General features: G+C 41.0%; 2 protein-coding genes across 5 annotated transcripts; one reads left to right on the plus strand and one right to left on the minus strand.

Moving 5' to 3' along the window:
• The first annotated feature begins 4840 nt into the window (after window positions 1-4840).
• LOC139402254 (repulsive guidance molecule A-like) lies at window positions 4841-21959 on the plus strand. Its single transcript, XM_071146374.1, has 4 exons — window positions 4841-5450; window positions 10199-10317; window positions 14679-15190; window positions 17646-21959. Exons 1-4 carry the CDS (start codon window positions 5437-5439, stop codon window positions 18351-18353), a joined length of 1353 nt encoding a protein of 450 aa, XP_071002475.1. The 5' UTR covers window positions 4841-5436; the 3' UTR covers window positions 18354-21959.
• Window positions 21960-24357: 2398 nt separating this feature from the next.
• On the minus strand, window positions 24358-55637 carry LOC139402395 (chromodomain-helicase-DNA-binding protein 2-like). 4 transcript variants are annotated; one of them, XM_071146391.1, is made up of 41 exons: window positions 55402-55637; window positions 53829-53892; window positions 53605-53664; window positions 52254-52314; window positions 47152-49358; window positions 42906-43131; window positions 42254-42340; window positions 42009-42070; window positions 41208-41330; window positions 38930-39109; window positions 38711-38844; window positions 38051-38276; window positions 37850-37950; window positions 37606-37647; window positions 36180-36361; window positions 35897-36021; window positions 35495-35711; window positions 35130-35219; window positions 34748-34938; window positions 34425-34613; window positions 34134-34293; window positions 33737-33889; window positions 33165-33236; window positions 32283-32432; window positions 31900-32048; window positions 31695-31791; window positions 31460-31552; window positions 31157-31330; window positions 30379-30548; window positions 30100-30281; window positions 29793-29931; window positions 29468-29618; window positions 29235-29351; window positions 28986-29108; window positions 28682-28822; window positions 28301-28414; window positions 27887-28065; window positions 27266-27365; window positions 26948-27152; window positions 26558-26819; window positions 24358-26414 (listed from the first exon to the last, which is right to left on the minus strand). In XM_071146391.1, exons 5-41 carry the CDS (start codon window positions 47211-47213, stop codon window positions 26114-26116), a joined length of 5469 nt encoding a protein of 1822 aa, XP_071002492.1. In that variant the 5' UTR covers window positions 47214-49358; window positions 52254-52314; window positions 53605-53664; window positions 53829-53892; window positions 55402-55637; the 3' UTR covers window positions 24358-26113. The 4 variants fall into 4 exon arrangements, with proteins under 4 accessions (XP_071002492.1, XP_071002572.1, XP_071002636.1 ...); XM_071146471.1 differs by having other exon boundaries at window positions 47152-47263; window positions 55402-55580; XM_071146535.1 differs by having other exon boundaries at window positions 55406-55577.
• Window positions 55638-72089: the final 16452 nt, after the last annotated feature.

A 72089-nucleotide genomic window follows, 5' to 3' on the forward strand; every position in this document is an offset into this window, starting at 1 on the left:
TAACCTAACAGTACCCATATTAATTACCCTGGTTTATTTATCTTCTGTCGACACCATTGTTTTTTCTTTTGTTGTCCCATGTATGACCCCAGTCTGGTGTGTAAGGTTGATTATCATGTATAGCCAAGGTGACATTTACACACAAAATGTGATTTAAAGATATAATTTATAGAGATAGAATGCCTGACATACACATTACAAAGGTGTTTCGTATATTAGCCTGACCCTTCCAACATCTTATCTGCCACCTTAACCTTTAAGCAAAATACATTTGATAAAGCTTTGAAAGGGCAATCAGAAATATTTATTTTTCAAAACAGTGTCAAAGTGACACTTTTAGAAATGTAAGGTATAGAGCAGGGTGACACTATTACAAGGTAATACTACTTGATAGAGCAGTGTCTACATCATTACATCTGGATTCCTCATATAATGAAACACTATGAATGCTGCACTGCAATGTTTTCCGTAATTTTATATGGCACAATAGATAGCATGGGCTCGTTAATGCAGTATAGGACATTTGGAAAATCCCCCTTGAGTTGAATAACCACATCTATACTTTATTGTCAGAGACACTTTCAGGCATAGTGAGCAAAAATAACATGGTTTGTTTATTATGGCTATTTTTGTATTTTTGGGTCATGCATAGATTAATTGAGTAAACATAAAATAAAGTCTAGTATGTAACCATTTGATTTCTTATTCCTTTTAACATTAACAAATTGGAAAATAAATGGTTTCGCTAGTATCAGCGGCTCATGATCTCCTCTCATGATAATTAAAAGGAATATCCTGAGATGACAGTTGGATCCTTCCCAAATCCGATTTTCACCTCCAGTTTCTGTTTCAATGGCTGGGTTTTATGTGGGTGTAGACCTGACAGACTTGGTATAATGGATTAAATTAAACATAATGAGATTCCTCATGTCAGTATTCAGCGGTGAAAGCAAATTAAAGGAAATCACATGGAGCCACAGAGAGGATTTATTGATCCTTTCTTTTACTCTGTGTAATAATATGGCTGATTGCATCTGACAATGACAGATGAAATACAATGAGCTTGACATCTTTATATCTTAACGCAAAAAATACAGTGGGCCTTCGATAGTGGTTCTATCTACTATGTCAGCACAGTAAATCATTCTACAAAACTGCAAAGTCTGTCATACTGATGTCAACTGACTAGTTGTATTAATTGACCATAGGCCTCTTGCTGCAGCGAGGCAGGCACCCGCTCCACCAGCTGTGTTTGAGACGGGACCAGCATCCGGCACTTCTAAAGCCATTATTTTCACACTTGGGTGGTAGCCTTTCATGTGTGTGCTGTTACATCAATGTTAAAATGCTGCTTCTCAATGGCTATCAATGATGGGCAGAACTACGCTGTGACCGCAAATGAATACATTGCTTCAGTTGAAGTCGGAAGATTACATACACCTCAGCCAAATACATTTCAACTCAGTTTTTCACAATTCCTGACATTCAATCCTAGTAACAATTCCCTGTCTTAGGTCAGTTAGGATCACCACTTTATTTTAAGAATGTGAAACTGTCAAGCCCTGGCCATAGAGATGCTTTTATTCTCTATTTTGGTTAGGCCAGGGTGTGACTAGGGTGGGCATTATAGTTTCTTTATTTCTATGTTTTGTATTTCTTTGTGTTTGGCCGGGTGTGGTTCTCAATCAGATGCAGCTGTCTATCGTTGTCTCTGATTGAGAACCATACTTAGGTAGCCCTTTTTGCCACCCGTCTTTGTGGGAAGTTGACTTTGTTTAGGGCACATAGCCTTTGAGGGTCACGGTTTGTTTTTGTAGTGTTCATTGTTTTGTTCGGTGTCACTTTGTTTAATAAAAGAAAATGTACGCTCACCACGCTGCACCTTGGTCCTCTCCTTTCAACAGCCGTGACAGAAACACTAGAATAATAGTAGAGAGAATTATATATTTCAGCTTTAATTTCTTTCATCACATTCCCAGTGGGTCAGAAGTTTACATACACTCATTTAGTATTTGGTAGCATTGCCTTTAAATTGTTTAACTTGGGTCAAATGTTTCGGGTAGCCATCCACAAGCTTCCCACAATAAGTTGGGTGAATTTTGGCCAATTCCTCCTGACAGAGCTGGTGTAACTGAGTCAGGTTTGTAGGCCACCTTGCTCGCACACACTTTTTCTGTTCTGCCCACAAATATTCTATAGGATTGAGGTCAGGGCTTTGTGATGGCCACTCCAATACCTTGACTTTGTTGTCCTTAAGCCATTTTGCCACAACTTTGGAAGTATACATGGGGTCGTTGTTCATTTGGAACACCCATTTGCGACCAAGCTTTAACTTCCTGACTGATGTCTTGAGATGTTGCTTCAATATACAGTTGAAGTCGGAAGTTTACACACACTTAGGTTAGAGTCGTTTTTCAACCACTCCACAAATTTCTTGTTAACAAACTATAGTTTTGGCAAGTCAGTTAGGATATCTACTTTTTGCATGACACAAGTAATTTTTCCAACAATTGTTTACAGACAGGTTATTTCACTTAGAATTCATTGTATCACAGTTCCAGTGGTTCAGAAGTGTACATACACCAAGTTGACTGTGCCTTGAAGCAGCTTGGAAAATTCCAGAAAATGATGTCATGGCTTTAGCAGTTTCTGATAGGCTGATTGACATAATTTGAGTCAATTGGAGGTGTACCTGTGGATGTATTTCAAGGCCTACCTTCAAACGCCTCTTTACTTGACATCATGGGAAAATCAAAGAAATCAGCTAGGACCCCAGAAAAAAAGATTGTAGACCTCCACAAGTCCGGTTCATCCTTGGGAGCAATTTCCAAACGCCTGAAGGTACCACGTTCATCTGTACAAACAATAGTACGCAAGTATAAACACCATGGGACCATGCAGTCGTCATACCGCTCAGGAAGGAGACGCATTCTGTCTCCTAGAGATGAACGTACTTTGGTGCGAAAAGTGCAAATCAATCCCACAACAAGAGCAAAGGACCTTGTGGAGATGCTGGAGGAAACAGGTACAAAAGTATCTATATCCACAGTAAAACGAGTCCTATATCGACATAACCTGAAAGGCCGCTCAGCAAGGAAAAAGCCACTGCTCCAAAACCACCATAAAAAAGCCAGACTACTGTTTACAACTGCACATGGGGAAAAATAACGTACTTTTTGGAGAAATGTCCTCTGGTCTGATGAAACAAAAATAGAACTGTTTGGTCGTAATGACCATTGCTATGTTTGGAGGACAAAGGGGGTGGCTTGCAAGCCGAAGAACACCATCCCAACCGTGAAGCACGGGGGTGGCAGCATCATGTTGTGGGGGTGCTTTGCTGCAAGAGGGACTGGTGCACTTCACAAAATAGATGGCATCATGAGGGTGGAAAATTATGTGCATATATTGAAGCAACATCTCAAGACATCAGGAACGAAGTTAAAGCTTGGTTGCAAATAGGTCTTCCAAATGGACAATGGCCCCAAGCATACTTCCAAAGTTGTTGCAAAATGGCTTAAGGACAACAAAGTAAAGGTATTGGAGTGGCCATCACAAAGCCCTGACCTCAATCCCATATAGAATTTGTGGGCAGAACAGAAAAAGTGTGTGCGAGCAAAGAGGCCTACAAATCTGACTCAGTTACGCCAGCTATGTCAGGAGGAATGGGCCAAAATTCACCCAACTTAATGTGGGAAGCTTGTGGAAGGCTACCCGAAACATTTGACCCAAGTTAAACAATTTAAAGGCAATGCTACCAAATACTAATAGAGTGAATGTACACTTCTGACCCACTGGGAATTATTCTGACATTTCACATTCTTAAAATGAAGTGGTGATCCCAACTGACCTAAGATAGGGAATTTTTACTAGGATTAAATGTCAGGAATTGTGAAAAACCGAGTTTAAATGTATTTGCCTAAGGTGTATGTAAACTTCTGACTTCAACTGTATGTAGTGGTTCATGTCCTGAAATATGTTTAAAAACATGGGCCACCTATTTCTGGTGCCAATCCATGCTGGATGTTTTCCTGTCTCACTACAGCTGGAAAGAAGGCATAATACACCATTGGAGTTTAGCGAATGTCTATCCCCTGACTCAATGATATGGCTGACTCCAATCACTTGTTTGATGGATTTTCCTAATCACAAGGAGGTTGGGGCAGTGAGAGCCTTCTCCACAGAGGGATGGGGGTGGAGGCTGGCCTTGTAATGGCTCCCGAGAAGGAGGGAGTGGTCTGGTCACTCTTCTTGATTTTGATCCTAAAACACAGGTGCAGTGTAATTCACCTATTCCACCTCTGTCTTTGAATCTGATCCATTTTCTACCTTCCCCGCCAAATCCTAAACTATTTTCTTATCTCTAATGCATACTCATGTTTAATGTGTATCCTAGCTCTATTCTTTCACTGTACTACTGTTTATCCATTGCTGTTTCTCTTTCAAACTCAATTAGGTAATTGGGTAAATAGTAGGCTATTTTGGCATAAATGTGAACTAGGCCTACTGTCTAATGAATTGTTAGATACTTCTGAATTTCGCTACACCCGCAATAACATCTGCTAAATATGTGTAAGTGACCAATACAATTTGATTTGATTTGTAGCCCACTATAACAGAGTCTGCATTACTATTATTACCATTTGATAACAGTGGTTATAGTTGCTATAGTTGTAATACAAAGTAGTGGGAGGAACGAAATGTGGAGGAGGAGCATGAATCTTAGTTATTGTGGTTTATTAACATTTGTTGCAGCAGCTTGTGCGTAATGTTTGGATAATAATCATACTCACTCTAAACATTCGCCAATTGCCTGAAACGGCGTGAGGTGTCGGGGGACTGAAGTGGGGTCCCAGCGGCGTCATGCAGAGACGATCATTGTCTCTCTCACACTTTCTAACTAGCCATTTTACAACAGCGAGGCGAGGAAACGAGCCAGGCCAGAGATATCAGCAGTCCATGTGGCGCAGCAGCGGTGTCCGGAGGGCTCTTCCTCTCAACATCAACAAGAACCAAATAAACTGAGTGCAGGAATACAAGCGCAAAGATGAGAACAACTGTTGGAGTTAAATTCTATTAATATTTTATGAGACATGTTCGTTATATCGGGTGACTGTTTAGTCAAAGTAATGAGGCAGACGAATTGCCTCCAAGTGTAGGTGAATCAGTTAATTGACCAGGTTCTCTATCTCAACTACCAGCGAATTATTGTGTGAAAAAAAATACTTTAATCACACTCGTTATCTGTTACACCATCGAAGGAAACCATGCATGGAAGGCGGCATTTCCCACCAAGTTAAACAGTGTTATACGCACTACATTTGGATTAGCGTGCTGTACAACACATAGCTACCGGTATTTCGGGTGGAATTTCGGAGTGGCTTCTTGCTCGCGCATTTGCGCTTTCCTCGCGTTCCGCAGCTAAACTTGGAGAGCTCCATGCAGTCGCGAAGGTTGGTATTGGCCGTTTCTCAATATAGTGACAATTGGGCTATTTTCAGAGAGAAATTGAAGTCTGAAATCTAAACTCGTAATGTCGATGGACATTGGTGATATTTCTGTCAATGGGTCATTTTTGTTTAAGGGTTCTTTCCTATTTTTGTCAGTGGACTATAGGAGACAATTTATATTGTAAATAGTAATTATTATCCATGTGTTGATGACTCTTTTAATAAATTAGCCCCTGCTTTATGTGCTAGGCTATAGATATTTTCTTTATGTAAAATGTTTTTGGGCAAAATAGACCAATTGCATACACAATACAGGCTACAAAATAGGATTCGCAATGCAAGTTGTCCAACTGTAATAACATGTTTTGAATGTTATTATAGGCATGGCAATGTGTTGACAAATGGCATTGCTTTATCAATAATTGTATAGCCTCATAGGCCTATGTGTAATTGTGAGTTCACCATTGTTAAGAATATTTATATGTACTCAATATGATGACATTAGGCCTACAATATCATATGCTTCTCCTCTTTCACATTGCTCAAATCAAACAGCTTACGCACGCATTATTCAGGAAAAAACAGCAATTGGAAGCATATAAGACAGCTTCCAATTAAGCACCTATCATATTTGTGTTTTGAATATATAAAAACAGAAAGAGATGGGCTTCATTATTCGCTGTGGTAGAAAGGAAACGGGAAAGTATCACGATTCAATGTCGATGACTGATTGACAGTTGTAGGCTACTGTAGCCTAATAATTGCGCTAAAGCGCCACAAAGACCAATTCTATGTCAAATAAACTTATCCCGCACTCATAATGACATGTGTCTGCATTCATAATGCCATGTGTGTTTGCCATATCTAGAGTTAATAAAGGTGTCATCTGTTGGAAAGTGTGAAGTAACTTCCCCGGTGTCATACAGTATAGGCTAAGACAGACCATATGTGTCTATGGGACAGATGCATTATTAGTGTACCTCCCCAAAATATAGCCGAATGACACCAACTGGAACATTGTAGTAGACTCAGTTTATGAATTTCAATCGAAATGTAGGCCTTGGTATTGTAAGCGTACAGATAGGCCTGACGTTTATATTCCAAGGACAGTGATGGCAAAATGAGATCAAAACATCCATTTGTTCCATGGACTGATTAAGTTTGGGGTGAATGTGGTTTTATCTAGCATTACAGGAGGCATTATATGGGGGCCTTTGATATCTGCTATTAGGCCTACAGATGTAGGATCTTAATTTGATCACCCTGTTGCAGGAGAACATTCCTGCAATGCAGAAATTGTAAAAATGTAGTGTATTTGAGGTTTAAAAAGGCTTCTGAAGTTTGTAATGTCCACTTTTAAATTTCATACTAGATTTTTAACATAAGAAAAATGTTGCAACCCCTACCAAAATGTCCATTCATTATAATCCACATAATAATTCACATGTCCTGTTGCTGCAGGATTATTTTTCTGGTGTAGCAAACTGGCTCAAGTTAAGATCCTACATATGTACAGTGAGGTGTCATTAAATGTTCTACAAGTCTAGGCTACATGTCAATTACCACACATTCATAAGCAATGCAAAACACCTCCCAGTCCTTACAGAACATTATGTTAAGAAATATAGCCTACTATCACTGTAATACCACTCAAGTGGCCCAACCAAACACTAAAACACATGTAGTTCCCACAAACTATGCTGTTTAATTTGGTTTGATAATTCAGTCATATTAATCCATAGCCATTGCCCATGTTCTACCTCTTTCCAGAAAAATAGTTAGTCTGGATGGTATTTGGTGGTTCTCCAGTAGGCTAATGTCCCCAGGGTTTTTCATCAACCCCAATAGACTAGTATAACCCATAGAGATAGATAGAAGACCCATCTTTGTATCTGTGCCAAGTTAACGCATGTGACGAAATGGGCAGTGCCACTGAGGCTATCTCCATTTTAAAGTAGTACATTTTCTTCATTGTCTGATTTCTCCCAACTCATAGGAATCCCCACCCAGTTGACTCCTTTATAACGGTGGACACACTCAATGGCAATGTCCATTTTAAAATGGGTTATATCCATGATGAGTAATCTATCTCAATGGTATAACCTTATTAGCCTACATAGTATGTATGTAAGCTTACATAACCGCTCAGCTGAATATTATTCTAAATATCTTCTCATTGAAGTGCAATTGTGCAGCAATAAGTTCAATGTCTTATTACATCAGCCACCTTAATTGCCTGATATTTAAGGATAGAAAGAATGGATCAACATGGTAAGAAACATTTTCTGCCATACAAAGGACATGACTTGCTTTAGTGACATCTCTACTGGTTTCGTTGAGAGTGTACTAACCAGCATAACATATCATTTGACACAGCTTAAAGAACAAGTTTTGCTTAAGTATCTTAAGTATTTTAAAAAAACTTATATCAGGATTTCTCACCCTCTTTTTGATTAGTAAGGCTATTATCTTTTTTTCTGTTTTTTTATCTCCATAATTTTTCACCCATTTTCAATTCTACACAGATTGTCACAAATAGCATCTAATTATCACTTAACTGAATCATTCTGTGTAGATCTCATTTGTTTTTGTAGCCTACATGATGGCTTTAAGTTGCCTATGTCACTGTAATCATTTGACATATTTGACATTGTCAGGTGTCGGTCATCATGGTGTCATAGATAGAACGTTTGTACTACTATTCAGTGCTTGACTTGAGCAGGGGCTCATTTGAGCTGAGTAGCGGCACCTCAAATGTTCTACTGCTTGAGCTTCTGCACCTTTTATAGCAGGGTTCCCCAACTGAACAGTACTGAACAAAGATATAAATGCAACATGCAAAGTGTTGGTCCCATGTTTCATGAGCTGAAATAAAAGATCCCAGACATTTTCCATATGCACCAAAAGCTTATTTCTCTAAAATGTTGTGCACAAAATGGTTAACATCCTTGTTAGTGAGCATTTCTCCTTTGCCAAGATAATCCATCCACCTGACCGGTGTGGCATATCAAGAAGCTGATTAAACTGTATGATCATTACACAGGGGCACCTTGTGCTGGGGACAATAAAAGGCTACTCTAAAATGGGCAGTTTTGTCACTCAACACAATGCCACAGATGTCTCAAGTTTTGAGGGAGTGTGCAATTGGAATGCTTACTGCAGGAATGTTGCCAGAGAATTGAATGTTCATTTCTCGACCATAAGTCGCCTTCAATGCCGTTTTACAGAATTTGGCAGTACGCCCAACCGGCCTCACAACCGCAGACCACGTGTAACAATGCCACCCCAGGACCTCCACATCAGACTTCTTCACCTGCGGGATCGTCTGAGGGGGGAGGGGCTGCTGGGGAGTTTTTCTGTCTGTAATAAAGCCTTTTTTGTGGGGAAAAAGTCATTCTGATTGGCTGGGCCTGACTCCCAAGTAGGTAGGCCTATGCCCTCCCATGGCTGCGCCCCTGCCCAGTCGTGAAATCCATAGATTAGGTCCTAATGAATGTATTTATATTGACTGATTTCCTTATATGAACCGTAACTGTTGCATGTTGCATTTATATTTTTGTTCAGTGTAGTTAATAAGGATGGTTAGTGCGTTTCATATAAACTATAGGTCAAAGCACACGATAAGTGCGATTCACCACGTTACAGGCTTACCTGCTCCAACATATATTTACGCGACATATACTATTATTTAGGTTAGCATGTGCTGTTAGCAGCAAAGCAAAACACTGTTCCCAATAAACTATTGACAAGAGACCCAAACGTGACTACAACGAACAAATCTACACATTGAGGTGTAATTTGACACTTAGGAGGGGCCGAAAGCTGGAACAACCGCACCTCATTGGCCCAGTCAGTAGTAGGCAATTGCTTAAACTGCACCTTCTTGGCACTGAGGAAGCTCGATTAAACTGACTCGCGGTGCACCAGTCTATGGCCCGTGACGTGACAGGGCAAAAACGGTGAGGGAGGAGAGCCTGCTCAAATCGAACAGTAATCTGCGCTGCTCCATTATGTTGTCAACAAGGGAGCATTGGTCATCGTTCAGAAACATATCTCTTTTCCATAAAATATATGTTCAACATTTCTAACTAGTTTTCATTGGGAAGGCAGATTTTTTTTATAAATCAAAAGCAATCACCTTTGCATGTGAAAACATAAAATCATACTCATTACTCCACGTGCATAACCTAGGTGACTATTTGACATTTGTTTTGAGCCAGCGTAGGCCAGTTGTTTGGCACTGGCTCAGGCAGGTTTTGTTTAGGATACAGCTTTTGTCAAAATTTTGTTTTCGTACCAGGTTTAGAAGAATGTACACAGCAGGTTAGGATTATTTGGTTAAGGTTAGCAAAGGGGTTAGGGTTAGCTATAATGCACCCCACATTTTTTGGGGGATAAAAGCTGTATCCCATCTAGACATGACGGCTCACGCCCAGGAAGCAACTAAACGAACGCAATCACTTTTCAACCGGTGCAAAACCGGGCCAGATACAATCGAATCTCCTCACTCCGTAAATGGAAGATCGATTGCCAGCTTTCACTGTTTGCTGAGGAATTCGAGTGCAGTCAATAGGCTTCTAGAAAGAAGGCGAAGTTACTTCGAGAGTTCGAACCAAGTTCTTGTTCGAGGACATTACTGCATTCCTTAACTCCAGACCTCATGTAGCCTTCTGATTTTGGGTTATTCAACCAGATAGACGATACGAATTTCTTCTAATTCATTTTCCCACCTTCTCATTTGATTCCACCAGGGAGAGGAGAGAAGTGCGACCCCGTGCTGGATGGATGGTTATGGGGAAAGGAGCAGGAGGACCTTCGGCGCTTGAAGTCGGCAAGATCCTTGTTGTGTTTCTTTGCCTGTTTCCTTCTGGTAAGATAATATTAGAGATACTAATTGAATCATGCCTCTGTAAACAGTGTTAATATGATTCATGTAGTTATTACAATCCTTGTTTAGTTATACTCTCTTGAGGTCTTGCAAGGTTAGCCCAGTACCACGATGATGGCAAAAATCCACACAATGAAAAGGACAAGACACACTGTTACATTGAGGCAATATTCACGGATACAATGTTAAATTGAAACAAGCTTCACAGAATGGATACATACATGCATTGTTACATTTAGCAAAAGCGTTTGCCGTCGTGCCAAAGCAGTACATTTTCTACAAATGTAGCATCCGTTTGTAAGTTTTGCAGCTCACATAGTATTAAAAAGACAATATTTAAGTGTATCAACAAAAATTTAAGAATTTAATAAATTGCATGTCAACACTGGCAAAATGCCTACAATATCAGAGACCCGTGGAATCGACTGTCGGTGCAAACAGCCACTTATTTCGCCTTTCTTGTGCTCCATGTTGTGAGTTTGAGGCCTATGCTATAGTCGTAATAATTTTCTGTTAGTTATAGAAATAACGTCTTATTTTAATTTAACCGTTTTACGCAGCTCTATGCTATTCAAGTGCTACACCCCGGTGCGGTTGTTTGTTTGGGGGGATGGGGGTAGGGTTTACGGATTCTATCCCCCTTTACTAAAGTAGCCTACTTTCTTGATTTGACTTTTTATTTTGGCCTCGGTCAAAACAAGTAAAGTTACCCTGAACTGCACATCGAATTTCCCCCTGAGCAATTCATAACCATGCTTAGGTTATTCATTGTTTGACCTGCATGGTTCTAGTAAAAGTAAACATGAAATAAAACTTGATCAAGCACAGCTAATAATGGTCTTACCTAATGGTCTTACCATTCCTGTTTATGAGATACAAAAATACCATATCTCCATGCCCCATAGAACTCAATTTGCCAACCTTCATTATTTTATTTTTTACGTCAGTTAAGAACACAATCTTATTGACAATGATGGCCTACCATTTTTATCGTTTCTTTCAAATCACTTACTGACAAATGCAAGTGTTCCTTTTTGAAGTTTATTAGTTGCTGAGGCGGGACTGGTGTGTCATTTGGTGGTGGTGGGGAAATCGTTGTTGTGGTGTGGTAGAACCATCAGCATTAAACTGAGTGTTGGCTGCTCAGTTCTGAGGAAAAGTTTGGTGGAGGAAATGAAGGCCTAAACTGAAGTTTGTTTGTTAGGCGACAGCTAGGAGATCCATTTGTATTGGTATTTGCTTTTAATTACATCTATTATGTCCTATATACCCACCCCTTTTTTCATGCCTCCCAAAGCAACTTACATTTCAGCTCATGTAATTTAAGTACCAGGGAATGCCTGTTGAAAATTGCGTTATTCTTTGATTACGGCCTTCTGCAATGGACAGGTGGATATCTTATATCCAGTTTGAACTGTGGAATGGTGAGACCTCTCTTCTGGTCCTGGAGCCCCCCCCCCCCCCCCCCCCCCCCCATTGCCTCAACCCATTGCTGATGAAACTCAATCTAATCCCTTTACACAGGGCTAATTTATGACTCTGCTGGTCTCTTCTCAATGGCAAATTACATTGTCTTCATTCAGAGCTGTAAGACTACCCCCTCCCACATTGGCTCACACAAACTCGTACCCCCTCCGGTTCACTTCAACGAGCTGGATTCTCAAATGGGAAGGTCTTTCCTCACCCCTGGTGGGGGTTTTATAAAGGCGTTTAGCCATGCAACAGGAGGATATACTATAAATGAAAACACTGGGTAGGATACCAATTGGTGAATTTATGCAGTTAACACTTCTGAGTAGCTTGTTTTGACTAATTCAAATCAAATTGTATTTGTCACATGCGCCGAATACAAGTGTAGGTAGACCTTACAGCTTACTTACAAGCCCTTAACCAACATTGCAGTTTTAAGAAAAATAAGTGTTAAAAGTATTTACTAAAATAAACAGAAGTAATAAAAAAAATAGTAATTCAAGAGCAACAATAAAATAACAGTAGCGGGGTTATATACAGGAGGTACCGGTACAGAGTCAATGATGCAACCTGTCAGGATGCTCTCGATGGTGCAGCTGTAGGACCGTTTGAGGATCTGAGGACCCATTCCAAATCCTTTCAGTCTTCTGAGGGGGTATAGGCGTTGTTCCCTCTTACTGACTGTCTTGGTGTGTTTTGGCCATGATAGTTCATTGGTTATTTGGATATCAAGGATCTTAAAGCTCTCACCCTGCTCCACTACAGCCCTGTCGAGGAGAATGGGGGGCGTGCTCGGCCCTCCTTTTCCTGTAATCCATGATCATCTCCTTTGTCTTGATCACATTGAGGGAGAGGTTATCCTAGCACCACACTGCCAGGTCTCGGACCTCCTCCCTGTAGGTTGTTTCATTGTTGATGGTGATCAGGCCGACCTCTGTGTCATCAGCAAACTTAATGATAGTGTTGGAGTCGTGCTTGGCCACGCAGTCGTGGGTTAACAGGGAGTACAGAAGGGGACTGAGGACACACCCCTGAGGGTCCCCCATGTTGAGGATCAGGGTGACAGATGTGTTGTTACCCATCTTTACCACCGTGGGGTGTCCTGTCAGGAAGTCTAGGATCCAGTTGCAGAGGGAGGTTTTTAGTCCCAGGGTCCTTAGCTTAGTGATGAGCTTTGAGGGCACTGTGGCGTTGAATGCTGAGCTGTAGTCAATGAACAGCATTTTCATGTAGGTGTTTTATTTGTCCAGGTGGGAAAGGGCAGCGTGGAGTGCAATTAAGATTGCATCATCTGTGGATCTGTTGGGGCGGGATGGAAATTGAAGTGGGTCTATAGTTTCTGGGATAATGGTGCACCTCATGGCTACAGATGTGAGTGCTATGGGTCGGTAGTCATTTAGGCAGGTTACCATAGTCCCTGTGCCCAAGAACACCATGGTGGTCTGCTTGAAATGTTTGTATTACAGACTCGGTCAGGGACAGGTTGAGAATGTCAGTAAAGATATTTGCCAGTTGGTCAGCGCATGCTAAGTACATATCCTGGTAATTCATCTGGACCTGTGGCCTTGTGAATGTTGACCTATTTTAAAGGTCTTACTCACACACAGATGTCCGGAACAGCTGGTGCTCTCATGCATGCTTCAGTGTTGCTTGCCTCGAAGTGAGCATAGAAGTGATTTAGCTCATCTGGTAGGCTTGTGTCACTGGGCAGCTCTCGGCTGTGCTTCCCTTTGTAGTCCGTAATAGTTTTTTACGCCCTGCTACATCCGACGAGCGTTGGCGCTGGTGTAGTACGATTCACGGACAACTCCGCCAGCTGTATGTTATCCATGTCGTCGTTCAGCCACAACTCGGATAAACATAAGATATTGCAGTTTTTAATCTCCCGTTGGCAGGTTCGTCTTGATCGGAACGCATCTATCTTTTCATCCAATGATTGCACGTTGGCTAATAGGACTGATGGCAGCGGCGGATTAGCCGCTTGCCGTCGGATCCTTACATGGCACCCTGACCCATGTCCCCGATATTTCTGTCTCTTCATGCAAATGACGGTATTTGTGCCTTGTCTGGTGTCTGAAGTAAATCCTTCGCGTCCGTCCAGTACGAGGTGAGTAATCGCTGTGCTGATATCCAGAAGCTCTTTTCAATCATAAGAGACAGTGTCAGAAACAAAATAAGTTATAAATAGCGCGACAAAGGACAACACAATAGCACAATTGGTTAGGCGCTTGTAAAACGGCAGTCATCTCGTCCGGTGCCATTACAAGAGTGGCCTGAGGTGTATGTTGGTGTTTTTAATAATTTATCCCCCAATGTCCCTGTTGAAATAAAGTTAGTATATTTTTTTTTTACAAGTTAAATTAATACACCTTGTCTTCCACAAATATTTTTTTGGGGTGATGCATTAACTTTTGCAAGTCTACTGTATCTCTTGGAAACTGTGAATCTCACTTTGTGTGCTGTATGTTCTTTAAGAATGTGATGGTGTTCATTGAGTGTTATGAAATCTCAGAGCAGAATTGATTTGAACTTGGCAAATTTCAGCCACTTGGAATCCACATGTGGTGGAATTTTGGGTTTCTTTACACATGAGGTCAGAGTTATTTAATGGAAATACATGCTCAATTTGTCTTGACACTGAAAAAACATGGAAAAACTAAAAGGATGCTGCAGGGCTTTTTGGAATTACAGAAGTCTAAATAGAAGGCATTGCCCTTACATAGGTTATTGTTATAGGTTTCAAAACACACAGATAAGACTAACACTTGCTTTTATTTAAATTTCTTAGTACATAAAAAAAACTGTCCATTGTAAGTATTGTTTTTTCCATTGTTTGTTTGAACTATGGTCCTAATGTTTTCTTCTCTCTACAGTGAGTCTGCAGTGTAAGATCCTCAAGTGTAACTCAGAGTTTTGGGCCTCCACCTCAAGCTCCGGCCCGGAGGAGGAGTTCTGTACTGCGCTGCGGGCGTACAACAACTGTGTACGCCGCACCGCACGCACCTGCAGAGGCGACTTAGCCTACCACTCAGCCCAACATGGCATAGAGGATCTCATGAGCCAGAACAACTGCTCCAAGGAGGGGCCTACAACTCAGCCTCGAGCCCGGACTCCTGCTCCACCACCACAGCTACAGCCTGACAGCCAGGAGCGCTCCGATGGGCCAGAGCAGTGTCATTACGAACGCAGCCTTCATCGCCAATCCTCGCCACCCAACTACACCCACTGTGGCTTCTTTGGAGACCCGCACCTCCGTACTTTCAGCGATGACTTCCAGACCTGCAAAGTGGAGGGAGCCTGGCCACTTATCCATAACAAATACCTGTCTGTTCAGGTGACCAACACACCTGTCATGCCTGGCTCCTCTGCTACAGCCACCAGCAAGGTGAGAGGAGCCTCTACAGCTCTCTATCATATTCACATGTTGAATCCATGACATATTGACTATATTGTGGGCACAGCACAGTTATCAATGTCAGGCATCCCCAGACAGTCTAACTACTGATCAAGTATTCTGTGATAAATTCTTTGCCAAGGACTGAAACCTTGCAAAACTACTCGCTTGAAGTAAAATGTCACCACTTCTCTTATCATAGAAATACCAACAGTCCTTGCAAAAAAATTCTGAAAACACCGGTCTTCTCACCGCTGCGGAGGAGTGTACAAGTTTTCTAAGTAAAGAACTCAGAAATATAACTCAAAAAAATATAGCTTGATAGCTAGCTATGTCCACTATTACATAATTGAGCTTCCAATATGGGCCCATAAAGGAAAGCTGTGTTAAAATGCCAGGTAGAGGTTTTTAGGAAAGGGAACATTTTGTTGTCTGTCCTGACCAGGGCTGGTACTCCTCTATTCTGCCATTTTCTTACTAAAGAAAGCCCTTTCAGGGAATGGGAAAATATGTTGGCCGGCTTGTATGAATCAGTAAACAGACAAATTGTACTGCAGTGATTAGTTTGTAGGAGCTCTCAAATCAAGAAATAGTATCGTAAGTAAGACCTTCGTATGTAAGGTTCTGGGCCTCTTTAATGTGGGTAGAGAAGTAGGAACAGCCTTGTGGACTCTGGTTAATGTTTGGATCAGTTCCATCGCAGACCAAGAGGCAATACACAGACCAATTGTTGGGATCTTGATAAGGTTTACAAATGATATGCCAGTATTATAACAGCAGTATAAACATCAAACGTTACCAGGTGGCTCCAGCCCTCTCGCTTTTTTTTTGTTTTGTTAACAGCCAAGACTAATGTTAGGCCCACTGTATGTGTAGCAGTCCATACCCTAGCATTGTGTGTATGTGAATTAGAAACTGTTGTTTTAACTAAGTGCTCAAGCCATGCAGGAAACTGCATACATTTTCTCCACATTAGTTGGCCCTCATACCTCATCAATTTTCATTGTTTTGCTTCTATGGTACATTGGACGGCCTGGAGGCTTTACCCTGAAATGGCTTTCACTAACTTAAGGGGAAAACCAAGAACCCTGAGCATTTGTAGTCTGTGAACTCACTTAATATTCGGTCCACATTTGGTGAAATTTTGGCAATAGTGATTGTGTGACCAAAAGGCCTCCGTGCGCTCTATCCTGACTTCAGGGTTTACACTGAAACTTTGTCCTCAATCACATAAAGAGAAAGACCAATTTTCCATCATCAGACCTAATGATGCACTTTCAGCATTCAGGCTTTTTTCTGTGCACTTAAGGTAATTATATTTGTACACAGCTGTACTTGGAAACAAATTAGACAGCTTTTTAAGTTATTCAGTCTGGACAAAGGGAAAACAATGCTACGGCCTATACAAACAAGACTTCCCTGGTTATAGATAGACCATGGCATTGCTGGAGCTCTGCTTAACATTGGCTCCTGCTGCAGTGTATGGGAACTGTCGGTTGTATACTCTACCAGTGTGACATGCTAGCTGTTCCCTTAGATTTCCAGTCATTGAGCCAATGACAATCCACTTAAATGCTCTTCTCACTAGAAATATTTAAAAAATGACTTTTTTTTAGCGTTGGCGACAATTTAGCAGCGATGGGCCACCGCTGCCAAATTAATACAGGGGAAACACTGACTACCTTCATTAAGGTTAATGATGCAAATTGTTTCTTTATGCACAGGGTTTTTGCATGTTCTTAGATAAAGTTGTCCTTCGAAAACGGGAGATTGAGGGGTGGGCTGGGTGGCAGATGACTTCACTGGGTAAGGCATTTTCGTGCTCCCCTCCCCCTCCACTCTGAGATCAGAGCCTCTCGGCTGTACCGGGCTCACTTCTGTGACAACGGCTCACTGGCGTCCTAATGAAACCATGCAAGCGGAGAAGTGACCAGCCTGAGTTAATTAGCCGCAGAGCATGCTCTCCCCTACTGGCCCAGTGCCACTCCCCAGAGCATAGTTCTGGGGTTCACAGGCATGTTTTTCACCAATATGAATGGCTCGTCTTTGTGTCTGCACACTAAGGCCCGATTTAACATGGCCTATACCCATGTTTTCTGAGGCCGTTTACTTTGGCCTCCCCTATGTTGAGGCAGAGCTGAAATGTGAAACTGGGTTGGGGTCTGCATTATACAAACTACTGGTGGTGTTAATGCCAAAGCACAAAGATACCCCTCAGTCATTTGTGTAGCCCTACCACTAACTCTTGTCCACATAAACATGACAATAGAGAGCCTCCATACAGTTATTAAATTCAACTGGTGTTCAATGATTTCATTCATTTGATGTCTATATGCACCTTTTCTATTTTCAGCCTCAAAAGGCTCCACCATTACCTGAAACGTATTGAATGAGCTAACTATTGTTGTGCTGACTGCTATTTCTAATCCCCTCTCTCTTGCTACAGTTGACAATCATCTTTAAGAACTTCCAGGAGTGTGTGGACCAGAAGATGTATCATGCAGAGACAGACGAGCTGCCTGCAGCGTTCGCCGATGGCTCCAAGAACGGCGGAGACCGCCACGGGGCCAACACGCTACGCATCGTGGAGAAGGTGCCTGGGCAGCAGGTGGAGATCCACGCACGCTACATCGGTACAACCATTGTGGTCCGGCAGGTGGGGCGATACCTGACCTTTGCTGTGCGGATGCCAGAGGAAGTAGTGAACTCTGTAGAAGACCGAGACAACCAGGACCTGTACCTCTGCCTGCACGGCTGCCCCGCCAACCAACGCATCGACTTCAGGACATTCAGGGCCCGTGCAGTGGAGGGCCACGGCCTGAGCAGGACTGGCAGCCCTCCCCATGGGTTTACCTACAAGGCTGCCATGGCTAAGTGTAAAGAGCGCCTCCCAGTGGAGGACCTGTACTTCCAGTCCTGTGTGTTCGACCTGCTTTCCTCTGGGGACGTCAACTTCACCATGGCTGCCTACTATGCTTTTGAGGATGTGAAAATGCTCCACTCCAACAAGGACAAATACCACATTTATGAAAAGGATGCATTTGGGAGTAATGCGGCACCAAGGGGATCAGATGTGTTCTCGCTAGTCCTCCTCAACTTTCTGGCTGTGTTGTTCATCTATAGTCCCCTGCCAACATCATCGTCATTATGCTAGCTGTCAGTGGGTGTGAAACAGTGCTCTCACCGTGTCATACTTCACCACCACTGCTCTGTCCTCAGTGGCTGGTGGCCAGTGGAGTCCGCAAGCCCTTCCATGCCTCTGCGGGGACAGAGCAGCCCATGTGCAATCAAACTCATCCCAGCCATGGTTTCATTGTTTTGTTGTTGTCATCATGTGTTGACTTCCATCTGGTGGTGAGGTGAGCTCTATGTGCTCCCACCTATCATTACATTCATTCTGCTGGTTTAAGGACTGGTCCTTTGATGAAGGAGAGCGGTGGTGAGTGAGGAGAGCCCAGGAGCCCCAGTACTTTGGATATCAAGCTGGGATTAAATCCCACGTTTCCACTGGGACTGCATGCGCCTATGGGAAGCGAGATGAGATTATCTCTTGCAGAAAGAACCTCACTGGTTCCAAGCCAGTGGAGCTCCCTGTGGCTCATGGGTATGGGCTAGACGACATGACAGGGGCTTTTGTTAACCTCTGGCCAGAAGTAGCTCCCTGTTTGATGATCTTCCAGCTTTGGAAAAGCTGTAGCTTTTTGGAGGAAGCTCTCAGCCAAAAGGATGTCAGAGCAGCGAGTCTAGTTGTCTGCTGTGGAGATTAATAGGTCATAACGCCAGGTCTTTTGTAACATTGTGTGTTTGTTTGTCTGTGTCTGTCTGTGTGTGTGTGTGTGTGTGTGTGCGCACCTCTGTGGTTAATTGTGTGCTCCAGAAACTGTTGTGTGTGAGAGTGAGTGTTACTCAAAAGTGCAAGAAATCTTTCTTTGGGAGAAATATTTCTTAATGTTGTTATATTGCACCCCAGGTTCCAATATAGAACCGTCATGGTGGTCTAGAGTCAGTTGAAACTGCCTCTGCCTGCCAAGTGGTTACTTCTAAGTGAACTGGCAGACAGTAAAAAAATATTTTCCCAACTTTTTACCTGTCAATCAGTGTCAAAAATACTTAGTTCAAATATTGCCGTTTTAAAGTGTTAAGTATGATAAATTGATTTTTTTGTATCAGGTCTAATTAGGAATGGAGATGTTCATAAGGAAAAAGCCCTGAACAAACTCTACCAAGGGCACACAATGCAGAAACGCAGATCACGTTTACACAGTATCTCTCTTCATTCAACCAACCAACTTTCATGCACAATGTATCATGGCCAAGAAATTGTTTTCTACAGATCATTTGTTTCTTGTCTAGGCAGTCAACAGTTCCCTGCAGATGTAGGTATATTGGCAATGTGATGGGTTTGAGAAAGGTATAGTCACACTAGGTTAAAATAAAATGTTTTCCCACCCGTGGTGTGCTTCCACCAAATGGACTTGTTGCGGATACAAATCAGTGTGATGACGTAGTGCACACAAAATGTACTTTAAGTTCAATTTGTTCCCATTGTATTTTCAATTCTACCGATAGTTTTGTCACAAATTGTAGAAAATGTACCTACTCTGGTCTTGACACATGCGCTCTAGCCAACAGCTGGCAGATACAGTGCGGGTAGGCTTGTCTACATTGACATTATTATGGATAAGAGCAAGAATATTTGTCAAATGGCAGTCAAGCATCAATCATCATGTCACCAGATCCTCAACATTTATTGAATAGGAGCATCAAGCTCATCACCGTGCACTTTCATCACCCTGTGAAGTTCATTTATTTCATCTGTCGTCTAATAAGCGGCATTGTTTCCCTAGTCGAAGGACACACCATATCATCACGTGACTCCAAGTTCTTCGATATGATGGTTATTCTATTAATATTTGCGCATAAAGGGGTTTCCACTGCCATTTCTTGCATAATTCATTTTACCAACACAAAAAGATCCCACCATGTTGAATGAACAAATTATTTATCGGCATTTATAAAGTTGTACCAAAACCTCCTGTTTCTAACACCACTGTCGTGATTTGTTTTATACGGTATGATTTTACCCACATAAAAACTGTGGATGGAAACGTGGTTTACTGACCACTGTAGAGAGCAGGCCCTGTACGTAAAAGAGGGTGTTGACATGGCTCCGCTATAGGGAACGTACAACTTGCATCTGTCTGTAGACCTGTTAATTTATGGCTTTAATCTTTGCCAAAGAACAAGCCCTGGTGCCAACAATTTTCCCAACAGCTGAATTTTCACTTCTCTCTTTCTCTGTGAACTTTTCCGATAAAGTTTCCATTTGGATTGTGTAGAACGCTGGTGCTACTACTTGAACTTAGTGGATTGACTTATTCAGCGCAGCATGGTAAATAAGCTGTCAGTTTCTGGTTTTGAATTTGATCTTCTGTCATATGTGAAATGCATGCAGCTACAGCAGTGGAGGCTGGTGGGATGAGTTTTATAAGAGGACCGGCTCATTTTAACAGCTGAAATGGAATCAATGGAAATGAGTCAAACGCATGGTTTCTATATGTTAATTGTTTAATGCCGTTCCATTTATTCCATTCAGTGGTGTAAATTACTTAAGTAAAACACTTTAAAGTACTACTTAAGTAGTTTTTGTGGTATCTGTATTTTACTATTTATATTTTTGACAACTTTTACTTCACTACATTCTTGAAGAAAATTATGTACTTTTTACTCCATACATTTTCCCTGACACCCAAAAGTACTCGTTACATTTTGAATGCTTAGCAGGACAGAAAATTGTCAAATTCACACACCTGGTCATCCCTATTGCCTCTGATCTGGCGGACTCACTAAACACATGCTTTGTTTGTAGATGTCAGTGTTAGTGTGACCCTGGCTAGCCGTCTGGTTTGCTTAATATAAGGAATTTTAAATGATTCATACTTTTACTTTTGATACTTAAGTATATTTTAGCAACTACATTTACTTTTGATACTTAAGTATATTAAACACATACTTTTAGACTTTGCCTCGAGTAGTATTTTACTGGGGGACTTTTACTTGAGTCATTTTCTATTCAGGTATTTAAAAAAATAAACTTTTATTCAAGTATGATATTTGAGTACTTTTTCCACCACTGATTCCATTCCAGCCATTACAATGAGCCCATGCGCCTCCCACCAGCCTCCACTGATCTACAGTACCATTTTGATGTGTTGTAGTTTCTCCATTGCATTGTCTGTGTAATAATTTCATTCACTAGTAAGCCTAAGGGCTCGTTTAAATTCGTACAGCGGAAGTTCAGTGCGATAGCGAAATTGAAAGGTAATTTCTGATTGAGCCGACACATGCAGCATTTATCTCCACGAGCCAGGAGCTTTGCCTTTAAATGTCAATCATGCTATAGCGCTGAACTTTCACGATACAGATTTAATCAAGTTCTACATCTTGAGGCTGGAGGTACTAATACTTCAAAGGCATGTTATATGAAGAAGACATTGAACCTTTCATTCTGGTTGGATCTTGATTTGCATTATTTGTTGTATACCCAAGTAAGGATAAAACCTTGTAAGACGATTTGCTTCGGGGGGTTTTCCGATTTCGTCTCGGTTTAATATTTTTGGGTTTTACCTTCCTAGTCCCTTAGCACTCATCTTAAAAGGTAATATATCCTTACACTGAAGTATTTGGCCTAACTACTGCTATGGGAGCATGTGCAGTTTGTTCTTAGTCTGGCCTTAAAAGATGATCAAAGAAACAAAAATGAATGTAAACACTGAATCTTGTGATTATAGATGTAATTTGTATTGTGAGTTTGATATATGGTTCTACATGTGTAATGTGTGATTGTATACATGTTTGTTGAATTGCTAAAATATTGTATTATCTGTTGTGTTGAATTTATCACTACAGTTTTGTATATGAGAAAAGGTTTGGTGAATGTGACTTTTATTTAAAAAGGATTGTGAAAACGTGAACATTACAAAGCTGTTGGGTTGTCAGGGCCTATTTTTCAGCTATCCATTAATGGCAGGAATCCTATACTGGTTACTGTAGTTTCAGAGCATTCCTTTACCTGCTCAGGAGCAGACATGTTAACCTTCATTCCATCCACCTAGATGTCTACTAAGGGAATACAAGAAAGTTTTTTGGTGTTCATGTCTTTCATTTTAACGCACTTTATGTTTTTTCACTTGGCTCTTACTTGGTTTGAACTTGATTGTGAATAGAGGTTGTCAGACTTGTAACGGTAGAAAAATATGGAATAAAAAAAAACATGTCCGATTGGGAGAAGCCAGAAAGATCAAACTGTGTATGTAGGACAAAAGCGGTGCCACAAACTGTTTATACTGTAAATTATTTATTAAATAAAAAATAGACAGCACCCAAAGTGAACCTCGTGTTTCATAGTGATAATGAAATACTTAAGAGATGAAAAGCATTGTTAAAATTCTTGATTCCCAGTGGTGTTGCATTCAGCGCCTTGATTTGCTTAGTTACACTGCCCCCTGGTGTAAGCGTTTAATGGTATGAATACGTTTGAACTGCTCCGGGGGAGTCCTGACATATCATACAAAACAAGCATCTCGTTGGTAATAGCCATGGATGTTCATATTAGCATATACAGTGCATGCCGGAAGTATTCAGAACCCTCCACTTTTCCCACTTTGTTACAGCCTTATTCTAAAATTGATGAAATAAAACATGTCCTCAATCTACATACAATACCCTATAATGACAAAGCATACAGGTTTAGACATTTGCAAATGTATTCAAACCTTTGCTATGAGACTCGAAATTGAGCTCAGGTGCATCCTGTTTCTACAACTTGGAGTCCACCTGTGGTAAATTCAATTGATTGGACATGATTTGGAATGGCACACAACTGTCTATATAAGTTTTCACAGTTAACAGTGCATATCAGAGTACAAACCTAGCCATGAGGTCGAAGGAATTGTCCGTAGAGCTCCGAGACAGGATTGTGTCGAGGAACAGATCTGGGGAAAGGTAACAAAACATTTCTGCAGCGTTGACGGTCCCCAAGAACACAGTGGCCTCCATCATTCTTAAATGAAAGAAGTTTGGAACCACCGGGCCAAACTGAGCAATAGGGGGAGAAAGGCCTTGGTCAGGGAGGTGACCAACAACCTGATGGTCACTGTGACAGAGCTCCAGTTCCTCTGTGGAGATGGGAGACCCTTCCAGAATGACAACCGTCTCAGCAGCAGTGGTCCACCAGTCCTTTATCGTAGAGTGGCCAGACAAAAGGCAGGAGAGCCCGCTTGGCACTTAAAGGACTCTCAGACCATGAAAGTAGATTCTGGTCTGATGAAACCAAGATTGAACTAGTTGGCCTGAATGCCAAGCATCAGGTCTGGAGGAAACCAGGCACCACTCATCTGGTTCAATACCATCCCTACGGTAAAGCATGGTGGTGGTAGTATCATGCTGTGGGGATGTTTTTCAGCAGTAGGGACCGGGAGACTAGTCAGGATGGAGGGAAATATAAACGGAGAAAAGTACAGATCATTGAAAACCTGCTCCAGAGCAATCAGCACCTAAAACTTGGGCAAAGGTTCACCTTCCAACAGGACAACGACCTTAAGTACACAGCCAAGACGATGCAGGAGTGGCTTCAGGACAAGTCTCAATGTACTTGTGGCCCAGCCAGAGCCCGGACTTGAACTCGATCATCTCTGTAGAGACGCTCCCCAGCCAACCTGACAGAGCTTGAGAGGATTTGCAGAGAAGAATGTGGGAAAATTCCCCAAATACAGTTGTGCCAAGCTTGTAGCGTCATACCCAAGAAGACTCGAGGCTGCCAAAGGTGCTTCAACAAAGTACTGAGTAAAGGGTCTGAAGAATACTTATGTAAATGTCATTTTAGTAAAAAATGTGCAAAATTTTCATAAACCTGTTTTTGCTTCATTATGGGGTATTGTGCCGATTTACGTTAAAAAACGATTTAATCCATTTTAGAATAAGGCTGTAACCTAACAAAACGTGGAAAAAGTGAAGGGGTCTGAATGCACTGTAAATGTTGGGGGAAGGGTCAAGATTCCCAATGACATCATTAATAGCATTCACAAAGCAATTAACCTTTATCATAATCAGACTGATTGTTGGTCTTATACTTTACTAGATGAATAAACAAGTGACAATGCTTTTCATAATGTAGGAAAGTTTAATACATATGTCTATTAACATTTTTACAGTACATTTCATGTGAAGAGTGGCATTCACAAATATAAATTATTTCGGCTTGTTTTCAAGAGGACAGGTCCAGGGACTGTAGCGTGGAGAGAAGGAAGGCGGTGTTGGTTGGCTATTCCTTGTAACAGATCTACCCACAGAGGACATACACAGATTCACCTGTGTAATGCTGTTTATCCTTTTCCCAATAACTTGTGGGGAGTTACAGAAGAACATGACAAACTAAACAATTTGTTCCCACCTCCAGTCTTCACTTAACAAGCATTCCACAAATCATCCATTGAGAAAAGTCTCAAAACATGACTGTTTAATACTGCATCATTGCTGTAGTAGAGTACACTAATGTACATGAACCCATATACAGTATGAAAATATACACAAAAATAAGGCACAAATGGAGAAGCACACCAAAACACCAGAAATCATAAGAACCAGAGCAGGGCCAGTCTCTGGTTTGGCACTGAACCAGATTGACCAATAACAGCTTGTCATCAACCACATCCGTAAACACTCAAATGTCCCTTTGAAAATTTACCAGAAGTTAGTTACATTGTTTGATTCCCAGCGACAGCAATCTTTTAACTTTAGAGAAAGAGAAAATTATTTCCAGTCTTCTCAAACATCGTTCAATACTTTTATGGGTGGAATAAAGCGGTAGAGTGCAGTACTTCTAGTGCAATGTAAGATGCAAAAGTACCATTCATACATAAGACACAGAAATATGGTTGAAATAGCTTCATTCTTTGCACATCTACAAATAAAATGTTATTAGGGATAGCTTAAACATAGTCATAGTGTTCTTCTGAACCTTTGCACAATGAATTACCTTAAATACTGCTTAGAAAGTTGTCCTTTCATTAGGTCCTCAACTTATCAGCGAGTAAGTGGTTTTTATCAACTTAAAGAAACTTGCAATGATGAATGTCTTTTCAGAAGAATGATTATCAACAGTAATGAGAAATGCTCATTAAAACCTTTTAAATAGTCATTCTGAGGACTAGGTACTGGCAAGCTGACTAACTTACTATTCTCCACTTCAATTTAGACATACGGATGCACTCCCATTTGGATTTGGGGAAGAAGGTGCATCTCTTTATGAAATGATGATAGTTGCACGACCATCTCAACATTAAGATTCATAAACATTTGAAGGTGAGGGTGACATGATAAATATAACATTTTTACAGAAACATTTCCTATGGACATCATAATGGCATAAAGCTAAACACAAAAAAGAAAATCAAAGTCATGGTTCCTTTGGGAATAATCCCATACCTCTAACAGTCAAAAAGGCCAAATACTGTAGGCACTTTTATGTTCCAAGATCAGTCAACATCAACCTTTTAGGCATTGTAAGCTTTCCCCAGATAATAGTCCATGGGACTAGTGATCCACAGGCATTTTACAGACTCACCACTAACACTGACTGATCACCTGTCATTTCATCTAAAAAAAAACTAAAAAAAAACATCTGTAATAGATTTCAATATGGGCACAGACAGTTCACTACCACAGTCACACCCGGAGGAGGGGTTTGGAGTTTGGTGTTTGCTGGTAAACAGAGTATTTGCGACTGAGGGTGTGTCAGGCCAAGCAAACCAGTGAGTCTAGCCAGCCCAGACCTGTCCTTCAGCAGCATGTGGAGTTCACACTGTGTTCATCACCTGAACAAAATACACTCGCATTGTCCTTCAGCGACAGTCCTCATGTCTTCCTGTTGTTCCAGTTTAAATCAGCCGCAGCTGCTTTCTGCTCTGCAGTCCGCTCTGCAGTTGGCGAGCGTGAGTCCTGGGGGGACTTCTGCGCCTGTGGGGAGCGTGGGTCCAGCAGGGGGGGGGGTTTGTTGTCTGGATAGGGCCGGGTGAAGTGTTCTGGCCCTGCTGGCCCCGGGGGCCCCCTATGCTCTGGCATCCTCACCCTGAAGTCTTGGGGATGGCCTCCACTCCCCCTGAAGTCTTGGGGAGGACGGAAGTCATCGCCGCGTCTCCGCTTTGAGTCTGGATGTCTGGAGCGAGAGGGATGATGTCTTTCAGAGCTTACTACTACAGAGCTACAAGCTATCGCAAGTCATATGGTTTTAGCATTACATTTCAATACTGACAAATACAAACCTCTATATTATTGTGTTTGAAAAGGCCTAATTCTCACCTGTCGTAATAGGCACGACGGTCCCTGTGTTCTCGGTCGCTGTCATACTGGTCATACGGCCTCTTCCGAGGGGAGCTGCTGCTGCCGCCACTACGGTAACTACTAGAGCTGCTGCGGTAGGAGTCTTCACGCGGACGACGGTCACCATAGTGATGGTCCTTATACCGATGGGCGTCATATGGATGATGCCGCTCGCTTTGCCAGGACTGGTTGCTATTTCCAGGGTAGTTGTATTTACGATCTCGCTGCCAATCTCCTCGATCTTTTATAATAAGATAAAATAGTGGCCCGTAAAGTGTCGTGCTCATATAAAAAAATTGATAGAAATCCACACAATTGCTGCAAAGTTATAGAATTGTGCATTCTTCATACAAAATAAACAACTCTTACCATCATTTCCAAAGTGTCGCTTGTTGGACTGGTTGTAGCCTTCTCTGTGGGGACCATGGGGGGACGTTGGAGAGGGGTGGGGCATGCCTGGATGAGACTTGGACGACGGCTGGGTGCCGGTGGAGTCTCGACTGGAACCAGACGCCTCTGCTCGGAAAGTCTTTTTCCTGCCTGACGGGTCATCCCCCTTTTTTCTATGCTCCTTCTGAAAATTAGCAAAGGGTCAAGCACAGGACCAAGCAAAAATAATGTTTGTCTGGTTGTACTTGTTACAGAAGCCTGTGAGTTTTCATACTAGGAGAAAAGAGACCAGCTCACCTCCTCCTCCCGAGACCGCTTCTTCTGAGCCATCTTGTACAGCTTGTGAAGCTTCCTCGCTCCAAATTCTGTGAACTTAGACACAAAAATCCAGAGGTTCCTGCCAAACAAAGACATCTTGGTAAGTCATGTTAAGTCACAGACTTATCCTTAATATGGATAACTATTTTAATGAAACTCAATGGCATCGGAATTAAAAACATAGATTGACCTAAATGACCAAGGAGTTGGTTTCATAATCAAACCTTCAGTGCATACACTGAGTGTACAAAACATTAGGAACACCTAACATGACAGACTGACCAGGTGAAAGATATGATCCCTTATTGATGTCACCTGTTAAATCCACTTCAAATCAGTGTAGATGAAAGGGAGGCGAAAGGTTAAATAAAGCGCTCAACTGTTTCCCGTGTGTATCAAGAATGGTCCACCACCCAAACGACATCAAGCCAGCTTGACACAACTGTGGGAAGCATTGAAGTCAACATGGGCCAGCATCCCTGTGGAACGCTTTCAACACCTTGTAGAATCCATACAAAAAAGGATGCAACTCAATATTGGAAAGATGTTCCTAATGTTTTGTACACTCAGTTTATAACTTATGGTTGGCTGAGGGCTTACCGACGCCATGTTTTGACATGCTCTGGGTCGCTGTAGGCTTTAAGGCACTCAGTGATGCGGTCTCCTATCTTCAGCAGGCAGGTGCGTGTGTGTTGGAGCTGCTCCTGAACAGACAGGCCCTCGTCAGGCTTATCCAGCTGTTTTAGGGCCTTCTTCACCGGCCTCATGCGCTCCTTACACTGGACACAAACACAGACAGTTTACTCCGCTAAGTACAAGAGAGCGCCAAGCCAAATATGATCCATGTTTCAATTATCCTCAGCTGTAACAGAACATCCATTATGTTTGACATATTAAATGGCTTATTAACACCTACATTAGTCTTCAATGTAGTTAATATGTTTCCTTATCCTGTCCATGCCGGTGGTAACTAGCATGGCCATGCTCTAGTCGTTACAGGGTGCAATAACTCACTATGCTGAAGTTCTCTTGGTCCAGCTCATCGTCCTCCTCTCCGATGGGAACAGGGTCACTCCCAGCAGTAATGTGGACCGGCCCCTGGGGCTTCTTCCCTTTAGATCCTTTTGCCTGAGACACAGTTAAACAAACAGACACACCACCAAGCAGGTTAACACAGATCTCCATACAAACACCTGTAGTGACACTATCCCTCCCGGTGATCCAGGAGCAATATTATAACCTAATCTGTACACCCCATCTTGCTCCTAAATCCACCACCAACAACACAGACAAAGCTAAATGTTCCCCCATTTGTTTGGAAACAGAAAAGGTTAGTGGGTGTGAGATTGTATACTACCGCAGCACAAGGCATAAAGTTTGCCACTGCCAAAGTACCTTTTCTTTTTTTGGCTTCGGACGTTTTTTGTCTTTGTCCGCGTCCTTCTCTTTTTTAGGAGTTCCGTGTTTTTCTTTGTTCTCTTTGTTATCCTTTTTCTTCTGCCTCTTCTTTGTGGGAGTTTTTTCAGTCCCGTCATCCTGGTTAAATAAAGAACACGGAACGGTAAATAAGTAAACTAGTTCTGGTGGACTACCAACAAAGACTGCATCACATTTCCCTTGTTTTCTCTATCCCGGTATTCTGTAACCAACAAGAAACTCCCTTGTGAAAAGGTAGAAAAGGTGTTTTGAGATGACTTACCCTCACCTCCCCTTCCTCTGAGGGGTTGTCTGACATGCGGGGGGAGGAAATGTCATTGCCCTGTTCATCTTTAGGGGCCTTGTTCTCTTTCTTCACCCGAGGCTTCCTCTTCTTCACTTTGGCCTGGGAGGGGGGAGAGATATGATGAGCCAATGGGGTATATACTGTGCAGAAACCAATACCAGACAGACTGTACATTTATTATTTAAGAGAGGTCCTGTTAAACAGAGCAGCCATGTCTTTTCTAACCTCCTCCTTAGTAACATCTTTACAGTCCGCTTCTTTCTTCAGCATCTTCAGAAGGTAGTCTGATCTGGCCTGCAACTGCTTCCCTTGAGGTTTCTTCTCTGGGTCATCTGGGAGAATCTGTGCATATAGAATACAATTTGTTAACAGGAGCCTATCTAACGGACAGCTTTATAGTTTCATCGAGTTCCACAGCTTTCTGAGAATTTTTTTTATTCTGACATTCTGATGGTTACCTTGTCTGCGAGTTTGAGATCGGGGTCGGTCTTCATCAGATCCCAGTTTCCATAGCCATGCTCATAGACCCCCAGCAACAGTTGAGTGTCATCCTGCAGATCCCAGTCCACGTCAAAGTGAGGCACCTTCACTCTGCAGGTCAGTTGGAATCTGTGGCGAAAAGAGGAGAGGTGGTCAAACCCTCTGCTACTGCAGCCCATCATGACAATGCCCTGGTGTCTGCATCAGTTGTTACCTCTTTGACCCACATCTGTTATAGTAATATTTATTTTCATCTGATAAAATGTTTCACAGGCCTCAGATATATCTGCAATGGTAACTTACTGGTTTCTCTCAGTAGGATTAGCTGGCACAGCTTTGTGCAGTGGCTCAAACTCCTCCTCGTGCTGAATGATGGACTTGGCATTGACCTGCACTCCTGAGATCTTGATGTTAATACCTCTGCGCTTCCCAGGGCCTTTGGCTAAAGGAACCGTAAAGGAACCGGGTATGCATGAGTCAAAACATTAGCACACACATTCTAAGCCCTGATTCCTAAAAATCTGAATCAGACAGGCCGTCAGACAGACACGCAGGCAGGCCGTCAGACAGACAGGCATGCCGGCCGTCGGCAGCAGTCAGACACACTCACCTTCACTGGGATTCTCTCTGAGGTGCTCTTCATGCTCTTGGACAGCCGTCACACAGCTGCTATGGATCAGCTCGCCCAGTCTCTTCAGGTCTGCCTGGGATTTGTCCACCAGCTCTGAGTCCCGGGCAATGCCCTCCAGCCTTTCAAGCGGAGCTCCAAATTTCTTATAAGCCTTGATGAACCTGGTGAAGGAAAGTGTAAAACATGAACTAAGTGTTTAATGAAACACCGAGAAACCATTCTAAAAATCAATCTAAATGGCCAAAGAGACCTACAAACCTGCGGATCTCTGCATCAGTAAAACCCTCCACGTTGTTCTTGCGGGCTCTGGGCCTGCCTCTCCTCTTTGGCTTCTTGTCATCGCCGCTGTCGTCCGTTTCGCTCTCGGAGCCCGAGGAGCGGTGCTTCAGCTTGGAGCCAACGTCACTGTCACTGTCGTTGGCTTGGGCCTGCAATTAATAGACACAATACAACCTTCAGACACAACAAGCAAAACCTATTTCCTACTGATTAATTGCCCAATGCCTTTTTGAGTTATGAATACTTCTGAATGCTGAAATGTTTAAGGATGTTTGTTTTCTCTACTATAATATTAAATAAAATCAAGAGAAAATCTAATCAAGAATTATAATTGAATCACACTAATGAATAATTGAGGTGACTCTTCCATGCATTTCATGAATTTGGATAATATCCTATGCTGTTGAAGGTTATCTGTGTGATATAAATACCCACTGTTGCATCACAAGGGACAATGCTGCTATAAGCCCTAATGATTCATTAAGGAAGCTTCTCATGCAGAAGATTCACATACACACACAGTGGAATCACCAGGGATTCACCTACATCGTGAGGCAGTAAACACCTCATTACCACCCCATCAGACCCCCAGTCCCCCGACAGAGAGCAGGAGAGGATGAAAGTAAACAGTTCAGCAGCACACACATTCCCTGGGGAAGCCCCTTCACACACAGCCACCTGAGCTGCACCATGGAGTAGTCACATCTCTGTCATGCTCAAGAGATCTAACGTGAGATGTGTGTTCTCTCCTGTATACCCTCTTATTGGAGCTCCTGCTTCTAGGCAGCATGTAGATGTCCTCCATCTCCTTCTGCTTCTGCTCCTCCTCCAGCCTCCGCCGCTGGTCCTCCGGGATGATGTCGTCCCAGTCAGGCACCATCCGCTCCACCATCTCTGGAGCACTCTCCTCCATGTTGGAGAAGTTGGCCACCTGGAGGGAGACACACATGTACTGTCTGAGACTGGGAATAATATTCTATCTTTAGTTAGAATAGTAGCTAAAGGCATTCCGAGAAGTATTGTGAAAAGCAGGCTGAGAGTTGGTTCAAATTCTAGGTACCTTGAACTGAGAGAGAAGCTCATCTGTGGCACTTGATCCCTGGTCACTTTCTCTGGTTTCAGCCAACCGCAAGATCTCATCAATATCCATCTCCTGCAAGGGCGAAAAGAGAAAGGTACAATGTAAAGGACAAGAAACGCAGACATTCTGCAAATCTGGAAGTTTGAAAATCATTCACTCATACAATTTAACTTTCAACAGAGTACATAATCAATAGAAATGTGTGTCTGTGTACCGTAGGTTCAGTCTCCTCTCCTTCTGCCTCTTTGAACAGATCTTCAGCTCCAAACTTCAGAATGGCAGTCAGCTCATCTTTATTGAATGGGTTGGAGCTGTGAAAAGATGTTGATGTTAAGTTAAGAACCTGAGGGACCTCATGTTTTCAGTCAAAGCAAAATATCACTCAAAGACTAGTAGACCGCATGGTGAAGTTTCCTCACTTTGAATTTCCGGAGTTGTTATCCAATACAGTTCGACCAGTGGTGTCCATTCTCTGAATTACAAGATGGTCCAAAACCATCTTCTTCTTGGCTCTCTCAATAATGTCCTCCTCCACAGATCCCTTTGTGACCAAGCGATAGATATTCACCTGTTCAGAAATACAAGAAAGGAGACATTTAAACGTCTCACTCACAAAGTTGGAAGACAAACATTTTCCATAATGGCTCTGCCAAAGAAAACGTATGCCAAACTGATTACTAACTTCCTACTGTACCTCACAGGTTTTATTCATTAGGATCAAGTCACCAGAATCAGACCAACAATCTTGTGCTTAGCTAAACCTTCCCTCAATACTTAGGACAGTGGGTCTAGTTGTAGATACCTGCTTCTTCTGGCCAATCCTGTGAGCCCTGGCCTGAGCCTGCAGGTCGTTCTGAGGGTTCCAGTCAGAGTCAAAGATGACCACAGTGTCTGCAGAGGCAAGGTTGATACCCAAACCTCCAGCTCTTGTGGACAGCAGGAAACAGAAGTCCTGGACAGAGAGGGGGGATTATTATTCTCAAAACAAATCACATAGTGCATCACGCCAAACCTGCTGAACATCACAGGTGAAGGGACAAAATGCCTGAAGTAGAGAACATGTCAAGTGTGATAACCGTTCTTGTGGCTTTTATGGTGTGGGTTCACACTTTATTTGGATATTCCCATATAGATGATCCACAGATGGTCATATATCAACAAACTACCTATCGATAAGAAACTGCTTGTTAAGGTTACAGTAAAGGTGAGGTTCAGAACAAGTGTTTGGATAAGGGTTAAGATTTGAGCTAGGGTTAGTAGATAGTTTGTTGAAATGTTGACAGTTATTGAACATCTACAAACCATCTACTTGGGACGATCCAAATAAAGTGTTACCTGATGTGGTAAAACACACCAGGTAACAGTCACGGCCATTTTGTTTTTACTTGGTTGAGCTACGCTATCACAGGTCAGTAAATGTGTCTTGCTAAATTGACCTCAAAAGAATATGATAACTTCTGAGGAAAATAAATCTTAACACTAGATGAAACAATGTACTGGCTGTCATGTTAATGTATGGTATCACTATGGTTATCTTCAGGTAGATACGTCGCTGAGTAAGTGAAATGCATACCAACTGAGTTCCGACACAGATTCAGGGCTGACATAGACACTTCAAATATCAACGCCTCGAATGTTCAGACCTGCAATCTGCAATAGCTAAAACATAGTATAGATGACATACCTCAGAACCTTCAGCATTAAAGTGGTCAAGTGCTTGTTTTCGTATTTCTCCCTTTATGGAGCCATCCAGGCGCTGAGAAGAGAGGGAAGGAGAGAGTTTTCAGGCCTTGGAACCTTGCCTAAACTCCAAACCCTAAGATCCCACTTGGGAATGCTCAGCTATACATGGCATTATATGATCCATCAGGCAAGCAGCATATTGTCAAAGAGAATTACAACAGTAAAACTATGTCTAGTTATTTACCTGTGCTAAGACCCAGTGGTCACTCTGGCTCTGGGGACCAGCCAGTCCCCATCAAAAATAACTTGAGGATAAAAATAACTATGCAAGAGCATGTTTGCGGCAACACTGACACATGAGTCGGTTAACATCTGAGTGGACTCCAACACTGCTCCAATATCTCAACAGCTACTGAAAACACCCTCACTAAGTCACCATAGTAAAGATGTATTAACATTTAATGGAGACGTAAGAGAACAAGGACAAGTCATGCAGAATAAAAGAACAGCAGGTACACTACTGAAGGGTTGGACCTGCTGCCTTGCCATCCCCTGGGCTGTGTTATACCCTACCTGGAATGGGTAGCGCTTCAGGGCCAGGTACTCAGCCAGGATGTCCAACATGCGCACCATCTGGGAGAAGATGAGGACTCTGTTGCCCCTGTCCCGAAGTCTGGTCAGTAGCTTGTCCAGAAGAACCAGCTTCCCACTGCCCCTCACCAACGCCTGAGATACGCAAAAGGTCAACGGTCAAACTTAGGGAAATTAACATCTCTTCTCCACCCTCTAACAAACCGATACATTAGTGTGGCTACATGTAATCATGCTCTGCTGCCATTTTAACCAATGAGGGTTTTTCTAAATGTTCAAAACAGCAAAAGTAGAGATAATTAGTCCACTGTATTATCATATGGACATAATACATATTTTGCCATAATGCGCTGAGCTGAGCTCTTCTTGCTAATCCTACCTGCAGGTGCTCCTGTGGAGTGTCACACTCTTCCTCAGGCTGTTTGATGAGGAAACCATGGTTAGTGCACTTCTTCAGCTCCATGACGATGTTGAGGAAGCCAGAGGAGCTGCCTCGGGTGCCTTTCTGCAGGGCTCTGAAGTTCCTGGTCAGAATCCACCTGAAACAAGCACCAAAACACACCACCAGTTAACTTCAGGGACAAGGAGTAAGACCTTAGATACTGATCAAATCATCTGTCCAGACAGGCAGACATGGATAGACAGAAGCGCTACATTTGAGGGAACGTACTTGTAGTACTGCTTCTGCACAGCAGACATGTCCACACGGAGGATCTGTTCTACCTTGGCAGGCAGGGATTTCTCCACATCCTTCTTTACACGCCTCAGGAGGAAGGGCTCAAGGACTTTGTGAAGGCTCTGGTAGCCATTGTCAGTCCCTTTACCATGCTCACTTTCAAAATCTTCCCAATTTTCAAACCTTCAGAGGGGGAAAGTACAATTGCATTGAGATAAAAACACTGTAAATGAATACAAATGCACAGGTTGTTCTTCTCAAAGTCCACATTTGCCAAAATATACATGATGCATTTTATAGAGAGGAGAAGTACATACTTGTCAGGCATGAGGAAGTGCAGAAGGGACCACAGCTCTTTGAGAGAGTTCTGCAGTGGTGTCCCTGTGATAAGAAGTCTGTGGTTGGACCGGAACTCGATCAGGGTTTTGTACAACAGGGAGTCGTCATTCTTTAGCCTGTGAGCTTCGTCCACACCCAAGAAAGCCCAGTTTATGTTCCCCAACACCCCCTATGGACAGACCACACACATTGAGTGAGTGGAGAGTTGTATTCAATCAAACAATTAAAATGTTGTCTTGGTCTTTTTTATATTTTAAATAAATCACAAAATGTGTACTATTTTGGCCAGTACAAATCGAAGCCGATTCAGTATATCGAAATGCATCTGTCTGAAAATGCTTCCAAGAAAAGATGCCTTACCTTGTCTTTCAGTAGAATTTCATACGTGGTTATAAGTGCATTGAACTTTATTCTCTTCGTCTGATGGCATACCCACTCATAGTCACGGATCTGTTCAACACAAAAGCAAAGCAGAGGGGCGGCAGGTAGCCTAGTAGTTAGAGCCAGTAACCGAAAGGTTGCTAGATCAAATCCCGAGCTGACAAGGTAAAAATCTGTCATTCTGCCCCTTAAGGCGCTTAACCCATAAATAAGAATTTGTTCTTAACTGACTTGCCTAGTTAAATAAAGGTTACATAAAAAATTAAAGAGGGGGACATTCATTTTTGGTTGGCCACAAGACTACAACGCTTCTTTCGAGTTTTGTAAAGAGGAGATTTCCGTACCGATTTCCTGCTCATCACGTCTCCCAAGTAGACCACCACGTTCATATCGGGGGCCCAGGTGTCAAACTCTCTCTGCCAGGAGGTGAGGGTGGATAGGGGTACCACCACCAGGGAGGGCCCATACAGCTGGTGCTGGTGGAACATGTAGGACAAGAACGAGATGGTCTGGATGGTTTTCCCCAGACCCATCTCATCAGCCAGGATCACACTATTGCACCTGAAAAACAAAGAACATGGAGTCTTATTAGGGTTACATTTATGCTAAAATGACCTACGAACTACCTAATTCCAGGTAATTAACAGTACACCTAAGTACAGTATCAGTACATCCACTAAATGAGATGATTAAAACAGTAATAATCTCTACTGTTTCTCTAGTGTCCCTCGTGACTTGATGTATACCTGCACCAGGAGTGAGCCAGCCAGTTCAGTCCATCTAACTGATAATCTCTCAGCTGCAGGTTCTCATCCCCAATGTACGATGGCTGGTTCTTTAGTGCAACAAATCTGGGCCTCTGTTTCAACACCTGAAATTAGAGTTAGAAAATCACTGCACTGTTCTGAAATTACCATAGCTACATATTGTATATTTGTGTTCTAGCTGATATTAGTAAATGTTTAAATAAAACAATTGTGATGAGTATTGATGTGCAATCTATCTAGTCGGGACACTTTCCTCACTCACTTTGCAGTCTTTGGAGGGGACTGTTTTACTGGAGTTCCTGTTGATGAAGCCGTCTATACAGTGCTGGAACTTCTTCCCCAGCAGAGCTCCATCCTCCCAGCTGCACTCTGAATAAGGCAGGCCCATCCACTTACACAGGTACTCTGGCTCATTGGAAGAAGCACCATTCTTGTGGCTGTGAGCTGGTGAACAGTGAAAACAACATCTTCAGTGAAAATGTTTTTCAGAAGGTTTTATTCAAAATGTGCTTAGTATGATAATGAAGATGCACTACATGACCAAACATATGTGGACATCTGCTCGTAAAACATCTCATTCCAAAATCATGGGCATTAATATGGAATTGGCCCCATCTTTGTTGCTATAACAGCCTCCACTCTTCTGGGAAGGCTTTCCACTAGATGTTAGAACATTGCTGTGGGGACTTGCTTCCATTCAACCACAAGAGCATTAGTGAGGTTGGGCACTGATGTTGGGCAATTAGGCCTGGCTCGCAGTCAGCGTTCCAATTCATCCCAAAGGTGTTCAATGGGGTTGAGGTCAGGGCTCTGTGCAGGCAAGTCAGATCTCAACAAACCATTTCTGAACCTCACTTTGTGCACAGACAAGGGCATTGTCATGCTGAAACAGGAAAGGGCCTTCCCCAAACTGTTACCACAAAGTTGGAGTCACAGAATCGTCTACAATGTCATTGTATGCTGTAGCATTAAATTGGCACTATGCAGTCGGGCAGGTAGCATTCTCCTGGCATCAGCCAAACCCAGATTCGTCCGTCGGTCTGACAGATGGTGAAGCGTACTTCATCACTCCAGAGAATGCGTTTCCACTGCTCCAATGGTCCAATGGCGGTGAGCTTTACACCACTCCAGCCAACGTTTGGCATTGCGCATGGTGATCTTAGGCTTGTGTGCGGTTGCTCGGCCATGGAAACCCATTTCATGAAGCACCAGACGAACAGTTCTTGTGCTGACGTTGCTTCCAGAGGCAGTTTGGAACTTGGTAGTGAGCGTTGAAACCAAGGACAGATGATTTTTACGCACTACGCACTTCAGCACTTCCATTCTGTGAACTTGAGTGGTCTACCACTTCGCGGCTGAGCCGTTGTTGCTCCTAGACGTTTCCACTTCACAATAACAGCACTTACAGTTGACCAGGACAGCTCTAGCAGGGCAGAAATTTGATGAATTAATTTGTTGGAAAGGAGGCCTCCTTTGACGGTGCCACTTTGAAATTCACTGAGCTCTTCAGTAAGGCCATTCTACTGCCAATGTTTGTCTATGGGGATTGCATAGCTGTGTGCTCGAATTTATACACCTGTCAGCAATGGGTGTGGCTGAAAAAGCAGAATCCACTAATTTTAACAGGTGTCCACATACTTTTGTATATATAGTGTATGATAATGTTGGTGATGACATAAGGGACTTACAAGGAAAATCCGAGAGACCCTGTGTCTTCCCGGTTTTAGTCGCTGAAAATAATAATAATATCTCAAATTACATTCCCCAAATAGCTATAATTGTTGATTACACAAATTCTGTAAATATATTATAAAGTGTGAAGAAAGAAGGTAAGTCTGTTGTAATAATCACAATTTTGTCAAATATATTTTCATCGATGAACCATTGCTGCTAGTCAATGAAGACACATTTCAAAGGAGTTTAGTTTCTTACCAATGACTCTCTCCAGAATATGGAACTGCTTATTTAAATCAGTGGTTAGCTCTTGCTGGCAGTTGTAATATTCTGAATCCTCAGGGGATGCTTTGCTCAACCTATGGAAGATAATCAGTGTCAACAAGTAAAAGAACACAACACTGAAAGATAAAACTTCAAATTGTAGCTACTTTACATGTGTACACAACAAGCCCTCACCAAGCAGTGAGCTCATCGTTCTTCTTCTTAAAGTTATCTAGTTTCTTGAGTCCCTTGACCTTCTGTTGAGTGAGGGAGTCGATGCTCTCCCAGGTGTTGTGGATGTAGGACCAGCCTTTCCACTTGATCAGGTAATGGATCTCTCCCTCATCCTTCTCTGGGTCAAAGTCGGCTCCTGGGTCCCCATTTTCCTCAACAGCATACTGGGTAGTGGAAGCCCCGCAGGCTAAAATGGATACACACACAACATTTGGACATTAATATTTTCAATATCTGAATATTATTCACAGTATAGATTCCTAACCAGGAGGCAGCCGCTAGTAAACATATCTTGTCTAGCATAGTAATATGAGCACCTCGGTTACTGTCTCTTTCAACACCAGAGGGTACTATAAAGCAGGATCAATTAGTTATCCAGCTAACTTTGATAAACAACCACAAAAAAAAATGATATTCTGGTTTATTAAAAAAGAGAAACTTAGATATGACTTTTCATTTGTTGAATCAATTAGACCATGCCCATTTCAAGCCTATCAGAATATTTAGGCAAGTTATCTGGCTAACTCCTTGATCCTGCTTTGTAGTAAACCCTTCTGCTGGCAATGTCTATCTAGATGGGTTAACACAATACAGGTGAGATACTAAGTGAGGATGCATCACCTCCTTTTTTGCCTGTCCTGGTATCCATGATCTTCTCAATGGTCTCGCTGTCATCTTCCGGCTCCACCTCAGCTCCCTCCATCTCTATCAGGTCGTCAGAGTCAGTCTCAAAGTCATTTTGGTCCTCCTTGTAACTGTAACAAACCAACACAATGCATGTCATGCACGGTAAACAATTTCCTTCATATTTTATATTGAACAAGTGAAACATTGACATACCTGACTTTAGCAGACACCCTTCGCCGGGTTTGTCTCTTTGGGGTATCTTCGTCATCATCATCATCATCATCATCATCGTCGTCGTCGTCATCATCTTCCTCCACAGATGACTCTTGTTTCCTGGTTTTCCTTCCCTTTGGAGGCTGCTGTTTTTTGACTGTAGATGATTTGTTCTTTGGTCTGTAAAATATTGAGTCAAATACACACATATACCACTTCTAACCACTCTGCAAGACAGCCTACTTACTAGTTTTCCTCTAACAGCTCTAGCTGACTATAATCACTCCTAACAATCTGACTCACACCAATGGCCTTGAGACAGCTTTCAACCCTCCGACCTCAGCAATATTAATAATTTATTGTTGATAGGCTTACAGGTGAATTTCTTAATTAAATGCCTTTAGAATACCAAGTGATCAATGGGGGGGGGGGGGGGATCCTAAAGCCTACAAAAATATTTAATGTATGGTCCATTCGGAAAGTATTCAGATCCCTCAAATTTTTTCACATTTTATTACATTACAGCCTTCTAAAATTTTTCACATTTTATTACATTACAGCCTTCTAAAATAGTTTTTTTCCCCTTAATCTACACACAATACCTCACAGTGACAAGGCAAAAACTGGTTTAGACATTTTTGCAAGTGTATTACAAATATAAAAACTGAAATATCACATTTACATAAGTACCCTTTAGTCAGTACTTTGTTTAAGCACATTTGGCAGCGAATACAGCATCGAGTCTTCTTGGGTATGACACTACAAGCTTGGCCCACCTGTATTTGTGGAGTTTCTCCCCCGTCTTCTCTGCAGATACTCTCAAGCTCTGTCAGGTTGGATGGGGAGCGTTGCATCAAATCTATCTTCAGGTCTCGAGAGCGAGATGTTAGATCGGGTTCAAGTCCTGAGTTGTCTTAGCTGTGTGGTTAGGGTCATTGTCCTGTTAGTAGGTGAACCTTCACCCCAGTCTGAGGTTCTGAGCGCTCTGGAGCAGGTTATCATCAAGGATCTATCTGTTCTTTGCTTCGTTCATCTTTGCCTCGATCTTGACTAGTCTTCCAGTCCCTGCCGCTGAAAAATATCCCCACACCATGATACTGCTACCACCATGCTTTGCCGTAGGTACGGTGCCAGGTTTCCTCCAGACGTGACGCTTGGCATTCAGGCCAAAGAGTTCAATCTTGGTTTCATCAGACCAGAGAATATTGTTTCTCATGGTCTGAGAGTCCTTTAGGTGCCTTTTGGCAAACTCCAAGCGGGCTGTCATGTGCCTTTTACTGAAGAGTGGCTTCCGTCTGGTAGAGTGCTGCTGAGATGGTTGTCCTTCTGGAAGGGTCTCCCATCTCCACAGAGGAACTCTGGAGCTCTGTCAGAGTGACCATCGGGTCCTTGGTAATCTCCCTGACCAAGGCCCTTCTCCACCAATTGCACAGTTTGGCCGGGAGGTCAGCTCTTGGTGGTTCCAAACTTATTCCACTTAAGAATGATGGAGATCACTGTTCTGTCTTGGAGCTCAAGGGACAATTCCTTTGACCTTATGGTTTTGTTGTTGCTCTGATATGCACTGTCAACTGTGGGACCTTATATAGACAGGTGTGTGCCTTTCCAAATCATGTCCAATTAATTCAATTTACCACAGGTACAAACATCTCAAGGATGGATCAATGGGAACAGGATGCACCTGAGCTCAATTTCGAGTTTCATAGCAAAGGGTCTGAATACGAATGTACATATATTTTTAATACATTTCTAAAAACCTGTTTTTGCTTTGTCATTATTGGGTATTATGTGTAGATTGCTGAGAATTGTTATTTATTTAATTAATTTTAGAACAGTAGCATAACAAAATGTGTAAAAAGTCAAGGGGTCTGAATACTTTCCAAAGGCACTGTAGCTGATAATGTTAGCAAGCCTTCATCAGAACATAATTTTGGTTGACTTTAGGATTTAACTGTTCTTTTTTTGGTCATCCTTTTGAGTCTAAATGCAAATATTCACTGCAATATAACAATATAGAATAGTATAATGCATATCATAGTTGATACAACATATTAAATGCACAGTAATAAATAATACACAGAAGAACATTTTGAACAATTATCAGATTGGAATTGACCGATTTCATATTTTGTATGTGACTGAAGGCTAAAAAGAAACCCGGTCATACAGCACTTTCAAAGCCAAAAAAGCACTACAACAGCCAGTTTCTGATCACACACAATGGACATGAAAGTGGACATATTAGCTGTCTGAAGGCCAGGCTTCACTACACCCTTACCTTCTAGCAGGAAGTCGTCTGGATCTAACTTTTTTCTCTTCCTGCTCACTGTCTGCACTGCTGGCATCCTCCTCATCATCATCATCATCATCATCATCCGATTCATCACTTTTCCAGGTATTTCTTACAACACAGAAATACCACAAGTTCACCCTTTGGGTTTATTAATGCTCTACACCAAGCTTAGGGTGCTCTGGTTAGCAAGATTTGATCAGATAACTAAACATAAAGTAAAGTTCTGAAGACCACCTCAGTCTTGCTGTCTGAATCTCCTAATGAGCCACTTTAGACAAGCACAAACATCCACATATGCATGAAAATGGCAAGGACAGTATCCAGAAAATTATAGGAAAAAATAATGACAAATACAAACACCACTGAATTGAAAGATCAAACCAAATATATGTCTTGCACTTACATCCAGACTGTCATGGGATACTATGGCTATATGTTCATGATATCAATCAAGAATGTGATCCAAGGTTATGGAAGAGTCTAATTGTATAGCAGAAAGTGCATTTTGGAAGCAAAAAAAACATGGATTGCCAGTAATGCAAACATGTGCTACAGATAACGAACGTCATCTATGGCATTTGTCGGTTTAACTAACCCATTTACAATTGATTAGACCTAAGTCATGATTCAAATGAGTTATTCTACACATAGCCCAACATTGAGCAGAATTTGGCACAACATAATAAATTCATCCCACGACATGATAGATTTAAGTGGATAAGAATCAATCAAAATCGAGAAGAAAATAAAACTGAAAATTACAAATCTAATAATCTCAATACTCACTCTTTCTTCTTCTGTCGTGATGCTTTTCTTTTAGGACTTTCACCTTCGGAGTCACTGCTACCCTGCAAGTGTGTTGAAATTGATTACATCTCAATGAGAGATTAGGCTTTGCCATAAGGGGTTGCAGCTAAATTGACTGAGACACCAATAAATCCACATGACATACACTAGACGTTTTTTGGGAGTTTTCTTTAAAGAATATCCATTCAGCAGTATTTCAGTAGATTTCATGTTGCACTTCTTACCCCAGCTCCAATATTGAGACGAGCAGGTTCTTGTCTACTGCGATTTGATCGCCTGACCCCATAGACATCTGGATGCTCTTCCCACATCTGGAATCAAATACCAAATTGGATCATTGCATCCTTGCCATTTTCCGTCTCCAACCCAATTGAGACAGGACTCCGTTTCTAAATATGCAGTGTCATGCATAAAAGCTGTTGTGTAACTGATGGCGCGATATATCCCAGAGCCGACTTGGTGAAAAATCTGTTGATGTGCCCTTGTGGGCACTTAACCCTAATTGCTTCTGAATCTGAACGGAATATGAAGACGCTCTATATAAGTGTCTGCTAAATGACTAAAATGTAAATACAGTACATGTCTTCTTCTGGCCTGGTATAGAAAATCTGATTTACAATCTAGAAACCATCAGGCAAATAATCATCAGGTAAATAATGGTATAACCAAATATGGGGAAAGTAGGATACCAAGTCTGTGGTATAACTATATGCATTCAACTGAAATGGTGCTTATATATATATATATATATATATTTGCATAGACCACAGACTTGGCATTGGGCTTCAATTTATTTCCAATGCTGCAACGGCCTTTCAGCCCTACATATTATAACTCAAGCAAACTAGTTTGCAGTACAGGCCTTGCTTTGTTTACCTTCTTCACATCTGACAGATTGTCTTTCTTTTTAACTGGTTGTCTGTCCTTGACCTCTGCCGAGGCCTGCTGGGATTCACTCTCAGACCCGGACTGGCTCCCAGATTCAGAAGAGCTGTTGGACTCTCCTGAGTGGTGCAATCTTCTCCTCTCCCTGCCCTGCTCACTCTCCGACTGACTCCCAGACTCCAACCCAGAGTGGTTCGATTCTTCTGAGGCCGAATTGCTATAGCATCAAAAATGTGGAATTTAAGTCTAAAATATTACCAGATTTACTTAATATCATCCTTTTATAGTGCTGTACTTTCATTTGGTAAGCTATGCAAATATTTCCCCTTTCAATAACAAGCCCATTTCATGAACAGTTTCTCCAATCTCCCACCTACTGTTGTCAAGCACTGATTTGGCTCAACAAATGAAGATCACTTTATTATTCAAAATTGTACACACTTTATTATTCAAAATAGTACACAAGGTCAAAAGGAAATTTGACTTCCGCTTCATCCTAACACACATACAGGTTGGAGGTTGGAGCAGGGGGCTGCCACACTGGGCACCCATGGAGCTGTTGTTGTGGGGTGTTGAGAACCTTGCTCAAGGGCACAACAGCAGCCAATGTCATCTAGAATTTGTGTGTAGAAAGTTAAGAGGCTTATTTCACAAAGTACAAAAAGTTGGAGAATGTGTAACATGTTTTCTAAGTGAATGGAGTTAATGTAGTACTGAAAAGACTACACACAAAATGCTAACGCCTTTAGGTGGAAAGGAAACATCATTACATCACCATAGTGTGCTCAGATTAACTTTGTCATAACAAGACCACTCTCCATGCCAATCCAATCCTGTTAAAAGAGATCTTTAAAAAAACTTCCATAACCCCATGCAGGAGAAATTGCTGAAAACCACACAAGTGCTTCTCAATCTGGGATGTGTTTTATGTCCATACTATTATTGTCATGTTGAAAAATCTTATCACGGTATTTAAAAGTTGCTCACACTAAAAATATCTTTGCATTCATTCAATTCCTAACATAGCCTACAAACTTTCACAAATAACCATTACTGTTTTAAAACAATAGAGGGCGCCAAATAAGTCCTATGGTTGCCAGTGCCACATCAGTACAAACATAGGGCCAACAGTGACTCCACCAAACATGAAGCTCCTACTGAGATTCTATCCAACAACCAATTATAACATCTAGACCTGAAGTAATATTCACCTCAAGAGCACATCATATCCTTTTGTTAATGCAAACATTAGGCTACATTTAACTAATGCATGTAAACAATGACAGAACCATGCCCTGATACATTCAAAACACTCCACATTTTTAGCAATCTAACCAAAAAATGCCATATTCATACTGTACTTTACCGTGAAAATGTTACATGCAACTAAAAAAAGATTAGAAGAAATGTCAACATTATTCAATTTAAATGGAATGTCTTTATTTAATGAAACCAGAACACATTAATCACTAACATTTATTTATTAAAACTGTAATTCTTACATAATAAACCCAGCAAATTACAAGAATGTAAACCTGTCTGTCTATGCCCCATACGAACAGAATGTGCAGTACCTTGAACAGACTATAGGGGGTACCCACATGCAGCATTATTTCATTTTCAAAATAGATCATATCCACAGTTAGCCTACCTTAAAATGGTTAAAACATGGAGAAGGCTGATACAATAGAACAAAAACAATCATTTCATTTGTAGCCATGCTTTATTACCTATGTGTAGTCACTTATGACAGTATTTATGCATATAACTAGAGCTATTCTATTAGTACATAATATTTCATTTGAAAATATACATCTAACTATAGAAAATCTAACTGATTAAATGTTTATATAACCATTCAGATAAGAAAGATTTGTTATTGTGATATCAAAAGCTAATGAATTGTGATAAAGTTATTGTAATTTATTGACCAGTTAGTCACCCAGTGACAAACGCTCAAACCCCCATGAGCAAGTGACTCCCTTCATTGAATGTGAAGTTAGACATAGGCGGGACAAAAAACTGAAGTAAATTATTACAGGCTGGTGGGTTGCTAGGTGAGGAATGAGCCAATCACAGCTCAAAAAAAAAGCCTATGACCTTTGAAACACTTCCTGTTCTCCTTTCCTGTAGTTCTGTGCACACTTAATACAGAAAGTACAAAACAAGAGCCATTTTGTGAATTAAAAGTGGACTCCACTTCATGCCCTGTATTTCAAAATAATATTTATTGAAGGGATCTGCTCTCCCAGTGTCTTTTGCTTACATGTGCTTGAAAAGTAGTCCTCTATCAGGACGAGAGCAGTCAAAAGTGTGGTAGAGGATTAGTATTTTGAGGGACAGACTTCGGATAAAATGTGCATGGTTATTAAAATGGCTGCCAACAGGATAGCAAATGCACTACACAGCCTTTAATTGTTTGACAACGTCTTCATGTCATGTATGTGACCCATTATCAATTGAATTAAGGGCTATGGGCAGTTAAGCTGAAACATTTGCATGGATTGACAATCTAAAACCAATGCAATACTTCTCTCTTGAAGAGAAACCCAAACAGGCCTGTAGTTGTAGTAGTCATGTAGGCCTATGGTAAGAAATGTAAGCCATGTAATAGGTGACAACATGTTGGCCCCATCAGGCTTTAATTACGATATCCAGTCACCAATTATACATAGGCCGACATAAGACAGTTAATTCCATGACTGAATTCTAAAACTATCAGAGATGTAAGCAATGTGCACTTACCATCCCCGATAGAATGAAATGATTTCACTATGATGGATAAGCAGATATTATGTTCCACTCAAGATTACCATGATTTTGCAAGCAAGAATGGTTATTTGACACAAGTATGCCTCAAAATAACCTGTGCACATGTATAACTTTTTATTGATTATAATAAATTACATTGTTTTGTGTTCCAACGCAAACAGATAATACATTTCAATCATTTGAATACCAACTTTTGTATTATTTTACAAATAAAAGTATAATCTAATAGCTCAAGTTGTTGAGACCATGAAAACATCTGCAATACATGACATTTACCATCCTGGCACTTAGCTAGTAGCCTATTCCTTGGTATAAGCCCCTCTTGGTCACAAATACAGGCACAGCTGAATAAAGGGCTACTGTGCATTGAGGACATCACTCAATTGAATCAGCTGTCCTATCAAATTCGAAAATGCAGCCTAATCTAGAACTGTTGAGTGAACACCAAATCTGTGCAAAATGTAGTATGTCAATGGTTAGTCTGATTTGTGTACCAGTGAAGAGCACTTCAGAAAGAGCTACATCAATGCCAATAACCCCTCAAATTGTTCTCTGAATGACATCAGAATGTATACTTTTTCAGTATATACACACCTTACCTAATAACTATTTAAAATGGCTATCCATAAAACATGTCAAAGTTAAATACATTTACAAGAGGACTGGCTATCAGTGAAGCCGTTTTCAAATAGGCCTACAATAATAGAGGCTCCCTTTCTTATGGACAGAAGCCTGTAACAAATTAAGGAGTAACTGAAGACAAAATATCCAGGAGGTAAATAGATCTACAGCCTAAATAGAAACTAAAATCTAGTGAACATTCAGTCGTGATTGACTGTATGGCCTACTATATATTTAACAGTTCTCATTCAAATACTACACACTTTATAATTTAGGCTACCCACATGTTAAGCTTACTAAAACCAATGTTGTCAACTGTTTCAAATGATGACAAATGCGTCTTTAAACTTACCTACATAGCCAATGCAGAAAACAAGTTGAATAGAGCCTACTGGATATGTATTTAAATACTTCCCTTCAGCCACACATGCTGTTAACATGAGTAAATTAGAGTTCTAAAACGTTTGAAAAAAGAATACGCGTTGCATGTTCAAATGGTGCAATGCAGTGTCGACTAATATGACAAGGTCATATCACATAGTAACGATGGAACAACAAACATTGAAATCATGCATTTGTTCTTGGGAAAAAAGCCAATTAAACTTATTCTAGGTTGTATACATGTGGGTAAAGATGAAATAACATGGGCCTGGAAGTTCAGTCTTTAGTGTAACAAAATGCTAGCAAAATTAGGGTGTGGCTATTAAACAAGACCAAGGTCATTGGTTTGAAACTGGTACAAATCGTTAAAACTATGTAGCAAATGTGTCCACAGGCGATCAACCATGCTTGTCAAGGTAAACAATGAAAACAGATGTCTAAAAAGTTAAATAGATGATCGTACCTTGATGCATTGCTTTGAGTCGAACCTTCATCTTCTTGCTTTTTATTCTTATTCTTCATCATAGTTTTATCTTGAAAACGTTGGATTTGATGGTCTTATGTGCTGGTATTTGCTGTCAAAAGTTAGAAGAGTGATGAACTATCATAAAAGTCCCATAAGATAGTGTTTCTCAGAGGACAGTAAAATCCTTGACGTTACGAAATAAGACAACGTTGTGTCAGGCGTTTAAATTGGACATATATTAAAATATAAATTATCGATGGATAAATGACAACTGATGACATCCTGTAATTAAAAAGCCAAGTGTTGAGAATTACAATTAGATCCACCGACCGAGCCACATGCACTAATTCTAACTGCGTCATCAGACAAAGGACGACCAAAATGTGATAAATAAAAATTAAATCGATTGTAGGCATTATAAAAATGTAAACATACCTATTCCATGTACAGTAAGGTATAATGAAGTATTAGATTCACATCCGCAAAGTAGGCTATAGACTATATAATACTCATTACCCCCAAAAAAGGTATATATTAAAAAAAAGGTTGAAAGAAAATAAACATTAGGGGAAAATACATTAATAGGATATTGAAGCGTCAACACAAGTGATCGTGAGACGAAAGGATAGAGCTCTTCACAGAGCACACGAAAAATGGAGGCGCGCCATGGCTGCCAGACCTAGGCAGAGAAGACAACGACTCGCGCATACACTCAGTAAAACCGATATACACGACGAAAAACTAATAAAAGCAGTAAACCTAATCTACTGTTCACTATAGTACTAGTTTTTATTTTAAATAAAAAAAAATATTCATAGAGCGGCATATTCCAGCTTGATTTCATGAAAAAGAAAAAGGGCTGACGAAAGCCCAATGAATTGTTCCCCTTCCCAAGGCTCATCCGCCATCTAGAGCTCCTTCCTAGCTCTGAAAGCTTTGCCTTTGATTGACGTTATTTCCATTTACCCCACACTCAGGTGATGTCCCAAAGTCCCACCCCCTTTATTTTGTATAAAACGGCAAACCTATATTACATTTTTATTTCATAAAAAGTTGCATCACTTCAAGAGGATAGCCTTTGCCAAAGTCATATCCATATATCTTTTTTTTTTTTTATCAATAAGGGTAATATTTGTACAAAAATAATTAAACACTAAGACCCATCACTTCCTGCTCAGACAGGAAGTATGACTTCAGGAGCCATTTTAGAGGCAGAGCCTTGGCCACCATTTCAGTTTTTGCCAAAAGCTGTTTCAACTGTGTATTATGTAGAGCTATGTAGAAATGCAGAGTATTACTGTATAGATTAGCCAGCCCCTTCATTCACCATGGAATGCGTTAATCACTAGAAGCCATACCCTTTCATTTGACTTACTTAAAAAATAAAAAAAATAAATGTTTGCGCCAATTACGAGTCGGATTGTGAATACATTACAGTCCTACAAAAGTGTAGGAAGTAATAAACTGGTCAATTAAATTAACCCGGGATATAAATAGTTTTAAAAAGTTGCTACATTGTTAAGTATTGCTCGTAATGGAGACAAGTAGCGTAAACACTTGAGCAAAAAAACTTTAGCGTAATAGGTGTAAAAGTTCAAAATAAAAAGTTGTGTAAAGTATTACTTGCGTTTACCCTCCAATTCCCCAGATCTTATTTAAAAGTTAGTAGGCCTAATTTAGCTAGCACTAAATGTCAATTTAGATTGTACAAGGCAAACATACCTTCCAGTAAACAGGAGTAAATCGGAAGCCCGAGAAAATACCAGAAACTGGATTACATTTGAGTAAAATTGATTCAGTTGGAGAGAATTTTCACATTTAGCGAAAAGACAAGTCCTGTAACATTCTTGGGTAGCATATTGATCAATGAAAGAAAGTCAGAATAGTGAAAATTGCAATGTTTTATTTAACATAAATAACATCCTATTAGGAAATCACAGAAGTAGAAAAAGTAGTGTAACTGAACCCAGTAAAGGAAACCATTACAATATTCAAACAATTGAGTCCAAAGAATTGCCAGCACATCCAAAGCACAAGAGTCCATGTCAAAGTTTGATGTAATTCCAATTGATGCATCTTATCCAGTAAAATAAAATCCTGAAAAATCCAGTCAGCTTTTCAAAAATCAAATTAGCTCCCAAATCAACGCCGCCATCTTGATGACAAAGCAGCTGTCTCCACTTCAATGTCCAGTAGAATGGGGTCTTTAATGGAATTAAGAAAAAGAAAATGAGTCGAAAACCCCAATTACATTTAATTAAGACCTCACTTGTGTCCTATCCCATCAATTGGAATTTGCCTGCGAAAAGAGCTTCAACAACACCACAAAAGATTCCGATTCCAATGCTCAATAGCTAGCTGAAAGTCGAGTTGGTAATGAAACCCAAAGTTAAAATGTCTGTATCATAGCAGTATGCAGTGACAAATATCGCAATTCAAATAAATCCCCCAAAATCCAGAATGTTTATATAAAGAGCATTAAGGGCTGAATGCTTACTAACCATACACGTGTAATATGCAGACAGATTGGACAAAATGTGAATATAATTTGAAGATTCAGCCCTATTCACCCCAAATGACCTTGTGCCCATGATTTTCAAATATGAACGTTAGACAATTATGTTAATATTTTGGGGGGATGGAATACTAAAAGTAATGCAAGTCAGCGGTTCAAATTTCCACAAAAGCAATAATTTAAAACCTTTAGAAATCTACGATTCTCACGAGTGTTTTAACGATAAATCTAAAGTCAAATATTATTATGCTTCGTTCACCTGAAGTAGGAAACTCAAAACTACCAAAATGGGGAAACATTAGGAGTACAACGACTATTTCATACTTGGGCGCTCGTTATGATTGGTTTTGGATGTCGGAAACTCGTAATTACGTAAATTCTGGGAGCTTTCCGGGGGTATCCCAGTCCCAAATTTCCGATGATTCCGAGAGCACATGAACACAGCATTATGCAATTTAATAGCAAGCATTCAACAAATTTTACAGCTGAATAATTTGAAAACAACAAAGACAAAACAGGAAATACAGGTGAAAGCTAAGCAAATGGAATGTTACAAAATGTCTGTTAATCATTACAGATCAGTATAATTTATAATTTTAGCATGGATAATGTAAAGTCTTTATTTATATCTGACAAATCAAAATCGTTCATACAACCCATGGCTGGTGATCTACTTTTGGGATTACACTATGTTCATTAGAATAGATAGACAATAAATTGGTGACATTAATTTTATTTATTATCATTTTACTGTCAAGCTAGGCTAAACTACTTCAACTGCCCACTAGGGGGTTCACAGGAATCAAATTGAGCACACGCTGGCATGAGTTAATCTCATAATCCACTTTTGGCCAACTGATATTGATGAACTATTAGTTGTATCTAAACTACTGCTCCTTTATTTGTAACGAAACACAAAATTCCAACAATAGTAATCATGCATGGAGTTAAACTGCACAAAATATGCTAAATGTGCTTCCTCTGCATGCACCCGGCCTTAAACTTCCACACATGACCAGCAGAGATTCACCAAGGAAGAGAGGAAATCACAAAAATGAGAAAAATAATTTTAGTAAGAACGAAAATAATAAAAAGAGTTCTTAAAATCTATTTACGCATTCACTTAAGCCAAGAAAAAAATAGAGGCAGGTTCCGACCGAAGATGTCAGTTCATGACCAACAAGTGAAAACAAAGTGAAGATTTTTGGAGGATCTTGCCAAGAAAACTGAATTATTACGAGAAACCATCTCATATTCAAAGTACAAGGAAATATCCATTGGGCCTTTAGTTTGAAGTTCTAATTTAGTGGACATGCAAAGAAATCATTAGTAGAGGTGGGTTGGGTCTAATTAATATAGGATTATTTCGCATCTCACCTTTTTACTGAAGAAAAAAAAGACAGCATGGCCTAACTGTGATCGTTTGACTTTAAGAAAAGTGAAATTCCTCCCGAATAAAGCAGAAAATACTGAATCATAATGGTAGTAGTAGGTAGGTGACTTTATTATCCCAGCTAGGAAATAGGTAGAATAGCATAATGCAGTAGTCTATGTATTATGTCAGAATACACTGACCAAGTGAAAAAAGGAGTGAAGCTCTATTACATTTCAAAATAAAGCTGATAACAAAAAAAAGAGGGGGGAAAAAAAATACTGGGGGATAAATTTGGGCAGTTATGAATAATTGGGCCACAGGCAAGAGAAGAATCACGGAATATTTGAAAGTTGGAAGAAAGCTTCTTTAAGCATCAGGAGTTATCAACAATGAATGGCAACTTCTAGCTTCTAGGGGAAGCATGAGCATATTTGAAGTAAAGATTTAAAGGGCGAGTCCTTTACGCATCATACGCTAGCGTACCTGAAGACTTCGTCATTGCGCTTACGCTAGTTAGCATTGGCTGGCAAAACTAGCTCCAAACTTCCTTCATACTTCACACAGAGACATAAAAATGGTATCCACAAGTTCATTGGACGCGGGGCGGGGTAAGTAGAAAAACAGAATCTCGCAGTATCCCTTTAAATCATTGTGATAAAATAGGATGCCCTTGTAACAGGGCTTCATATACCAAATTAAGAGATTAGTAACTTTAAACTGATTTAGCTTAATTTGAAGTGTCTGTTCAGTGGCATGTAACAATGTGTGATATAATTATAGCTTTCACCATGCAGCAAAAAACAACAAAAGGGTAAACTTTCACTGGAATATACATATTTTAATAACACTACAAGAAGAGGTAGAAATGTCATGGTGGTAGATCTCTGTTGATCTCAATTGGTTAAAATCAGTTTTCCAAATTATACCACATCACTGGGAATCCTACTCCCGTTACCAATAAATAGCCCAGCTCTGGATTGTTATGGATGTTAAAGATCAAGTGCTATGTTTAAGGCCCTGTGTTTTGGGCAAACATGACATGCCTGGATTTGAACTTTTATGTAAAAGTTATGTTACTTCAATGTTATTAAACATAACTTAATGTTTTTCTAAGGAATTGATTTAGTACAGAGTATTAACATTACATTTACAGCAGACATTTTAAGAAACATTCCATTTGTTACAGCACACAACACAGACTAGACTTACATAGCTGTCTTCTTACTTCATGGGGAGGGAATGGAACAGGCAGTCAGTCCATGTCTTGATTCTGTAAGGGATAAGATGAGAAATTAGGTGACCATCAAATACACCAGACCACAAGTTGTTTCATGAATACTCACTCATACTGGCCAAATATTACAAAATGTGGTCTCTCGGAATGGAGTTCCTCATCTAGGCTTTTACTTGAATACCGTTTTTGCAAACCAAAATTCAAGTTCCCAAAAATGTGATCTCTCAAGTGATCAGGTTTCCTAGTGCTATGCGTAATGCTCAGTTCAAGTAGTGCAGAATTATTTTTAAAAAAAACATGGGTTCCTGACTTTAGATTTTTTTATGACCCCCCCCAAGAGGACATTACAAAATTCTGCAACCCTAGTCTACGAGTTGTGACATTATATTACAGACCTTTCACCTTTTCAACCAAACAAATAATTTACAGATTTTCATCAAACATGTGTGTGTATTATCAATTATGATAACCATGCTTCATATTAACAGAATACAACATGGCATCTTCTTGATTAGTAATATTGCCAACTTGACCAATTTAGCAAGCTAGCTAGCTAACGTATTAACAACTTTAGTTAGCTTATTAGTATTACTTACTATATTAACTCATCTCATTCAACCAGAAACATTCTAACTGATAAAGAACCTGAACAGACTTAAGCCATATAGCAACTTGAACACAAGGATAATACTACTTTTAGGATAACGATCATACATTTAAGACCTAGGCAAGATTGAGTTGAGCCAAATTAATAGGCATATTATTAAAAGCACTTTAATTTCCGATGTCCTTTACTTGTCTGAGATCATTTCTTTACTTACCCATTGGCTAGCTAGCCATTTTTTTCATACTAATGTACAAATGTCAGTTAGTTCTCCCAAAGAGGATAAATAGCATTTTTTACAAGCACTTAACAGAGACCTTAGCAGAGAATCAAATTCTAAAAATAAGTCAAACCACAAAATGCGAAGATTTGAAGCAGCATCATGGTAGCAATAAGAGCTAACTTTAATAGTGAATAATATTGCCCTCTTGTGGTCTTAACAATCATAACACTGCTCACAAGTGTGTTCAGCGATTTTTTTTAACGTATTTATTCATTTTAAGAAATTTCCCTATTTACTCTTCTTTTCAGGTATTGAATGGGCACAGACTAAATAAATGCCAAGTAAGTACACAATGCAAATGTTACAATGTAATGTTAGGATACACTATAACACACACCCATATAATATTTTACATGGAAGAGATGTTATTCAAAATGTGTTGTTTTCAGGTTCTATCTTCTTCCCCGTCTTTAATTAAAAGCGAACACTTTATACTTACAAGCCTTGATCACTCCGATCCCCCTAGTCATCGATTTGGTGGGCCACCCAGATAACAAACCTTCAAAAGTACAAATACAAAAGTGAAAACAGGCAAACAGCACAACCTATTGGTCAGTCTAATATAGCAGTCAGGAGAAACGTACTTGCTAAATTAAACATACGCACTGTTAATAATTAATAGTCATAAAATGCCATCACAAGCTCAGTTTTTCACAAACCTACCATTTTCCAAGTATCAAAACTTCAGTATTCTTCTTTACCCTCATTTTTCAAACTTCAATGGTTCCTGAAAAAAAGAAATATACATGTTAGATTATGGTGATTATGTCACAAAATCTGGCAGAATGCCATACATTGTCTGATACAAGAGATTCTATACATCTGTACAGAATTTCATGTTCGAAATGTTACTACAAATACTAGAGGCAACCATATACTCGATCAACTAATATCTACCCATAATTAATTTGTGATCTAAATTCATTTGCAGAAGGCAACTTATAACCATTTACACTGAATACATGCATGTCCAAAAATACTATACTTTCAACTTGAAATATGTGTTGTGGCCATTTATCCAACGATTTTTGTATCAAAATTAGTAAGAATTGTTCATGGAACACAAAGATTAAACCAGCAACCAATTTATGACAGCTGGTCAATGATACCTTATTTAAATATAGTGTCCCTAAACATGGAAATCTTGAGACTTGGCTGAATCAATATCTCAGCCCCAGGGACTTTTATATTAAGCTTTAATAAAGATGATAACACAGCATCAACTTGATTACATTAAATATCTATGGAAAAAAATCTCATCCTCACTGTATGGACATATTTCAATAACCTGGTCAGGATAGCATTAAGTAGCTTTTGTGTCTTGGAAAAGGGTGTATTTCTTAATAATTCCTCTATGAAATGTGATCAAGTGAATCGTTCTGTATTTGTCAAGTGTGAAAAACCTACTCCCATAACTACTAAAATAGTAACCCAAAAAATATTTACGGAATTATTTCTGAGACTTTTATTTCCATTCTGTAACACAAAGAGTTAAAAGCCAACACCCTATTTACAATTTTTTGAAAAATAGCTTCCTATATGCTCCTCAAGACGTTGCAGTTTCATTTGAACATAAAACTTGTGTTATGTGTAAAGAAAAAGCACCATTATCGAACATGTTTAAATTCAAATTTAATTTAATAATTTTAACTACTGTTAAAATGAGCTGAAATATTAAGTTAGCCAGAACTATACCTGTCTGGAATGTTTTCCAGCATGTAACACCTAAACCTGGCAATAAAGCCTTTTCTAACAGATATATATTTTTTGTATGGAAAAACATCGAAATGCACTATATAATAGAACTCACAATATAAAGCTTCATACTTTCATCTTACTCTCAACCCACTTAAAATAACATTGTTAAGGTGTAACGTTACTCAATTTAGTTAATTATCTGTCAATTTCAGACAAGGGCATTTGCCCTTTCAAGGACAAAGCACATTTTAAATGCGTAGGTTCTAGAACTCGAAAGTGTACCCAATAATAATGTTACTTTGTATTTGACTTAAATTAACGCAACACATTTTTTCATTCTCCTATTCATCCCACGAATTAGAATTTCAACCCACACGAACATTAGGTCCGATTTTTTTATTTGTATAATTCTTAACAGGGAACACACCATGGCCATTTTTACAACAGACCGTAGAACCCTCGCTCTTTCCACCATATTGCCACATCTTCTAAACGCGCCTTTATAGGGGAAAACTGTTTTTGTTTTTTAGTTTCTTACCCACATGTGAGACGGGCGCTATCCCCCGTCTTCTACCCGCGCGACCGCCGCATTTCTCGCAGATTTTCGTCATTTTATCGGGATCTTCACCCTGACAGTTCTGCGTCTCTGCCATTCTGTGCTGGATGCTGGTCTCTTCCGTCTGTCCTTCTCACTGGGTCTGCATGAACTGTTATCCTATTCAATAGCTCTGCCCCCTCTTTTTCAACGTAAGCGCACACAACTTCCTCTGAAACACACCAGCATCCTGGGTAGCAAGCAGAGCCTCTACTCTAATGTTTTAGATAATTACTATAAAGCGATTTATTGAGGAAAATATGCAACATTGTGGCTCTACATGTATTTTATACACTTGTCTGAAATGTATCAAATGTTAAAACTAGGAGATACATTGTGGCAACATTTCCCTCGTTTTGTCCAAAGATCTATGCTCAAAGGTTTACTGTCTGTTTTGCAATTAATGTTTGTTCTTCTTAAGAAATGTTTTGTGTTTATGAGACAAGATGTATAAACCAACTTCATTGTTGAAATAGTTTAGTTTTGAACATTAAACAATGCTGAAGTTGTGTTTTACTACCTCCTGTCCTGTATTTCAGTACACTTATTTCATCACGTGTTGCATAGCTAAAGGCTATTCAATTAAATAACTACAGAACACAGTAGATATGTCAAAATATACCAGTGTCAAACTAATATAGACTACCACATTTGTAATTGTTTGCCTATGATATGTAATTGCTTGTATTGGTAATTTCTATTAATATTACAAATAATATGCATTGACCATGTAAGAACCAATTGTATACAGACAGGTACAATTGAAGAATGTCATGGATAGACCATAGTGGCGTTGCTTTGTGGGAAGCATCAAAAACACATACGCCATTTTGAATGTACTGTTCAGTCCTCAGTACTCCACCCCATCACCGACCAATAAGATGTGAGCGGAACAGCTTTGGCTGTTTTGCAGTGGAAGATTTCCTGGAAAAAAATATCCACAGCCTAGCAACAAGAGTTGTAAACCAAACCCCCATTCAAATGAAAAACGGCACCCTTCGTTCCCTCATTGGACAGATCACAGAAATGTATTTGCACAGGAAAAACAAAATGGTGCCAGTTGAGCTAGAAGTTACCCGTCACTATATATCTGGGATCAGATTACCCTACCCAAACTGGGGGGGATATCTTATCCTGTATCAGTAGTTAGGGTCAAATTCTACCTCCTGCTGAAAGACACATTGTGATTTGTGATGGGCGAAGAGGGGATATATTAATGTAACATTTAACAAACTTATTGTCATTGTTGAACATTAACAGCCCATAAAATCATAAAGGTTGAAGTTGGTTACACGTGCTTGCTTACACATGCTCTAGAACTAAAGTATTATTGCCAGTTGATATGCCCATTTATGAAGTTTATGGTAATTTTAACTGCAACGTTTGTATTGTATTAGACTGAAAGAGTAGACCACCGTTTCCTGTCAGTAGAATTTTGCTGTAGCCCTTATTCACTGGTTTGAATAACAAGTATCCAGGCAACAGTAACCAGATCTACTCATTTTCTGCGTTTGCGTCTGATTTACAATTCCTGCCGAACAGACAACAGATCTGATTAAAACAAAAACAAATATAGAGTTGTTTTATTTTGATAAAACCAGTAGGGTGTCAGACAAAGAGTAATTGTTGTTGTAAAATGAATAAATTAAAAAGCAGCATTTGACAGCCCATACTCAATAGTTAGGCTCCTTTAGTCCAATATTGGGCTAACGTTACTCCTTAATCCAAGGACTTTACATGTCTGTTTAAAGGGTGGTTTGGCTCTGGAAGCCAAAGCTGCCAAATACTCCAGCTAAACGTGAATCGATTCTCAATTGCAGTAAGGTTCTAGAAATATAAATCCCTCTACTTTCATATAACATAAAACTAATTTTACAACTGCAAAATACACACACTGTACAACAGAGGAGGCTGGGAGGAGGAGCTACAGGAGGACAGGCTCATTGCAATGGCTGGAATGGAATACATTTAACGATATCAAATATATGGAAACCACATGTTTGACTCCATCCATTACAATGAGCCCGTCCGCCTATAGCTCATCGACAAGCCTTCACTACCGTACACTGTTTAAACCAGTTTTAACAGTTTCAACACACCGTATTTTTTCAGTGAGAACCTTTGTGGCGTCTGTCTACCGTTTACACACGTGTTCTGAGACGCAGATGACTAACTAGCACAGGTAGTACACTCGGTCTTCCGTTTGTTCTCCGTAAACAAGCGCTGTAACGTGAACATATGGCAGTGTGGCAACCCTAATCCTGTTTACGAACAGGAAGCAAAGGGCTATGCTGATCCCAGTGTCATGGTGAATAGATGCCGCCATCTAGTGTCTATTAGAGCGCAATTGGTTGTAGATGCTCTCATTTTATTATGTGGTCAATAACCTTCATTTTTTGTAGAAAACAATGCATCATCAGCTTGTTTACAACAGTGGAGGCTCCTCAGAGGAGCATGGGGAGTTTTATTAATCAACTAATACATTAGTTTTATTCGTCCTCAGTGAATTTCATTTAAAAAGTGAAAATTGTAAAACAGAAAAAGTTAAGATAAAACTTTACAAAATATATTTGTCACCAAATAATTGATTAAAACACACTGTTTTGCAATGAAGGTCTAAAGTAGCCTCCTCAACAGCACTCTGCAGGGTAGCACCATGGTGTAGCCGGGGTACACAGCTAGTTTCTGTCCTCTTGGTACATTGACTTCAATACAAAACCTGGAAGCCTCCACTACTAGGATTGCTCACTTCAAGTTGGACGAGGAGTTCTTCTCCAATGACTCGGACGCGAGGGATATACTACGGACACCCGACCAGGCCCAGATCCCCATGATTCGCTTTAAAATGAAACGTAGGTTTCGCGGAACGAGATGCCTTGTGAGGATCAGGCAATGAGTAGCTAATCTGCCCTTGCCATCCGTTCTGCTAGCTAACGTTCAATCGCTGGAAAATAAATGGGACGAACTGAAAGCACGTATATCCTATCAACGGGACAGTAAAAACGGTAATATCTTGTTTCACCAAGTTGTGACTGAACAACGACATTAAGAACAGTTGGCGGGTTATACACTATCGGCAGGACAGAACAGCAGCCTCTGGTAAGAGACGGGGTGGGGGCCTATGCATATTTGTTAACAATAGCTGGTGCACGGTATCTAAGGAAGTCTCAGGGTTTTGCTCGCCTGTGGAAGAGTATCTCATGATAAGCTGTAGACCACACTATCTACCTAGAGAGTTTCTGTATTTTCCGTAGCTGTCTACATACCACCAGAGACCGAAGCGGGCACTAAAACCACACTCAATGAGCTGTATTCCGCCATAAGCAAACAGGAAAACGCTCTTCCAGAGGCGGCGCTCATATTTGGACTTAAATGCAGGGAAACTTAAATCAGTTTTACCTTATCTTTTTTTTTTATTATTATTTTTTTTTTGTGAATTCTACCCCCTTTTTCTCCCCAATTTCGTGGTATCCAATTGTTAGTAGCTACTATCTTGTCTCATCGCTACAACTCCCGTACGGGCTCGGGAGAGATGAAGGTTGAAAGTCATGCGTCCTCCGATACACAAACCAACCAAGCCGCACTGCTTCTTAAACACAGTGCGCATCCAACCCGGAAGCCAGCCGCACCAATGTGTCGGAGGAAACACCGTGCACCTGGCAATCTTTCTAAGAAAAACAAAATGCTAGGTGAAGGAAGACATGATAAAATGAACAGATATTTAGATGTCTAGCTTGCTAAAATAATGTGGTAAATTTCAGACAGATTCATGCAGCTATCTGAGTGAGAATACTAGTGGTGCTTTCAAGACAACGGGGAACTCGGAAAGAAAGAGGTCAAGTCATGACGTCAGTGATCTTCAGGTCGGAAAGTTGGAGCTCTAGAAAGATGCCTAAGTTTCCGACTTGGAATTCCGACTTGGATGACAGTTCAAAACGAATTTTCCTAGTCAGAGTTCTCAGTTGCCTTGAACACACTGAAGTCTGACATTTTCAGGTTCCCAGTTGTTTTGAACTGTATGCTATTTTTCAAAATCCACACATCCAGCATCAAAAGGGTCATACAAGGATAGTTAACCCAAATTATGAATTTACTTATTGGTTTCCTTACAACCTATGGACAAGGTATGACAGCAATCCATACATATCTTTGTTGTTTTCCTGGCACTGTTTCCACATGCTAATGTTTTAGCATTTGTGACACAAATACCATGACATAGGACTGATAAAAATTTATCACGCGTGATGTTCAAATAATCAGTGACTTGAATGGGATTTGTGCTACAAATGATCAAATGTTAGCATGTGGAAACAGTGCCAAGGAAACTAAACCAATGCATGGATTGCAGTCATACCACGTCCATAGACTGCTTACAGGGTAAGGAACCCAATGTGTAATTTGGGTAAAATATTCCTTTGAAGACATTTCAATGGATGTACTCTCAATATATGGCTCATCAGTTTCTGGGGCGCACACAATACTCAGAATGTTATGTTTATGTCGCATTTAATGAATGCATGAAAAGGTCCAGACTCCCTCTGTCCTGCAGGGCTCCAGCATCATGAACAGTGGCCGACCTACACACACCAAACAGGGCTCAGTCTTCCGGCAGTAGATAATCCCCATTCCTTCTTCCCTGCAAGCATTCCAAATGAAATCAAAGGACTGTTGGCCACAAAGAGCAACGCACCTTGACAGAACTAAGGTATAAAGAACTGGAGACAGCGTCCAAAATTGCTGACCGTTGTCTGCAACATAATCTACTCACGTTCTTAATTAACTAGTTGCCACAAAGTGAGAAGCCCCGCCTACTCAACCAATCAGATGAGCCATTGTTTTTAAAATGGCATGCAGACAAAGAAATCGACACAACTTGATTTTATTTTGAGTTTCAAATACAAGTAATCCACAAGTAAAACGTACACAGTTTCACAGAAATGGGCTAATTTAAGATTTAACTTAAATCCTGTTACTTTATTTGGCACCTAGGCACTTACTATAGTCACTTATTTATTTAACTTAACATAGCCTTGCAGTCTACCTTTTTGGTATTTTGTACCAGTCTCCGTCTCTGTACAAAAGCATGGTCTTCAAGCTATGGAAGATGGCTAAACATGAAATAATACTAATTGATTGGACTCAGTGTAATGGGAAACTCACCACCCTAACCCCACTTACATACTCTTATTTTATTGACCCATCCACCCTCCTCTTTGGAGGACAAAAGTAACTTTGTTTCACACATGTTTTATACAAATAGTTACATATACATTATTCATACATGGTATTTTTATACACAGTACTACATGATAGGAATATAGTTTGCTATACACATTGCACCTAAAATGGTACTTATCATTACATACTCTTGCAATAAGTGCCATGGGATCTTTAGTGACCACAGAGTTATGACAACAAGTGGCACCTTCTTAAATTTTAGATGTTATTTATTTCACCTTTATTTAACCAGGTAGGCTAGTTGAGAACAAGTTCTAATTTACAACTGCGAACTGGTCAAGAATAAGCAAAGCAGTGTGACACATACAACCGAGTTCCACATGGAATAAACAAACATACAGTCAATAATACAATAGAGAAATACTATATACAGTGTGTGCAAATGAAGTAAGGCAATAAATAGGCCATAGTGGCAAAATAATTACAATATAGCAATTAAACGCAGGAATGATATGTGCAGAAGATGAATGTGCAAGTAAAGATACTAGGGTGCAAAGGAGCCAAAAAATAAATAACAGAATGGGGATGAGGTAGATGGATGGGCTATTTACAGATGGGGTATGTACAGGTGCAGTGATCTGCTCAAACAGCTGGTGCTTAAAGTTAGTGAGGGAGATATGGGTCTCCAGCTTCAGTGATTTTTTTTCTCCATTTGTTCCAGTCATTGGCAGCAGAGAACTGGAAGGAAAGGCAGCCAAAGAAGAATTGGCTTTGGGGGTGACCAGTGAAATATACCTGCTGGAGCGTGTGCTACAGGTGGGTGCTGCTATGGTGACCAGTGAGCTGAGATAAATCAAAATCAAATCAAATTTATTTATATAGCCCTTCGTACATCAGCTGATATCTCAAAGTGCTGTACACAAACCCAGCCTAAAACCCCAAACAGCAAGCAATGCAGGTGTAGAAGCACGGTGGCTAGGAAAAACTCCCTAGGAAGGCCAAAACCTAGGAAGAAACCTAGAGAGGAACCAGGCTATGTGGGGTGGCCAGTCCTCTTCTGGCTGTGCCGGGTGGAGATTATAACAGAACATGGTCAAGATGTTCAAATGTTCATAAATGACCAGCATGGTCGAATAATAATAAGGCAGAACAGTTGAAACTGGAGCAGCAGCACAGTCAGGTGGACTGGGGACAGCAAGGAGTCATCATGTCAGGTATTCCTGGGGCATGGTCCTAGGGCTCAGGTCCTCCGAGAGAGAGAAAGAAAGAGAGAATTAGAGAGAGCATATGTGGGATGGCCAGTCCTCTTCTGGCTGTGCCGGGTAGATAAGGCGGGGCTTTACCTAGCAAATACTTGGCGACGAACATAAAGCGAGGGCCAGCCAACGAGAGCATACAGGTCTCAGTGGTGGGTAGTATATGGGGCTTTGGTGACAAAACGGATGGCACTGTGATAGACTGCATCCAATTTGTTGAGTAGAGTGTTGGAGGCTATTTTGTAAATGACATCGCCAAAGTCAAGGATCGGCAGGATAGTCAGTTGTACGAGGGTATGTTTGGCAGCGTGAGTGAAGGATGCTTTGTGGCGAAATAGGAAGCCGATTCTAGATTTAACTTTGGATTGGAGATGCTTATTGTGAGGCTGGAAGGAGAGTTTACAGTCTAACCACACACCTAGGTATTTGTAGTTGTCCACATATTCTAAGTCAGAACCGTCCAGAGTAGTGATGCTGGACGGGCGTGCAGGTGCGGGCAGCCATCAGTTGAAGAGCATACATTTAGAACCCTGTGGCTCCCCCATAGAGACTGCCAGAGGTCCGGAGAACAGGCCCTCCAATTTGACACACTGGACTCTGAGAAGTAGTTGGTGAACCAGGCGAGGCAGTCATTTGAGAAACCAAGGCTGTTGAGTCTGCCGATGAGAATGTGGTGATTGACAGAGTCTTGGCCAGCCTTGGCCAGGTTGATGAATATGGCTGCACAGTAATGTCTCTTATCGATGGCGGTTAGGATATCGTTTAAGCCCTTGAGCGTGGCTGAGGTGCACCTATGACCAGCTCTGAAACCAGATTGCATAGCGGAGAAGGTACGGTGGGAATCGAAATGGTCGGTGATCTGTTAACTTGGCTTTCGGCTGATTTGTAGGGGTCCAGATTTTGCAGCTCTTTCAGAACATCAGCTATCTGGATTTGGGTGAAGGAGAAATGTGGGAGGCTTGGACGAGTTGCTCTGGGGGGTGCAGGGCTATTGACCAGGGTAGGGATGGCCAGGTGGAAAGCATGGCCAGCAGTAGAAAAATGCTTATTGAAATTCTCAATTATTGTGGATTTATCGGTGTTGACAGTGTTTCCTAGCGTAGGACATCATACTTCCTCATCTGATTGGTCAAGTAGGCGTGCCTTCTGACTTTGTGGCAATGACCATTTCGTGGCTGCTGCCATATTGCTAGTTCCGGTTTTTCTAGGACTACTCCACTCCGCCAGTGCGGTATAGTTTCTGGGCACTCTGCCAATGTTGCCAGGGACGTGGATCTGCATGGCTGCAACTAGTTTCGGGAGGGGAAATCTGCTTTTGCACCACCAACATTGGGGAACGGGAAATCTGCAGTTACCACAACCACTCCAACCATGAAAGGTAATTCTGTGTATGTAGTTGTGTGCACGTAACTTATTGAGGACTAAATCATACGTGCTCTAGTTAGCGCTACATGTGCACCTCAGGAGACCTAGCAATTGTATATGTTCTATTCAACACAACATGCCACTTGTTACAAAATGAAAAGATGGTGAAATAAGTTTTTGCAAAAGTTATGCAGTTATTATTTGACAATTAATCAGTAAAGCTGCATTTACACATTCTAAATAGGACAGTATGATAAAAGCAGCGTTATGTACAAGTAATATAATATTCCAACTCCAGGATTCTACAAGTCACAACATGATGTATTTACAGAGCCACTGACATTGTGAGTTATGACAGATATACATTTTGCTGGGTCTATCCTTTCTAACCCCTGCCAAGAGATCTCTTTGACTTCTCTTTTTAGCATGAGGTACTTTATTTCTGTCCTGCTATTCAAAAACAATCAAGTGCTTCAACATAGTAAGAATGGCAAAATAAAGAACTCCTTACAGAAGTGGAAGGTTGTGCATTCTGATGTAAACAATATTCTAATCTGCTCCTACTTATGTTTTGTAAATAGTTCAATAAAGTTTACTTGTACTGTCCGCCTACTTGTTTTCTTTCTTGTTCTACACAAATAGCGCCAAGACCTCCAGTGGTGTCAGTTTACATACCGACTTCAGCTGGTTCACTGTATCAGTTCAGCACAGTTCTTATGAGAATGGAGTTTGACTTAACATTGGAGCCTTGAGGGATTGGTGGAGGGGGAACTCCACTTCACAGGACTACAGGATATGATTAGAGATTGGTCGGAGAGTCACAAAGCAATAATATAGTGGAAAAATCCACAGCTAATCTTTTAATATGTAATAACTTAACTAATTGAGAAGATATTAAACTGTTTAATAACCAGCCCACTTTTAAGAGACACACAATTTTAAAATACTAAAGGATTTATGCATTAAAATGTTAATCTGTTTGGCTGGGTAGCAAATGGGCCAAATCAAGCGCAGGTTGAGCAATGTCCCCACCAGAAATTGGACAGTGATGAGCTGAGCTGGTGATCCATCTTCTCTGCATCTGGGGACATAGGTGTCCAACAGGGCATGGATATCATCAGCCTGAAGGAGGAGTTACTGGGTGATAAGGGGTTTCCCCAGACATGCATGTAAAAATATATTGGACGGGAATTATAGTGAGCAGACTGTCATTGGAAGTCAGAAACTTAGTTGTGCAACTAGAAAAGAGAAAACACATGCATACATCTACCATTATGAGCAAAACAAATTTAAAACACTGAGTATACAAAACATTAAGAACACCTAACTTGTATCCCGGCATATTGACTCTGTACCGGTACCCCCTGTATATAGCCTCATTATTGTTATACACATTTGTTGTTACTTTTTGATTGATTTAATTATTTTTTACTTTATTTAGTAAATATTTTATTAACTCTTTCTTGAACTGAATTGTTGGTTAAGGGCTTGTAAGTAAGCATTTCATGGTAACGTCTACAAATTTTGTATTCGGCGCATGTGACATGTTAAATTTGATTTGCCCTTTCCATGACAGACTGACCGACCAAGTGAATGCTATGATCCGTTATTGATGTCACTTGTTAAATCCACTTCAATCATTGTAGATGAAGGGTGGAGACAGGTTAAATAAGGATTGTGGGAAGCATTGGCATCAACATGGGCCAGCATCCCTGTTGAACACTTGACACCTTGTAGAGTCCATGCCCCAATGAATTGAGGCTGTTCTGAGGGCAAAAGGGGGTGCAACTCAATATTAGGAAGTTCTTCCTAATGTTTGGTATACTAACTGTATGAGACCTCTTTTACTTGTGTTGAGAATCAGAGAATACTGAACACTTAATTTGAACTTGATCAGGAGGACCGCAATGTCCACGTGCTGAAGCAATGACCACGTGTAGAGGAGAGAAGTGACAGAGAGGAGTGAGAGAGGCAGAGGACATGATTTAACCTCATGCCCAAAGACTGATATCATCCAAGCGGTTCCATATCTAGGCTTTCCACAATATCACTTTCATCAGTGTGGGTGTTTTGACAGAAACCGATAGTCCAAATCAGAGTTACAAGTTGGATAATTTTCTTTAGGATAGGGATTTACAGTTTTAAAATAACTTTCAGAAAACAGTATTTAAGATTTCTGGATAACGTTATCTATAGTTTCTGTGTTATACTTCTAAAGCCGTTTGGTTATGCTTCTAATCAAAGCTCATAAAATATATTAGATGCACACAAGCACCATTGTCAATCCAAATGTAGAGGAGAAAATGAAAGAGAACCTTTGTATTTAACCAAGAAGCTGTACCATTGAGAAATTACTGCATGGTTTGTCATATTGGATCCGCTGCTCAGCTGAGGTGTGGCAACATCGCCTAGTGAGAAGCAAGGAATCAGCAGCAGCCGGCCTGGAACACACAAGTGAAATTTGATAACTAGCATGCGATTAACAAAGTTAGCTGGAATACACAGGAGGACCTTCGGTAAGTGTCATGTGAAAACAAACGGTAAAATTACAGGCAAACTGGGATAGAGCGCATGGGTTTGTCTGTATTGGGTTTAGATCCTCTGCTAATCTGACACCACATTTAACTCACATCCACTATCACAGCTATGTCATTGTGATGTAGGCCTACATCTGACACACCACTGGTGTCATCATGCACATCCAGCATCACAGTTGTCATGATGTGGCCCTTTTTGGGTGTAGATCGTGGCTTCCCCCTCTGACTCCTACACCCAGGTTCTGTTATCTCAGGTCGTAAATTCTTGGCGGAGACTCTCCCCCTGACCATGCAGAAAGAGAGAAAATCAAATCAAAGTTTATTTCTCACGTGTGCCGAATACAACAGGTGTTACAGTGAAATGCTTACTTACAGGATCTAACCAATAGTGAAAAAAAGGTATTAAGTGAACAATAGGTAAGTAAAGAAATAAAAAAAACAGTAAAAAAGACGTAGCGAGGCTACATACAGACATCGGTTAGTCAGGCTGATTGAGGTAGTACTATGTACATGTAGATATGGTTAAAGTGACTATGCATATATGATGAACAGACATTAGCAGTAGCGTAAAATAGGGGTTGGCGGGTGGTGGGACACAATGCAGATAGCCCGGTTAGCCAATGTGCGGCAGTACTGGTTGGCTGGCCCAATTGCGGTAGTATGTACATGAATGTATAGTTAAAGTGACTATGCATATATGATAACAGAGAGTAGCAGCAGCGTAAAAAGAGGGGTTGGGGGGGCACACAATGCATATAGTCCGGATAGCCATTTGATTACCTGTTCAGGAGTCTTATGGCTTGGGGGTAAAAACTGTTGAGAAGCCTTTTTGTCCTAGACTTGGCACTCCAGTACCGCTTGCCATGCGGTAGTAGAGAGAACAGTCTATGACTGGGATGGCTGGAGTCTTTGACAATTTTTAGGGCCTTCCTCTGACACCGCCTGGTTTAGAGGTCCTGGATGGCAGGCAGCTTAGCCCCAGTGATGTACTGGGCCGTACACACTACCCTCTGTAGTGCCTTGCGGTCGGTCAGAGGCCGAGCAATTGCTGTACCAGGCAGTGATGCAACCAGGATGCTCTCGATGTTGCAGCTGTAGAACCTTTTGAGGATCTCAGGACCCATGCGAAATCTTTTTAGTTTCCTGAGGGGGAATAGGCTTTGTCGTGCCCTCTTCACAACTGTCTTGGTGTGTTTGGACCATTCTAGTTTGTTGTTGATGTGGACACCAAGGAACTTGAAGCTCTCAACCTGCTCCACTACAGCCCTGTCGATGAGAATGGGGGCGTACTCGGTCCTCCTTTTCCTGTAGTCCACAATCATCTCCTTTGTCTTGGTTACATTGAGGGATAGGTTGTTATTCTGGCACCACCCAGCCAGGTCTCTGATCTCCTCCCTATAGGCTGTCTCGTCGTTGTCGACACTGTTGTGTCGTCTGCAAACTTAATGATGGTGTTGGAGTCGTGCCTGGCCATGCAGTCGTGGGTGAACAGGGAGTACAGGAGGGGACTGAGCATACAGAGAGAGAACAAGGAATTTCACTTGGCCGAACTCCTAAATCCCCAAAATGGGAGAATTAAACTATATGTCCACTTGTGAGAATGTGGGAAGGGTCCATGGACACTTAAGGGACAGGTATGACGAGTGTGTTTCATTTGGTGACCTCATGGAGGACAGGAAACACACAACTATATGTCTGAATGTGTACATTTCTGAATTATGGGGTTATAAAATGAATGAGTAAAGATGAAACTATTTGTGATTTCCCAGTGAGCACAGGGAGCACACCCTGTGAGCACAGACATGATCAGGCATCATGGAACCGCCCTTTTCTATTGTTACTAATAAAAACCCCTCCTGAGGAAATCCTCTTCAGACTAAGCAAACCCCCAGCGTGAGCTGTGGTTGCAATGGTTGAGTACCACGACTACAAAACCATACCACGTGGCGCATTGGCTACACGGTTGGAAATGGTTAAACACTGAGACTATCGATCCCTACAGAATAAGAGCAAATCTTAGATACTAATTACTAGTCTGCAGCTAGAAATTATGTAAACCTGGGATGCAAATACCGACAACCGCCGAAACATCTACTCCAAGAACAATGGACCCCTGGGCCATTACAACAGACACTATCAGGAGCCGCCGATAGAGCTAACACCAAAAGTAACCAGAGAGACTCTGATGAACTGACTCTCCAGCAGACGGACCGACGATTCCAACAGAGAAGACAACGACATATGGGCGTAAATATATTGATTGCAATTATTCCCGGATGAGCGAGCGTTCATCTGCAAAGGATTAGCATTTCAATTAATATTATTATCCACTGTGTGTAGTGATCCATTTTGTCTTTCAAGCTCCTTTATCGGTCCACACCCCCTTTTCTTTGTCCACCAAGCCGTCATATTGGTTTAGTCCACTAGGGGATCTTCCCTATCATTGTTAGTAACCAATATCTACTGTTTGTTATGCATTTCTGTGATTATTTAGTTAGTTAGTAAATAAATGATTAAGCCAATTGGTGTATGGATGATTCATAGTTTAGGCTGGGTTTGTACAGATAACCAAGAATTCTACGACGTTTGAAATGAGACTGACGTAAGATAAAGAATAATTCATTAATAGAAGACTAATTGATCAAATATTAAAATATCTGAAGAGTTATATTTGGAAAATTATCATTTTTGTAATCTGAAGATTTTCCGTGGTGCCCTGACTTCCTAGTTAATTACATTTACAGGATTAGTTTAATCACATAATAATAATTACAGAGAATTGAGTTGATAAAATAACAGTCTTCACCTTTAATGATACTAAAGACACAACACATTGATATTGCTGTGACCAACATCATCAACAAGTACCTCAACGATGTTACGTACACATTAAGTGTGATCATGCCGCAGACGCTTTCACATTATCAGAGTTGCCACTTACCTCTGTACCTACTGTATTCCTTGATCTTTCCCTGGGGCATTGTGACCACTTTTGAAGACAACCAGGGGAGAAAATAATGGGCACAAGCAGAAGCAGTGAGGCTGACCTTTCCCCTGTCATCATCCCAAAAACACTCATCTTAAAAGTGATGGGCAGATACAAGAGTGTTGGGTTGGTTTCCAATTCATCCGCCTGACAGTTGCTACCCACTGCTGTAGCCTGGGCTTGTCATGAAATGGGAACCTGTGGAAAAAGGTAATGCATTTAATAGTAGGCTCAGTCAAGTGGAAATGACAAATATACTAATCAGCTGTTAAATGTTGCACAAATAAAGTAAGCCAACATCCCGAGTGACAAATTAAACACAGTGAAATGCTTTCAAGTAAAAGTTCAAGCGTGTGTCTTTGTACATTTTTATATATTAAAACCATTAAAAGAGATTAGAGACCTATGAAGCAACCATTACACTTCCAATAGATGGCCTAATTAAGGGGTTCTTTAAAAAATTCTGCACACAACCCCAAATTACACTAGAAAATGCAGTGCTCCCGACTTGGAGAAATTATATTCCCTAGTTAACACTGTATGTTCATATGCACTGTGACTTATGTTCCATCCCTGCATTACAGTTGATAACCATTGCTATAAATGCTAAACATCCAATCTTACTGAAACATATCACTTGTTGGCCTATCCCTCTGTAATGGTACAGATCTACCATGCACACTACTCCTCACAGGATCTCTCCACTTTCTTCACTGCATCAGCATATGACAACTCCTGCACTACTCTAACCCTGGAAACCTCAACCGCCTCTCTCGCACCAGACATGTCTGATGCCTAGCTCCACGGGCACCCCTACAATTAACACATTCCACTACTTTCCTCAATGCTACACATTCCTTTGTCTCATGCCCTTCTGCACATTTGTCACACCTTGGACCCTCCCTACTACACACTGCTGCCACATGCCCATAAGCTTGACATGTAACAATGTCATGTTTTCAGTACAAAAGCTAGTACAGGATAACTTATATATCGTAACATCACTTTGTCGGGCAAAAGCAACATAAAATTTAAAACAGACAATGACTTCTGTTTCTCCACTCTCGCCACCCTTTCTGCATCACACCCAGCGACGAGCATTACACACACCGAGAATGTTCCCCTTTAGTTTGTCAACTTTTACATTTACTGTTACCTCAGTAATCACTATTTTCAATGGCACCCTTTTCTTGAGAGCAAAACAATTCACATTTCTTGCCCCCCCCCCCCCCCCCCCCCCCCCATTCGTTTAACACTGAGCGCCTTCTCCCTCTGACCAGCAGAAACAAACAATTATCACTAGACCACTTCTGGTTACCCTCACCGATTCCACAGTACACAATTCTGTTTTCACCCACCCCGAAACCACAAATGGATCAGCCAAAAGGCAAGGGTCCACTTTTCCCAAAAACTTCACTCCTACTGTCACAGACTCATCTTTATCCTGATCCGCAATGCAAGCCTCGGGGCTCCGAGAACTTCACCACACCTACCTCCGATACTTCGCCCTCATTCACTTCCATTTCTCCACCGGTCTTCAGCTCACTCAGTTTACACTTTCTACCATTCTTCTTTAACAAACCATATCCATTTTCCAAGTATACATCTCCTTATGTAATACTGCACTTCTCCTGACATATCTTGTTCTTGCTTTCTCAAGGGACGCCATTTAACCCGCTGTCACAATCTCCGTACAATCAGCACGAACGCCTCGGGATGTTGCGGTCAACAGTGCATCCCATTTATAATGCAGCTGCTTCGTCTTGATGATAATCTTTATCAAAAGCTACCGCGACACCTTTCAATTTCAAACAAGCGCGGTCTCCGTCTTCCTTCTCTGACGTGCTCCGTCAACGTCCAAAACCCATGGCCTCTGCCTGATGACTTCTTCGTTGGGGTTTATCGGTGGTTGGCATCCAACGTTATGGTGCATTACCGCCACCATCTGTACTGGAGTGTGGGCCAGAGACAGGGAGAAACGAAATCCTACCTGCCGGCCCCATTGCTCTTAATAAAGATGACATATTTGAGACTATATCTAATGACATTCTACTCAATATACTCTTCAAACTAATTTCCTGTATCCCCTTCTCCCTCATACAAGATCTCAGCCTCCCTCTTTCCCTCTGATACTGCCCACACTGTAGCAATACATGCACCACTGTCTCCTGGCAAAAATCACACTTTCCCATTGGATGCTTCCCTATCACATTTAAGGACTTATTCAACTGGCCCTTAATCTTGTAAAAATAGCCTCCCCTCTTGTCCCTTCCATCCTCCCCGACTTTCCTGTGTACTTGAAATAAATGCCTGCCCTTAGTATCTCTATTCCACTGCTCCTACCATCTCGGCACCATGGCTGTTCATATCAGGCTTTCTGCCTCTGCCTTGCTCATTGAAACTGCATCAACATTCCCACTTCTAAGAGCTTGTTTAGCCAGTAAATCAACTGCCTCGTTCCAATGTAAATTGTCCGGTGGCGATTTTATGAATTGTTCAGCAGTCTTATGGCTTGGGGGTAGAAGCTGTTGAAGAGCCTTTTGGTCCTAGACTTAGGCGCTCCAGTACCGCTTGCCCTGCATTAGCAGAGAAAACAGTCGAAAACTTGGGTGACTCGAGTCTCTGACAATTTTATGGGCTTTCCTCTGACACCGCCTAGTAAATAGGTCCTGGATGGCAGGAAGCTTGGCCCCGGTGATGTACTGGGCCACTCACACTACCCCCTGTAGAGCCTTACGGTCAGATGCCGAGCAGTTGCCATATCAGGTGGTGATACAAACGGTCAAGATGCTCTCAATGGTGCAGCTGTAGAACCTTTTGAGGATCTGAGGACCCATTCCAAATATTATCAGTCTCCTGTCTAGGTATGTTTGGACCATGATAGTTAGTTGGTGATGTGGACACCAAGAAACTCTCGACCCACTCCACTACAGCCCCGTTGATGTTAAAGGGGGCCTGTTTGACCTGCCTTGTCCTGTAGTCCACGATCATCTCCTTAGTTTTGCTCAAATTGAGGGAGAGGTTGTTGTCCTGGCACCACATTGCCAGTTCTCTGACCTCCTCCATATAGGCCGTCTCACTGTTGTCGGTGATCAGGCATACCACTGTCGTGTTGTCAGCAAACTTAATGATGGTGTTGGAGTCGTGTTTGGCCATGCAGTCGTGGGTGAACAGGGAATACAGGAGGTACACACCCCCGAGGAGCCCCAGTGTTAAGGATCAGTGTGGCAGATGTGTTGTTGCCTATTCTTACCACCTGGGGGCGGCCCATCAGGAAGTCCAGGATCCAGTTGCAGAGGTTAGTCCCAG

This window comes from Oncorhynchus clarkii, chromosome 1, assembly GCF_045791955.1.
Source record: "Oncorhynchus clarkii lewisi isolate Uvic-CL-2024 chromosome 1, UVic_Ocla_1.0, whole genome shotgun sequence".
NCBI lineage: Eukaryota > Metazoa > Chordata > Actinopteri > Salmoniformes > Salmonidae > Oncorhynchus > Oncorhynchus clarkii.

What these genes read in the sequence shown, in the direction of transcription:
- LOC139402254 (XM_071146374.1), top strand. An exon ending in TCTTTGCCTGTTTCCTTCTG is followed by an intron (nt 10,318 to 14,678) that starts GTAAGATAATAT and finishes TTCTCTCTACAG; the next exon opens with TGAGTCTGCAGTGTAAGATC. An exon ending in CTGCTACAGCCACCAGCAAG is followed by an intron (nt 15,191 to 17,645) that starts GTGAGAGGAGCC and finishes CTCTTGCTACAG; the next exon opens with TTGACAATCATCTTTAAGAA.
- LOC139402395 (XM_071146391.1), bottom strand. Translation starts at nt 47,213, where the DNA reads ATGATGAAGAATAAGAATAAAAAGCAAGAAGATGAAGGTTCGACTCAA. An exon ending in ACGTGATGAGCAGGAAATCG is followed by an intron (nt 35,220 to 35,494) that starts GTACGGAAATCT and finishes TGTGTTGAACAG; the next exon opens with ATCCGTGACTATGAGTGGGT. An exon ending in AGCGGTCTCGGGAGGAGGAG is followed by an intron (nt 27,153 to 27,265) that starts GTGAGCTGGTCT and finishes GCTAATTTTCAG; the next exon opens with AAGGAGCATAGAAAAAAGGG.